This window comes from Trachurus japonicus, chromosome 7 (assembly GCF_045865225.1).
Source record: "Trachurus japonicus isolate A0001 chromosome 7, Traja_1.0".
NCBI classification, from domain to species: domain Eukaryota; kingdom Metazoa; phylum Chordata; class Actinopteri; order Carangiformes; family Carangidae; genus Trachurus; species Trachurus japonicus.
This window is the reverse complement of record NC_140913.1, coordinates 25565348-25618582: the sequence shown is the minus strand read 5'-3', so window position 1 is coordinate 25618582 and position 53235 is coordinate 25565348. Positions and strand designations below refer to the sequence as shown.

At 40.6% G+C, this 53235-nt stretch overlaps 5 protein-coding genes across 9 annotated transcripts; 4 read left to right on the top strand and 1 right to left on the bottom strand.

Moving 5' to 3' along the window:
* Window positions 1-350: 350 nt before the first annotated feature.
* On the top strand, window positions 351-21999 carry frmd4bb (FERM domain containing 4Bb). Of its 4 annotated transcripts, XM_085782418.1 has the most exons (24): window positions 386-581; window positions 8673-8738; window positions 9632-9726; window positions 9823-9915; window positions 10190-10274; window positions 10630-10686; window positions 10773-10795; window positions 11689-11772; window positions 11901-11966; window positions 12243-12300; window positions 12393-12479; window positions 14043-14119; window positions 14289-14427; window positions 14522-14663; window positions 14937-15070; window positions 15288-15404; window positions 16504-16732; window positions 16816-16869; window positions 16998-17145; window positions 17325-17492; window positions 17704-18488; window positions 19596-19734; window positions 20138-20258; window positions 21044-21999. In XM_085782418.1, the coding sequence occupies exons 2-23, from the start codon at window positions 8673-8675 to the stop codon at window positions 20253-20255; spliced, it is 2964 nt and encodes a 987-aa protein (XP_085638544.1). In that variant the 5' UTR covers window positions 386-581; the 3' UTR covers window positions 20256-20258; window positions 21044-21999. The 4 variants fall into 4 exon arrangements, with proteins under 4 accessions (XP_085638545.1, XP_085638544.1, XP_085638546.1 ...); XM_085782419.1 differs by lacking the exon at window positions 20138-20258 and having other exon boundaries at window positions 351-581; XM_085782420.1 differs by lacking the exon at window positions 17325-17492 and having other exon boundaries at window positions 21044-21265.
* Window positions 22000-22952: 953 nt separating this feature from the next.
* lmod3 (leiomodin 3 (fetal)) lies at window positions 22953-25932 on the top strand. Its single transcript, XM_085782415.1, has 3 exons — window positions 22953-23362; window positions 23512-25125; window positions 25331-25932. The coding sequence occupies exons 1-3, from the start codon at window positions 23075-23077 to the stop codon at window positions 25376-25378; spliced, it is 1950 nt and encodes a 649-aa protein (XP_085638541.1). The 5' UTR covers window positions 22953-23074; the 3' UTR covers window positions 25379-25932.
* A 1616-nt stretch (window positions 25933-27548) lies between these two features.
* LOC146984877 (PRA1 family protein 3-like) lies at window positions 27549-30921 on the bottom strand. Its single transcript, XM_085782417.1, has 3 exons — window positions 30727-30921; window positions 29834-30051; window positions 27549-28161 (listed from the first exon to the last, which is right to left on the bottom strand). Exons 1-3 carry the CDS (start codon window positions 30906-30908, stop codon window positions 27986-27988), a joined length of 576 nt encoding a protein of 191 aa, XP_085638543.1. The 5' UTR covers window positions 30909-30921; the 3' UTR covers window positions 27549-27985.
* A 593-nt stretch (window positions 30922-31514) lies between these two features.
* Window positions 31515-38159, top strand: LOC146984876 (NEDD8-activating enzyme E1 catalytic subunit-like). 2 transcript variants are annotated; one of them, XM_085782414.1, is made up of 18 exons: window positions 31515-31561; window positions 31652-31690; window positions 33345-33468; window positions 33562-33642; window positions 33733-33815; window positions 34225-34305; window positions 34413-34456; window positions 34556-34620; window positions 34724-34879; window positions 35308-35410; window positions 35546-35656; window positions 35833-35886; window positions 36916-36952; window positions 37052-37133; window positions 37234-37334; window positions 37422-37485; window positions 37582-37636; window positions 37749-38159. In XM_085782414.1, exons 1-18 carry the CDS (start codon window positions 31542-31544, stop codon window positions 37835-37837), a joined length of 1389 nt encoding a protein of 462 aa, XP_085638540.1. In that variant the 5' UTR covers window positions 31515-31541; the 3' UTR covers window positions 37838-38159. The 2 variants fall into 2 exon arrangements, with proteins under 2 accessions (XP_085638540.1, XP_085638539.1); XM_085782413.1 differs by having other exon boundaries at window positions 31652-31714.
* A 2343-nt stretch (window positions 38160-40502) lies between these two features.
* Window positions 40503-45822, top strand: LOC146984875 (chemokine-like protein TAFA-4). The gene is made up of 4 exons (XM_085782412.1): window positions 40503-40632; window positions 42242-42397; window positions 42632-42756; window positions 43747-45822. The coding sequence occupies exons 1-4, from the start codon at window positions 40518-40520 to the stop codon at window positions 43756-43758; spliced, it is 408 nt and encodes a 135-aa protein (XP_085638538.1). The 5' UTR covers window positions 40503-40517; the 3' UTR covers window positions 43759-45822.
* The last annotated feature ends 7413 nt before the right edge of the window (window positions 45823-53235 follow it).

Genomic DNA, 53235 nt, shown 5'->3' with positions numbered 1-53235 from the left:
TATAAGGTAAATTATAATTAGATAGGTAGCTATAATGTGTGTCAAGCTTATATGTAGGCTATATGTAAGAAGGCAACAATATCATTATGTAAAATTAAACATGACCTCACACTTCTGGCTGATGACACCAAACAGGGCACCTACAAAGCATTTAAAGGAAAGTGAAGGATGCAGCACACACAGCCTTCAGGCCATCACACTTCATTATTATGGGGATTCAGTGTGAGCCACGCCGGCCAGCAGCTGCTGGATGAGAGGGAGGGAGGCAGAGGGTGGGGGGGGGGAGGAGTGAGGAGATGCGGGGCTTGTTCACATAATAGCCGGCGGGTGAAGGCGTGGTGAGTGTGACTGAATACGAGGCGAGTGCGTGTGCGCTACAGTATAGTAGGCTATACCGGAGGATGAGCGTGGACGGCGGCTGCAAGGCGGCGGCAGCAGCAGCGGTGGTGGCGGCGGCGTTGGCTCCACTCCCTGTCGGTAAAAGCAGTGTGGGAGAAAGCTGAACCCGGGGGATGATCACTATGCAAGGGAGGCTCCACCTTACCACAACCTAAAAGCGGGATATAAGAAGGAGTGCGAAGGTAAGAAAGGCCATTGATGATTCTGATGTGATGGAGCAGGTTGGGTCCGCCTCAATAGCCGGCTGTGATGAGAGGAGACAAAGTAAACGGAGCCTCACACGGGCATGTGATGCCGGCGAGAGAGCATCAATGAAAATTACAACAGCGTGGGGTTTGTCTGGGGTGTGTGTTTTTTTTGTTTCTCAGTAAAACAAGGAGGAGAGTGGCTTTATTTCCACACATCTGTTTAGTCATAGGGCTCAGGTGGAAACCACCCATGTACAGTACTGAAGGCTACTGTAGCACATTCATTGTTCTCCCTGCACAGTGGCAACTAGCCCTGAGGTGGGCAAGTCTCATTACAGGAGACTGTGAGCAACAATAATGACTGTAGGGGATAAAGACAAATATTAGATTCTATTGTTAGATGTGTGTTAAGGGAAAAAATAAATAAAATAAAGTGTGTTATATGTGTGTGTATACTGTAGGCTATGCTATAGGCTACACCTCAGTGGACAGAATGAATCATACAGCAGCCTATGTAGCTTTAGGAAGTGTGACTTGGTGAATATTAAAAATGCTGGATGAATCATCACTTTACCCCTCCACAGCTCTGTGAATCATGTCTGTCTAACCACTTTATTTTATCACTGGACATTTTTTTTATGGCTCTTGTGCATTATTAGCATTCCTTATAATTGCATGTGGTTTGGTAATGACTGTGGTGACATTTTGGTGACTTGGGTCAAGCACATTTAGTGAGGATTAACGATGACATTACCATAGTTGTTGTAGTTTTCGTGCAGATATCCTCCTCATTGACATTTTCTGTCTTTAAATTTATTGCTCTGGCGGGTTATTGCTCATTCTTAGGAGGAAAACAAGGCTGAGCTTGGCAGAAGTTGACGTTGACCTGCTGATGTTATCTTGTGAACTTGAAGGAAGAGACGCACATCTGGGTGTATTTAAAGCATCAGACGTTGTAAACAGGAATTACTGCTGCGATGGTTGCATCTGAATGACACACGTGTCCAGCGTGAAACTTTGTCGCTCTTCCTCTTTGTTTGAAAAGGAAGGATGTCCTGTGTCATTTATCACCACAGTCGACTTCTGTGGCTTTTCTGACAAACTCTTTGAAAAGGGCAACGGCGTCGTTAAAGTCACATCTCCACATTTCAGTCTGTTTCTTCATGAACATCCTACCCTCCTGCCCCTGTAGGAGATGAGCTGCTCCTCGTTCTGTTTGAAGCTGCTGAGAAATGTCTCAGCGCTCAGTTGGCAACCGTCCATTTAGGAATCAAAGCCTCCTGAGACTTTGTGAGAAACGTGCTAAAGATGGAGAGGGAGCGATCTATTTTTGGACAGCAAAGTAATCTTGCCTTCATACACTTAGCTCAGAGAGAATAAATCTGATATATATAATAAGGTGAGAGCCCACAGCAGAGCGGCATCACCATCACTTCAGTTGAGACAGCTTTGGCGAGGGTTTTGGGGTCAGAACTTTATCTTATACATCCCGCTCGTGCCCTGAAAATCAAAACCACTTTCACATACCGGCTGATCCCTGACATATTCTTTCAGTTAAAAATCAGTTTGACTTGATTTCTCAGTCAGCATTGTCTCTTGTAGGAGGATGCAGGCTGCAGACGCTGCAGATTCCTCTTAATTCCTCGTCCACATCATGTAATTTGGTCATGTTCTGCTTTCTCCACCCATTCACGTTCGTGCCTCACTGCCTCGTCCCTGAGCTCTGCAGAAAGTCACTGCAGTTTTTTTTTTCTTCTTTCCTCTAATGAAACTCTGCAGTTTGTGATAGCAGGACTGTCAGTGGGGACAGATGTGAAAGCGTAAGAATGAGGGCAAGTGGTGGCAAAGCTCTCAAAATTGGAAGGGCTTACTCCTTGCAGACTAGTCTGTCTGTTTTGAATTGGTCTTGTGTCGCGTCCTGTGCTTAATAGAAGATTTAAATTCTGCAATGAGATGCTGTTTGGGGGCTTTTAAATGATCTGTAACTGAGATATTTTCCTACGGATCAATCAGTTTAGAGAGACTGATCTATAAAACACATGTATTTTTGAGCTAATGTAAAGATATTAACATGACATTCTGATTTTAGATCATTTGGTTTAACCACAAAGGTGAAGGAGTCTGACAGTCCGTCCATATGATACTATGATACTAAGTATCATTACATTGATTGACCCTCTGACCTTTACTACAGCGCCACCCCCCTTTTTTACACCAGACCTCACCATCCATCTATCCATCGGGGAGGGTGGGGCACATAGTGGACAGGTCACCAGTGCATCACATTGCTATCAAAACATAATAAATGCATTTCTTAGAAATCCACCGAGGCAGCACACTCATGTTTCCCTGATGACGAGTGTGGGAAAACCAATGAATCAGCTTTTCTCCAAAGCTGCCCCCACACCAGAGTATACACTTTGTACACACAGAGACAAGAACAGCATAATAGGCAGATCATTGCTGAGCACATTCATATTCCCACAGCTATAAACCTCTTTTCCTAACCTGTCCTCTCCACTAGTGGCAATGTCAGGATAAACTTTACACCACTCATCCAGTTTTAGCAGCTGCAAAATATTCAGAATATCATTTGCCACTTATGCTTTGTCTGGTGGAAGTGAACTCAAACCCTCCAGGGGTCTCAGTATTATTTAAATGTTTCATTTCCATCTCAATTAGAGAAGTGAAATGTACCACTTTCAAACTATGATCTTAATCAGGGTTTGTGTTTAAAACACAGATGAAATATTTTAGCCATATTGATCAGATGTTCCATCACTTTGGTATTGGAAGAGAATATTCTATATTATACAACTTTATGTTTTAAGTGGAAATTTAACCACAGCGGAAATTTAACCACTGGACTTTTCTTTGGTTGTGCAGCTTTTCTTTTCTTTTTTTGTGAACACAGTCACAATCGCTCAAGGTCGGTTCTTGCGACAGCAGCTGCAATTCAAGCAGCTCTTTAGAAAGCATGGCAGAAACTTAACATGTGACTTTATCACTAAGGCTCCTCTCCTGAATATGTATTTCCCTTCTATTGCTAGCATCACCGTATTACAGAGATCGATAGTGGCAGATAGCGCTAACTGCCAAGTGAAATATCGTGGCCTGTGTTGCTGGACCTGCCATGAAAAAATACATCACAATGTCCTACTGCCTCTGTGGATGTCCTTTTCAGAGTAGGAATAGGAATTTGTACTGCATGATGACATCATTCACATAAATCTCTCCTCTGTGATGCGGCCTGCCTTTGTTGTACGAAACATCTACTGGGCTATAAAATCAAAAATGAATATTTCTCCCAGGTTCTAATGTGTCCATAATATCCTGAGCCTCATTGTGCTCATGAATTTCCCGGATATCACAAAACAGCCAGACTGGATGGGAGGGAGATGATGGTAGACAGATACCTTTTGACCGCTGACAACATGAGTCATGGTGAGATATCAAGTGAGGAGATAATCCTGTGCTGTATCCTTCAGCCCACTGTCTCTGTAAACCAGCTGGCTTCTTTTTCTGTGATTGGACTCCTCTGTTTAGTTTTACCTTTAATGTAGGAGTTTATTTCGGGGACTGCTAATGCATGTTCAAATGAAGCAGCCTGTCAGTGGGATTTCTTCAGTGGAACTACGACCATCTCTGTAAAATAAGACCAAAACGACAACCTATCATTTGAGCAATTGATCAATTATTATGTATTTTTGAAAGAGTATTCCTAGCAAATGGCCAGACTCACAATGGATGATAAAAAAAGGAAGGAAAGAAGAGGATGCAGCAGAACTAGCGATATTGCCATTGTTACACCATGCATTCCTCTTTCTTATGAAAGGCTGACACCTACACCTACCCACAATGCAGTTCAAACCTTGAGATCCGGATGCGTTATGTTAGTTGTCGCTAATATAGCTTTGATCTTCTAGCTTCAAACAGAGACCAGCAGTTACAGAGCTCTGGTAAGTTCATTTCTTTCTGACGCCTCCACCTCATTTTTAATCTTGTTGTCTGCAGCAGCCATCTCTGACCCAAAGGACACCAAAGGCAAAGTTTGTGTCAAAAGCTTTTTAGACTTTGGACTTAGACAACCTCTGCAAAAGAGGTTTTGTCATTTGTGTCTGTTGACGTGGGATGAGGTCAGATGGGTCAGGGAGGAACCCAGTCAGTTTTGGCGCCGACTCAGTTAAAAGGGTGAATGAAGGTATTTTTATTGAGTGGGATTGCTGACAAGACACGTTGTTCTTGTCGGCCATTATTATTATTATTATTATTCTGTTTTGGCCATATGACATAGTATGACATATTGATTTGGTTGAGAAGTTACTGCTCTTACTTGTGTCAGTGTTTCCAATAAGGCTTTGATGTATAGAACATCGGTGGAGTTTGCCTTTTAACTGTGCATGCTGCTGCTCTTTTGTTACCAGTCAGGGTCAGGTAACAGAGGTCGTATACAGATCAGGTGAAGCTTTAGGCCTGGACGTGCTGATTTCACTTTGTTTTGACCTCACAGAGGAACTGTAAGATTTCATTCACCCAAAACACAGAACTTTGTATGTTTCCCGTCACCATCACAATGTATTGGATGTCACATCCTGTTAGAGGGTCGGTTTGTAGCCAGATGAACTCACAGGAAGATTTTATTTTGATTTCTTGTCTCTGTCTTTATGGTCCAGACACACTGTACACTAAAAATTTGGCACACGATTTTTAAAAAATCCAAATTAAAACCGCTTTATAACGTGGTTAAAGGTAAAGGTTATTATATGTGGCTATTGTTATCGTTGTTTGTTTGTTGTGTTTTACAATTGTATTGTCTTCAAAAGAGCGTGTGAGCATGGAGCAGAAACAGACTGGTGTGTGATACCAGGCTTCATCAATAATGCATGAAAATGGGAAACTGAGATAAGACGGGCTTCAGTCTGGACATGACATTTAACCAGTATGACGTATTTAACACTGACAGACAGTTTACTCAGGAGACTCAGGAGAAATTCTCCAGTGAGGTGATTGTACATGTTACAAGCCTGACATGGCATTATTCCTCACAATTAACGAGCAATTTTAGAATTAGCTGTTACATTTTCATGTGGTTTACAGCATCTGTTCATCACGAGGAGCATAAACATCTCATCTCTTATATTAATGAATATGCTTATTCTTTGTTTCTTTGTCAGTGAGGCAGCCACATCTGCACCTTCCCCAAGCCTCGACTGGGATATTTCACTCCTGCACACATATAACAAGCTGTCTATATGCCAACCTCAGGCTCCAGACTGGAGCCAAACCCGCACCCTGTGGCGCAGTACTCAACCAGCGCCTGTCCAGTCTCTGGAGAGACAAACACAAAGACTGACAGCTCTTTCTCCCCTTCCCTCCGTGTTTTTTTTGTTTTGTTTTTTTTTACATGAAGGTTCAATGCTCGTCTTAACCCCACAGGGCTGAAGGCTGGCCCTTTATTGAGGTTGAATAGGTTGTGTTTGGTTGACCAAGCAGCGCTGTCTGTGCTTCTGGGAAGAGCCATACACCAGCTCTGTGACATCAAATGAAGGTTAGAAATGATAACCAGTGTGCATTTGTAATTACTGTGCTCACAGTGGTTTTTAATGGCAGCCTGTGCACTTGTTACTTGTTGCCGAGACCATTTGATAAGAGCCTGCTCTCTGTGTCACTGCTGAGACAGTACAGGGTTAGTCAGGGTTGCTGGGCTCCTCACTCTGATATAAATAGCTCTTCTTGTAGTGATTATAGCTCTCAGATGATTAATGGTGTGGATTCCTAAAAATCATGTCTCCTCCTTCCACTCATTTCATCTATATTGCATGAGCACGAGCTCCCCCAGCTGAATTAGACTCTCGTCTGCTAAGCTAATAAGTGCTTATGAAAATCCCTCATGGTGCGTGTTTGTTTAAGTGGCCATTTTCTCCATATGAACTTCTTCTATGCACAAGGAAACTCACACCCTGCACCATCTAGTGGCCGGTGCCCTCGGCTGTACATGTCAGATGTTAAATAAAACGCATTGTGTGACCTCACCATGATGCTGTCACATCCAAATCAAGCTCAAATCAATGTAATAATACTCAGGAGTAGCCGTACTCCAAATTAATTGGATTCATTGAATGTGCACTTTTAATTTAGATCATGGGAGGAAATTTATAGCTATATGGCAGTAAGAAAGACACATTATTCAAGGGCTGTAATTGACAAAGTGCTCATTAAAATAATACAGATGCCGTAATTTAAAGGAGTGACGGGATGTGCCCATTTGCTTTCAGGAAGCAGGGCAGTTTGTTTAATCATTTATTAGCGCAGCGCAATAAAATAATCAATGAGAAGTCAAGAACGTGTAAAGTAAAGTGTCTTTGAGTTGTTTCAGACACTTTTAGTGAGAATCTCTCCTGCATCTACCATTAAATAAAATCACTCAGTTAAAATTTACAGGAAAAGGAAGCAAGAGAAACCTGATCCTGATCCAATCCCACTCAGCCACAGAACAGCACACTAGTGAAATGAGGGCAAAGTAAATTGAACTGTATCAGGAGACATAATAGACATGCTTAGTAACACAACTCACACTGACCACTTATGTTCCCCCGTCTGACCCATATTGTTGACATTAAGCAGCCGTAAACCCTAAACTGTGGTCAGGAGACTGACCCAGTCAGCTCTCATTAAGTCAGCTGCTGATTTCTCGTGAACTGGCCACTCTCTATAAGCCGTCGCTGCACGCAGCAAAGTCCCGGCTGCTCACTCAGTCAATAACCTGGATGGAAGCTGCCGGTGAATCTTGATTCTGTCTGTCGGCGCTCAGTTGGAGCTAACAAGTTCATGGTCTCGATCCAAGAGGAGAAGTCGTAGGGAAGGATGAAGTCTGGTCAGGGATGCATCCACACCTGCACTCTCCCTGGAGAGGTTTACCAGGTACAGCAGCTGCTCAGTTCACTCAGTCCAAGTGTTAGAAGTTGTGATCAGCCTCATTCTGTCAGATGAGGAGGCTGTTGGATGTGTTCAAGGTGTGTTTATTTCAAGTTTGTGTGCAGGTTTTGTTGTGAAGCTGGTTAACCTCAATCTGTCATTTCTACTGGCTATCTGATTCATGGAGTAAATGGGGCTTTCACTGTCTCCCCGTAGGTCAGCCCCGAGTCTGACATTACAAAAAGGGTTCTTTTTTTTTTTTTTTCGAAGGGCATTGTGGTTCAAATGATCTCACACAAACAAACAAACATGATTTCCTTCTTATCATGTGGGCACGAGCACCAGAGCACTGGATTTAATGGATGCAGAGTTTAGTCAGAATCTGATATGAGGCTTACTGCTGTGCAGTTGCTTGCTGGAAAGAGCCGCATGCACAAATGTTTTACCGTTATGAGTGAAATACTGAAGAAAATGAATATTTTTGCAGGGGTGTAACACATTCAGATTCATATACAACAAGGTACTCTGCAGTGAAAGTCACAGTATTATCAGATACATGTTGAAATATCAAACTAGCTGGTGGAGATGAAGCTAATTTAACCTTCTCATATAGTGGAGGGGGTAGTGTAATCTATACAGTTAGATACTTTATATAACATTTTGTATGTAAATTCATAATCTGTAACTGACAAGAAATGGAAATGCACACAGAAATTCAAGTTTAAGTATTTAAGTACTTAGTTACATGCCACCACTGGTATTTGTTAAGGGAGTAAAAGTTAACTGAGAAAGATTCGAATTGGAAGAAATCTTTCCTTTAGTTGCTACGGCAACAAATCCTTGGCACAATGGTTTTATTGTCATTAACGACGTCAGAGGTTTTTTTTTTTCCATGAAAAGGATCACTGTATTTACCACCAAGGCCTCAGCTCAGTTTGACTGCAGATAGTGGGTATGGCAACTGTTGAAAAAAAAAGGACCTTTTTCTCAACTACCTTTATTTTCCTACTTCTAGATGTGATAGAAATAGGAAAAGTGTTGTATGATGCACTGCCATAATAGTAAAATCATTAGCAGTATACAAGATCCTGATGTCACCATCCCTTGTGATGATGAATGTTCACAATGTAGGTCACAAGCTTTGAACTTCCTCTTCTCTTCCCGCTGCAGATGACTGAGGGCAGACTGTGTCAGGTGCAGCTGCTGGATGACAGGAAGCTGGAGCTGCTGGTTCAGGTACGAACACTCCTGGTTCAAAGTGGCCACAGTTGCTATTTTTACACTAACAATGGATTAAATGACTTTGTGTAATGTGCAATGCGATTGCTTGTGATGACAAATGAATCACGGATACCGAATTTATCGGCCGACTCTGCAGTTCCCCTCAGCTCAATGGAGTGTTTCATTATTTTGCAGCAGGCAGCGGTTTGCAGTGGAAAAGCTTTAAAACCCACAGTGCACTATCTGCTCAGCACCAAACAACAGGGAGTTAGTCACTAGCTGGTGGAAAGCAGTTTTAAAAAAAAGCCACATCTGCAGTTGGTGGAGACCAAACCAGTATTAAAAGAAGCTTTAATATCTGAATATAATCCGACTGACACGTGAAAGGAAATATGCTCCAAACAAATAATATGATAAGTTTCATATGTCATATGGTTTTATTCATCTCTGCAAATCAAGTGGCCAAACAGATCAAAAACACATTTCAGGTTTAGAAAAAAAAACTCTAATATAGATTTTTCCACAGTGTAATGATTTATGTTGCTGTTTTCTGTACAAATATTTCTAAATATGTTAAAATGTTTGGTACTGTAGGGAGGTTTTATTGTCTCCATCACATATATGACTGGACAGCCGGTTATTTTTGTAAGCAGGATGTAGCACGACCTGGACTTATCACCATAGGCTATGTGAACTGTTGAATGTGTCACTCAAGCCCCACTCTGCCCTCTGCTTGACCTGTCACTATGACTTCTCTGGGGGCGAGAAAGGAAGCAACAGACAAAAACATTTATCCGTGAGAGATTCATCAAGGATGTTGTCTGAAATATTTCATTAGGGATGTCTGCTTGATATAATATTTGTGATTTCGGTTGGTTTCCTGTTTTAACTTAAATCTTCCCCCACAGCCCAAGCTGCTGTCATACGAACTCCTCGACTTGGTGTCCTCCCACTTCAACCTCAAAGAGAAGGAATTCTTCGGACTCGCATTTTACGATGACAAGTATGCAAATTGTTCCCATTATTTACAGATATCCATGTGTGTGTGTGTGCATAGATGTGCTAGCTCTCTGACACGTCTGTCTGTTGGCCGTTGCAGTGGTCAGCGTAAATGGTTGCAGATGGACCGCAGAGTTCTTGAACATGACTTTTCAAAGAAGTCTGGGCCCATTGCTCTCAACTTCCTGGTCAGGTAATAATTCATCACTTCATGCAAAGCACAAGCTCTCCAGCAGGGAGCACTACTTTGTTGACATTTACTATGTCCAAGGTAGATCTGTGATAACATATTCCTAGTTTGATTTTATTGAATACAAGATATAAATACTGCTTACCCTGCTCCGAAAAACACACACTATGCAGAAAATATAGCAAATGTAGGATTTTCTATATGCAGCAGCAACAACACAGTTTTCTCCGGTTAACCCCAAATTTGTTGTGCATGCATTTCCTTTTCTTTGATGCAGGTTTTATGTGGAAAACATAACGCAGTTGAAGGATATCATAACGGTGGAGTTATTCTTCCTGAATGCCAAATCTGCTGTCTACAATGTGAGTGTTTTTCTCCATTTTTTTTCCTGTGGTTTTGAAGCGGTGAGAAATGATCCTGCCATAGATGTGATTTTTTTTCTCAGCAGCTCCCTGATGATTCACTGTCTCTGGACCCTCGCAGCACCTCACAGCTCAGCACACAGTGGCTGCAGGGCACAGATTTCTCACTCTGCCGGCTGGAATGTAAAGCAGACAGTCTAAGAAAGTAGAAAAACACAAGGGTTCATTTCGAGAGGTTATTGTCAGGGCAGCACAGAGAAAATTCTATGTTTGGATATAGGCGGCTTTCTCCACATGGACCTCATTTTCTGCATCCTATTTATTCTTTATCCTGTTGTTCTGTTGTGTCTCTCAGGGGATTATCGAAGTGGAGAGTGAAAACATCTTCAAATTAGCTGCAAACGCTTTGCAGGTCGGTCCCTTTCACATACACATGCATTAATTACTGCATTTAAAAGCAGGTAATCTAATCATTTATTCTTTTTTTTTAATCACCAGGAGGCTAAGGGAGACTACACAAGGTAAGAGCACATTATCAGAAGTATAAGAAGTATTTAACAGCAGTTAATGGCGAGCTTTTAGCCAAGACATTCAATAGGTCACTTGTTTCAGCGCAGACAACAAAAATCAATAGCAGTGTTATGTGGAGCTTAACACAGAGAGCTGAGCAGCTTGCACCAGGCAACTAATGAATCTCACAGTGTTGATAGAAGCCAAGCACCAGAGCAGAGACACCTTCACATTACAGAGAGCAGCTGTACTTAACAGCTAACAGAGATGCCTTTTGATATTATGCACTTATAGTGCTCTGATGAAATACTGCAGGTCTTTGTGTAGGTCTCCACCTAGCTTCGACCAGCTGGACTGTGAGATAATGAATGTCTTTTTTCACCTCAGTGTGGAGGACTCTGAAGCCATGTCCTGTATTTTTTTGCAGAGATTAAAAAAAAAAAAAAGAGAAAATGTTGCACTTAAAAAATATAAATGATTCAGTATTTCCCCAGCGGTATTTTATTCCTGGCAGTGACTTTGAAGCAGCATCTAGATGCTCATGTTAGAAAATAAGATGTATACAAAATGTAACTGGTCATGATGCAAAAAGTATTTAGATTATTTACAAAAATAAAAGTAGCAATAAGAGAGTGTAAGATTAATGAAGTAATGAGTATTACAAGTAAAATGTATAATTTATTGAATAAAACATTAATAGTGCTTTTTATGCAGAATGACCCTATGTATAATATGCTATCCTACTACATATTTTATTATCAGATTGATGTTACTATTGCACAAATGAATCTTATTTTATCTACATTATTGTTGGGTAGTTATTCTTTACACTTCAACATACTCATAAGTAAACATACTATAGGTTAAATCCAGGAAGTGCTTTCAACTTTTGTGTCTGTTTCAGTGATGAAAACACTCGAGCTGAGTTGAAGAAGCTGCCGACTCTTCCCACCAAAGTACTGAAGGAACACCCATCACTAGCGTACTGGTATGCTCATTTGATAACTCTAAAAATCTAAACGCTGTATGAAATATGTCACGCAGACCTAATAGCCTCGACCGGAAAAACTAAATCTGATAATATGCACCTGTAAATGTCTGTTTGTGTCGTTGCAGTGAGGATCGAGTAATTGAACATTATAAACAGCTGAAAGGACTCTCCAGAGGACAAGCCATTGTGCAGTAAGTACAGAAATTAGGTAGTAATTGCCATTTAGCTTTCAGTTCATTAATCTTGCTCTCACCTTCATTAGTATGATGGCATCCCCCTTTTCTTATCATCTGATGGAAATCAATAGCTCCTGTTCAGTTGCAGCCCAGTGAGTCACTCTGACTCTCTGGACACTGGACAGATATCAAATTCCCAGAGCCGTCCTCGCCCCTCCAAGATAAACCACATGTGGATGTCGGGGGAAAAGACAGCTTGTGGTTTTTGATAACACTCTGCTCTTGTTCTAGGTATTTGACATTAGTGGAATCCCTGCCTACGTATGGCGTGCACTATTATGAGGTTAAGGTAGGGCTCCTTTGATTAATGGAAGATGAGAGCTATTACATGTGATAGTGAGTCAGTCAGTTTGTCAGTCCAGCTGTGCTCTTGCTTCACAGGATAAACAAGGGATGCCGTGGTGGCTTGGAATCAGCTATAAAGGCATCGGCCAGTACGACCTGCAGGATAAATTAAAACCTCGAAAGGTAAACATTTCCTGCAGCTCCTCGCTCTCTAAAATGGCTGCTGCTGTTTCTCTGCTTCGTTTATCTGACTGTGGACATGATAGCACAGGGCACGGGGTAAGGATTGCCGCTGCTGCACATAGCGTGTTGATTCACCGGCTTTAATTCATGCATCATCTGTTTCCCTCCAACAAAGGCTGGGCTTCAGCTGCAGCAGGCGAGGCCAGACTTGAAATGTTGTGGCAAAATCTCAGTCAGAGCTCTCGCACTTCACCGTAATGAGGCTGATTGGTTCTGTACCGAGTACTTGACAATCATCCATAGGCTATGGACCTGCTTTTCTTGTTCCACTGGTGTCGTTCTAGCGTGTGAATTAATAGAGGAGCAACACCCATGTGAGTGATCATACAGCTATGTTGAACACAGTGCTGTGATTAATACAAAAAAATAAAAAAATAAATAGGCTAAAGTTCATAATAAGTCACTTTCATTTACTTCCTGTCAAAGCCTGACGATGAGCTGAACATGGTGCAATTCATCTTTGTCTGCTGCATTTTTAATATTGTGCAAGCAGCAGCCAGCTGTGAGGTTTGGAGACGAGGAGAAGAGGGAGTGTGCTGCTGATGTCAAAGTTGAGAGGGGTTGGATTTGGGCGTCACCGTGCGTTGTTCAGAGAATACCTGAGGAGACAAGTCAGGAGCTGACAGGAGACAGAACAAAGTATGTGTGTTGACAGCGGAGCCTGGGAGGATTTAATAACTTAACAAACTTGTGGGACTTGTGTGAAACATCCATTGTGCTGGTAAGACTGGATATAAACTCTTCTTTGTACGGTTAACTTTGGAAGACTTCAGGTAGACTGAGCTTTACTTCTTTGTGGTTTTTAGGACATTTGCTAATTTGCATGTTGAAAAAACAAAACAAGAGGCAATCTATAGCATTATCATATTTAAAGTAAAACTGGGTCGATGTTAGCTTCTTCAAACTTGTTACTGAGTGTGATACGAGACACAGCCCTCACAGCATCCACGTGTAATATCATTTCCAACATGCTGTCTTTTCAATTCTGTGTCTCATTCGGATCTTGTCCAGACGTACAGTGACTCATTTGCCCAAACAGACTGTTCATAACTTGCCGTTGTGAGTGAGCACCTGGGTGTTGGACATGACGAGCCATGGAAGGTGTTTTATACTGCAATGAGTCTTGTGTTTTGTGTCTGTGTAATGTCCCCTTGTGGTATTCTCCTCTCTTAAACACCTGTATTATTGCAGACTTGGCATGTCAGGCGGCTCAGACTGTAATGACAGTGCATGCTACACTCTGGCTTTCTTTAATGACTGTGGTTGAAGCAGCCCTGCCAGAACACCTGCGCTACTTTACAATAGTTTATTTGACGTCAATCGAGATTATAGACATTTTTAGAATTGGTTTATTAATATTCACCAGGAAAGAAGGCACAAATGGACACATTTAAAGCCCATTGCGCTACTGATTTATCTCTGTATACATCATGTTGTGAATTATCCAAAATGTTTTTTTAGCTTCCTAACCAGATATTGTCATTGCTGCATGTTTACCTCCAGCTTTACCAGTGGAAGCAACTTGAAAACCTGTACTTCAGAGAAAAGAAATTTGCAGTCGAAGTGAATGATCCACACAGGTGAGCAGCAGGAGAGACGCTTCTTCCTCTGTTCTGTTTTCGTGTTTGTTTAATCTCGTACTGATCCATCTTTTCAGCGTGATTCATGTCACTGTAGCTTTTATTGTAATTATGATAAGAGCTGTAATTCACACCTCGGATTTCTTTTGCGGTGTGTTCCCTGCAACAGGAGAGCAGTAACCAAGCGCACCTTTGGGCAGACGGGCTTACTCATCCACACGTGGTATGCCAGCCATTCTCTGATCAAAACCATCTGGGTCATGGCGATCAGCCAGCACCAGTTCTACTTGGACAGAAAGCAAAGCAAAGTAAGTGTCAGTCATCAGTTCACCTGAGGGCTATTTTTACATAGTGAGTTACTGATCTAATATTTGTTTTAACACAATGTTTTTGTTCTTTTAGGCTAAATTAGGAAACGCAAAGAGTTTGGAGGAAATTGCAGTGGATCTCACAGAGCACGGAGGAGCAAAGATGAACAGACTGGGAGACACAGGCCTGAAGAATAACTTCATAACAGCGAGCAATGGGAGCCTGGTTTCTACAGGTTGGTTGTAATTATTCATGTTCAGTGTGAATTAAGTTCACATTTTTATGACATTTAAGATCATATTTGTGTCCCTGACTGTAAAACATAACGATGATCTGCTGTGCTCTACTTTTACACTCCCCACTCTTGCAAACAAATTGCCCCATTGGGGACAAATAAATAAACTTGAACTTGAACGTGATTTTAAAAAGGGAAAATTATGTCTTAAAGAGTAACATCACTGGCTTTTGGATATGGTGATGTTAAACAGTCAGGTTGTTGTGTTCACAGGTTCGGCAGATTCTGAAATGAGTGAGGAACAGAAGAAAGAGAAACTCTCGGAGCTGAGGAAAAAAGAGCAGGAGATCCAAGATATTTTGACCAAGAAAACAAAGGAATTGAAGAAGATTTGCCTGCGAGAGGCGGTGAGAGATCATTTTTTATTACACTCCCCTTTGCACTGGTGCTACATTTTTGCAAGGCACATATAAGTCTTTCTTTTTTTTTTGTAAACAGCCACATTCGGTCTGCTGAACTCCCTTTATTAAAGTGTCTTGCTTTGTAGCCGATAGATTAATTGTCTCTGTTACTGTTACTCCCAGTTCATTTCATTGTTGAGTGAACTTGTTTTGTGTTTTTTAGGAGCTTACTGGCAAACTGCCGAAAGAGTATCCACTCTCTTCAGGTGAAAGACCGCCACAGGTCAGACGGAGAGTCGGCACTGCTTTCAAGTTAGACGACCTATTCCCCTACAATGAGGTCAGTATGTGAAGGTGCACTTAGATCAAAACGCAGCAGCAATTTCTTCTATCTAATACTGTTTGTATGTTATGTATGTCATGCTTTAAGGATGATTCTAATGAAATTCAGTTTTTTTTATAACTGTCAACAAAACCTGCTTAAAAATCACAAACAGCAAGCAGTTGGTAGACATCTGCTGTGGTCCAAAACCATTAAGAAACATCAGCAGTGAGTCATCCTGCTGTAGCCATCCTGCTGTAGTAACATGTTCCTTTATTTTGATGAGATTTTGAGTCAATACCACAAGCGTCACTCCAATGGAACAAATAGGCTACTTAGGAACAGATGAAAATGATCACAAACAAACAAATTAGTCAGGCTTTTAGAAACCTTTGCTAAAAGACACTTAGTCCAGCTCTGTTATCTTTTTTGTTAAATGAAAGGAGATTGTTTAAACCAAAATTTTCCACTTTTAAAGGAGATATTTGTAGGTTTTGCTGTTGCTGTGTAGCATCAGCAGCTGTTAGTGACCAGTCCAGTAAAAAAAGAAAAAGAACATTGCATCAAATTTCATTCCTTTACTCACTACGAGCTGTATCCAGTGCTGGAAAGCAACGCCATTGTTAGCTATTGTTATTGCATCTTTCTTTTTGTTCTTAACATGCTAACCAACTAGCTATTAGGGAGTATTATAATCTCTTGTGTTAGAAAGGCAACAATAGCTGAAGCTTTTGTCAAGCCACAATCAAGAAACCAGATGCAGAGAAAACTTTAAAAAAAAAAAGCTCCTATAAATGTATTCAGTAGGAACAAATTGGGGCTTGGGGCTGAGAACCACAGACAGACGAGACGAGGGATGTCAGGAAGAAATGACAGCCAGCACCCGGCTGGTTTTTGTCTATTTTTAGGGTTTGTTTATAGTGAGAAAAAATCTTGAATATTGCCCTTTACAATAAGTGCACTCAGCTACTAATTTGCAGAATGTGACAGTATTACATCAGCAAATTAATAGGGGAATCTGATGATGATCATGTTTTCTTCCTCATTTCCTGCCGTATAACTGAATATTTGTTACTTATCGGTATCTCTGGGGATGCGCTGCTCGTGTTGTGTGCAGGATCCTGTCCTGAGGAACCTGGAGAGCAGATTTGCCCTGCAGCAAAAGATTGTGGAGGCGGCGAAGAAACTTGCAAATGAGTCCGAATTGTGCAAAACAGTGAAGAAGAAGCGGAGAAGAAACTGTTTGGATGCAATGCACAAACTGCAGCAGATTGAGGACGAGATGAACCAGTACAGGATCAAGAAGGGAAAAAAGCCCACACAACGGGCGTCAGTAATCATCGCAGGTAATACTGCACTCTGACCTGTGACTGCATTAATAATTTTGCTATTATTATAATAAACATGGAGTCACTTTCTATTTCACCAGATGAACTCGTCCGTTCAGACTGTAGCTCCTTGTCTAGTCTCCCTCTGGATGATGGTGAGTCATACAGCATATATTCTGGTGCATTAAAAACCACCTGACCTGCCACTATGATTATTAAAATGGCTGTTATTTAAAGAATCTCAACATTTTTTTTAAAACTCTGTTTTTTCTTTTCTATTCAGATGACTCAGACAGCGTCAGTCAGAGGCCACGTTCACGGTCAGTCCAAGCATCCCCTCAGCTCAGTCCAATGCGATCACTGGGTCCAGATTATGATCTGGACAGACAGGCATCACCAAGGGAAAATCACAATAACAAAAACCACAGCAGGTGGGGAGACAGTTGCCATGAGGTCTTGCGTGAAGAGTAACTTGTTGCATAACGTTATTCAAAGTTTACGTGTTCTTGGAATTAAGCAATGTTTGTCATGTCATGTTTCCATCCTCATTCCTTTCCCTGAATCTCATCTCCTTTTTTTTTGATCCTCTCCCAATACCACACCCTTTTAGATTAGCTTTTGAAGGTCAGGAGGCTTCCCACTACTACCAGAATCCAAGAGAGGTCTCCTCCACCCACAGTAGTCCCTATAAAACCCTCCCCAGACCACCTAGAGATCCACGCAGCATGCCTCCCACCCCGGTTATGACCCGCAATGCCTACAGCAGCAGCCAGCTCAGGTGTGACTTCTTCTCCCCAGCACTGCCGACAACCCTCTTTTCTTCTCCTCAACAATAACTTCACTCCAGCTGAGTCCCTGCTTGTGCACAACCTTTAACTTAAATTCTCATACAAACCCCTAACCCATAATGAACTAACAAAATCCAAAGTTATATCCTGCGACTGATTTCGTTTTTTAAAAACTGTTTAAAAGTTGTGTCTGCTCTCCAGGTCGGAGGGGTCCACTCATTGCTTCAGGCATCGCAGCGGAAGTCTGGAGTCACAACCTCGACTAAGAAAAGACACAGACTCAGAGAAGCCGGTGTTTATCTTGTCACAGGCCCATCGCAGCAACAGCACAGAGGTGTTAGAGGACTGCTCCTCCTACACCAGTCAGTCCAGTCTGGACTACTGCGGTGCTGCCAACTCCCATTACAGCACTCTGGACTCCCGCTCCTCAACCATGCATCGTCTCCACAGGAAGGTGGAAGTCTATGGGAATACCGGGAGCATGCCCAACCTGGTCCAGCACCACTCTGGTTGTAATTATTCATGTGACGCCTCAGCACACTACGCGCCTGGTGCCTACTACGTCACTGACTACCCCTGCTCGGACATGGAGCCTTACGCTAACGGTGCCTACGTGTATGAGGACGACGTTGAAGGCCACTACAACGTCAACCCTTCCTACCAAATGAACGGCTATCACGGACATGACAGATTCAGGCACTACAGCAGTGACCGGGCGGATAGTCTTTCCCAGAATCCCTACGCGACGGTGAGGCCGCCGCGGAACAGAGAGGGGCCCAGAACAGAGGTCCTGGCCAAGAATATGCACAAGGCCTTGGTGGCGGAGCATCTGAGGGGCTGGTATCACCGGAGCAGGGGCCACAGGGACGGAGGGAGGGGGATGCTGGCTGGATATGAATTCGACAGCGGCTCTCAGCTCAGCCTGGGCTACCAGACCATGCCGGCGGCCTTCAGCCACTCCAGCAGAACCACCTCCTTCTCCTCAGGTGAGATGACATCCTTGAGCCGTTTAAAGGTGTACAGAAAAGAAAATTGAATTTGAGCCCACTCTTGGTCTTAAAATTAGTGTAATAACTCATCTATCAGACGATGTAGGCCAAACTTTGTGCAAAATTCTATTTTTGAGTAAATCCAGGATGAAACTAAGTGTGTATTTTTTTTTCGCATTGGATAATGCAGGCGCACGGATTATACGTCAGCCTGTACACGATTCACCAGCCACTGATATTGGATCCGTAATCCGTCATTCAAACGTCTGAGACACACACACACACACACACGGAGCTCGGTCTCGCCCTAAGCTTTGAATGTCCCGCCCGCTCGATAACGACCAATCAAATTCGTTTTCCTTACTCGGGTAAACTCGTGTTGCAGCTTGTGACAACTCGGCGCCACAAACAGGACAAACGGCCATTTCTGTACACCTTTAAAAACTTAGGAGGAAATAAAATGTTATGCTCTTCTAAACCAGTGATGGATATAATTTCATATCTGCTTCTTTTTTTTATTATTATGACATAATATACATTAGCCAGCAGGCTCTGTGTGATCACACACATCCTGCCAGGAATCCTGTTTTATATCCACATCTAATTTGTTCACTTGAGTAATGTTGTGACTTCCTCCTGCCTTAAAAAGCCCCTAACACGCCCAAGACAGTTTTATTTATGTGTGTGTGAGTGTAGGAGTTTTACATCCTGCATCCCAAGCTTTCGTAAGGTGCCAAGAACGTGGAGGGAGGGAGGGAGGGAAACAAGTCCCAGTTTGTGCCTCTCATGTATTAATATTAGATTTAAGTCACACAAGCTCTGCATGTGAAGAAAATGTTTAACCCAATTTCCAAGTTGTGAGCAGATTTCCTAAACCAGTTAGTTTCTCAATATACGAATATATGAAATTACACCAATAATGACTAATACAAATACAAGGAAGTGTAATGTATATATGTATTGCCATATAATGTGAGGCGTTAACTGTTTGTTTATGCAATAGTGACATGCAGATTGACTCAACAGTGATTCTAATAACAACAATCACTCCAGAGTTACACTCCTCATGAGCTGAGTGTGTGTTTGCTTCTGTCTCATTTGCAGTGTCCTCAGCCGAGAGCACGGGCAACTGGCGCAACCAGCTGGCAGTCGGCCTGACAGAGTACGATACACCCGTCACACCTCAGTACCCTCACCCCGGAGCTCACTCTACTCCATACAACCGCAGTCCCACACACAGCCGGTGAGTGCTGTAGTTCATCAAACCTTCACGCTGTAGATGCAGGCGGGAGGAGGTGTAACAGATAATCGAGTGCTTTCAGTTTTTGGTGCAGTTATCGGGTGGAACTTAAGATAAAATGATGTGTGCTATATGAAGGAGGATGTCAGGTGTCACTTTTATTCCCTTCAATGCATGAACTATCTGTTGTAGTTACAGGTTTTGTGTGCTGCTCTGCCCCTGGATGGGAAATCACATTGTATTTTACTGCATTAACAGCTTTTATCTTTTCATTGTATTCTGCCTGTGTAACCTGAAACTACTTTGTACCCTCCAAGAAAATGTAATCATAAGAATCCCCTCTCTTTCTTCCTTCCCTACTCTCTTCGTCTTGTCCTGACATTATGATTAATGCTCGTGTGTGCAGATTTTCTCCAGAAAACAAAGGGTCTGACACAATGCCTAAAAATTCTGAGTCAGTTGAGGTGGTTGGCGCTGAGGCCACTAGTACAGATGAACCATCAGACAACCATTCTAGCACTTAAAGGGTGAGACCAAACGCAGGGGGCTGCTTTGTGTCGTGTTTCCAGTCATCTCCATCCTCATCCGTGTGTTATTTCTATACATAGATTTTTTAATCCAATCATTTTCATATTGTGGTTTATTCTTTATTTTCTTCAGGCACCATGTCATCTTTCTATCCTCGAAAATGTTTCAGTCATTATTTTTTATGACATACTGTACATCCAGACATACAAATGCTAATGTCAGCAGACTTGCATACTTGATAGTTTTATCAGATGTATTGATTATCTTAGTTTAGTGTGATAGCATGCTAGCATTTGCTTGGGAAGGTCATCAGCTCTCCAGGTATTTGGTAAAATACTTTTCAGCCTGAGGGGAACAAATCTCCTTGCAAAATTTCATGCTAATCCATGGTTCATGATCCATGAATCCGTGGCATTGCGCAGCCCTTTCCCTCGAAAATGAAAATTCGAAGCTTGTGGAGGTGCAACTAAAGAAAGTAATCGAGGTTGGCTAATTTCATCTGAATAGACCAATAACATGTTTGAGCCAAAATTGCCTGGTAATCTTTTCATTAGTTGTTGAGAAATTGACTAGCTGCTGTTGCTTAAGTTATGACTAAAAAGTAGATTTTTTTCCATTTAGTCCATAAAGCTCAAATCCTGTTCTCCATCTGCACCAAGTGATATTGTGGACTCTTATTTTTTTGCATTTTCATTTCCATTCCTCAGTTTTATGACAACCAGTTGTGCACTCCTTATTCTCAAACAAGTAGATCTGACATGTTTTTGTTTCACCTTTTGGACAGATTTCCCCTGAATGGAAGCTACATGGGCATCCACTGAAGAGGACCAAACCAAACTTGGGCACAAACAAAGCCATGGCCAGCAGCACATGAAGGGGGAATGAGTTGAAACGCAGGATGTAAACGAACGTTTGTTTTTTCCGGCTGCCATAACTCCATCTTGGGGGAGAGGCAAGTGGCAGAGTCTCAGTGTACGCTGTTCTGATGTTAAAGCAACCTCTGAACACAGTGATGACACTCTTGAATGACTTTCCCATGTGCCTTGGATTGGATGAATTGTACAGGCAGATGAGAATGTGTCAAAAAAAAACAAACAAAAAAAACTTTAAGATGTTGCACAAACGGTGTTGTGTATCAAAGATGAAAACAGAGGCAACGTGTTTTTACTGAAAACCAAGTCCATGTATTTTAACAGGAACAAGCTACTGCCTTATATAAAAACAGTAGGTTATAGGATAAAATCATTTTCACCACCTTCATCCAGTAAAGTATGATAAAAGATATTCATAAGTGCAACATCTAAACTGAAAACAAAGCTTGAAATGTTCACCAACGTGACACGACAAGAACTGATTTCATCATCATTAGAACAGACTGTGTATTTGATGAATTTCCATTTTTCTTTCCTTCTTTCTTTAATCTTTGAATCAGAATGTATTATGTCAATATTGTTTATAGGATCATTTGTCTTGTTAGTGCCGTATTGTGTTTTAAAAATGCATGGTGACAACATTGATCTTTTGATAAAAACTTCTTTTTTATATTAACAGAAGACCACTGCCGTATAAACTAAAAACAAAAAACAAAAAAAGGAAAAAAAAAACTCATATTCATGTCTTCGTTATTTGCTTTCTCACATATTTGTACAGTCAGTGTGTAGTTTCATGCTGTTAGATGTCGTCATATAATATTTTCCACTAGGAGCAAGGATGTGAATAAATACATGTGTGAAACATAAACTGCTGTTTGTCACTTTCTTTAAGAGACTCGAGGTCGGTTGCTAAACAGCCGGTTCAGGTTTTGCTATTTAGTGAGTACGCTTTAAAAGAACAGTTTGATATCTTGGGAGATTTCTCTCTCTTGATGATTGTTATATGAGAAGATATAGAAGTCTTATATCTGTTCATTAAATATCAGACTACAGTCAGCTGGTGAACTGGAACCGGAGGAACACTCTGGCTCTGCGCCAGGAAACAAAACCATAACTGTCTCACCACAGATCTCAACACACAAATGAGATATGATGGGTGAGAGAGTGACGCTTTGAGATACTGGTTGGCAGATTTTGTTATCATCGGTGAGAGCCCCCATCTGTTCGTGCCTGGTTATCCAGTCTTCATGCTATGTCAGTCTATTCCATTAAAGTTTTATGCTCCTGTATGCGGATCCCAGGGAAGCTGCTGCATTACTGGCAGCTAATGGGGATCTGAATAAAGGAATAAAGGAGTAAAGGAATTTCTTGTATTAAAAAAAACCCTGAACTTTCAGGAAGTTATTTACAAGACGGACTAGATATGAAACTTTGCTTTGAGTCTTAATCCAGACTGTCAGACAGACGAGGCGTCCCGTCTCAGACTGGGAGTATCTATTCCCCCTGAAGACAAACCATCTCCTCTGGCTCCTGTGTTTGTTGTTGTGCAGCACTTCAGAGGTTATGTCTTCTAAAGAGCTGTGGGAGGAGCTCGGCGTGCAGACGAGATTCCACCCCTCCCACCAGGCCTGTGAAAATGGTCCACCTGCTGCCGTCAGTCCTGCCTGCAGCAACTGTCATCCCCAAAAGATCCTGACGGCCAGGCCAGCTGGGAGAAGGCGCTGAAAAAAGAATGCTAGCATGTCTTTCCCCTGCTTGTACCTTAAATATCTTCCATGCAGTTCACAGGGTTTAATTTTAGACTCCACATGAGGCAGGAGCAAACCGTTTCTCTCTGAAGTCACAGGCTTCACAGTTCAATCCGTCCTGAGTCACCGACCGGACAACAGTTTATTCTCCCTTTTTTGATTATTAGCAAAAGCAAGAAACTACAGACCGCAAACATGTCAAACGACAGAGACACTGATGAGCTCAATGAGGAGGACATTGATGAAGATGAGCTCCTTGCCATGCTTTCACCCGAGGAGCTTAAGGAGCTTCAAAGTGAAATGGATATTATTATAGCTCCGGATGAGGCTGTACCTGTCGGACAGAGACAGAAGGACCAGACAGAAAAGGCTCCTACAGGGACGTTCGACCACAGATCCCTGGTTGATTACCTGTACTGGGAGAAAGAGTCCAATCGCATGCTTGAGGAGGAAAGAGTGCCTGCCATCCTGCTTCCCAGCGAGGTAAGAGGCCAAACTCTCAAAGGTTTATGTGAAGAACAATATACAACATCAAATTTATTCATCTGAAAACATGAAGTTACAATTTAGATGGAGCAAAAATCCTTGTGTTTGGAAAAACTAATCTTATTTTGGCTCATTGTTTTTGATAGAAAACTTTGAGGGAGGAAGCTGAAAAGAAAGAAAAAGAACAAGGAACTGAGGAATATGAAGAGTATGAAGTGATAGAGGAAATTATTGTGGAAGAAACTGTGGATGGTACGGATGGAGAGGAAATTATAGAGGAGATAATTGAGGAAATTGTTGAAGAGGTCGAAGAGAGTGATGAAAAGGACAAAGATGTGGATGTGAAAGATGAGGAAGAAGTGCCTGTGAATACAAAGAAAAATGAAAATATAGATAAAAATGTGTCTCCTCTGGATGTCACTGAGACAGTTACAGAAAACAAGACAGATGAAAATCAGGTTTTGTCAGACACAAAGGAGAAGACAGAGAGCTTGGCCCCTGAACACAGCACATCACATGTTGAAGAGAAAGAGGAAATTAAAACCACAGACTCTTTGCTTCCCAAAGATCCTCCAGAGGAGCCCGAGATGAAAGAAAGCAACGATAAGCTTCCACCAAAAGAAGAGAGAAAAATTAACAAACTTAATATTCCCAAACTGGCACTAAATAATATAAAGATGACATCAAGACCTTCAGGAAATGAGACAAACTTGGATTCGACGCTTGACAGGATTCGCAAAAACAACCCCTCTATCACTGAGGTGAACCTCAACAATATAGAGAACATTCCCAAAGATATGCTCCTGGACTACGTCAACGCCTTAAAAAAGAATAAACATGTGAAAACCTTCAGTCTAGCCAATACCGGCGTCGATGAAAACATAGCTTTCAACCTGGCCAACATGTTACGAGAGAATCGCAGCATTACGACTCTGAATATTGAGTCTAATTTTGTAACAGGAAAGGGCATCGTCGCCATCATCCGCTGCCTCCAGTTCAACGAGACTCTCACAGAGCTGCGATTTCACAACCAGAGGCACATGCTGGGTCACCACTCGGAGATGGAGATCTCACGTCTGATCAAGGCCAACAACACCCTCTTAAAGATGGGCTATCACTTTGAGCTGCCAGGGCCCAGGATGGTGGTGACCAATATTTTAACCAGGAATCTGGACCGTCAGAGGCAGCTGAGGAAGGAGGAGCAGAAGCTGCAGCAACTCAAGGAGCAAAAGGAGCTGATGCAGAAGTATGAGACCACCCTGAACCTTCCTCCTGGTTTACTGGAGATGCTGGGGTACATACCGCCCCTCGAACTCTTGCAGCAACATGGGCTCGTCCCGCCCTCGGCAGACCTGAGCGCCTTGCCTGAAATGCACCAGCAGACCGAGCAACCAGAGCAACCAGAGCCTCAGAAGCAGCTCAAAAAGAAAAGCATTCCCAAACAATCCAGCGCTGATGAACCACCAGCAAATTCACTCAGGGACGTCCAGCTGAAGAAGACGCCCAAAAAACGTGACCCGTTCCTTGTGGAGATGGACTCGAGGGACGACAGGAGACAGGAGAGGTTCCAGCTGAGGAAGACCTCCAGAGCGAGGGATGCTGATAGTGCAGAGATGGCAGATGAGAGGCCCAACCTGACCGCTGTGATTAAGACTTTGAAGCCCATCCCTCGTAGACGACAGCCACCGAAGGTTGACCTCACACCACGTGATCAGCTCCTGAGTGAGATTAAAAAGAGCAACGTGGCCTATCTCAAATCTGTGAGTACCTCAAAGTTACAACAGAGATCAATCAATCAAGTTAGGAGTTAGATCTTTAATTACTACTGACAGTGTTAAAAGCATGCACCACTCTAAATATAGTCTGTTGCTTCATTTTTATTATCAACAATGATTTGACTCTGCATATATTGTGCAAGAAAGCCAACAAAACAACAAAACTTTCTCTCTTTGTCACTTCTTGCAGGTGCCGCTCCCTAAAGCCCTGGAATCAAGTGAAACAAGTCTCTTCTGAGGTTGTCACTTCACCTGTATGTCTTCACTGCTGTTTACTATAAACATATTTGGTATTAGTTACCATCAAACTAGGCATGTGAGCTGTAAATCAAGAGTGAGCTACATTTTCAACGCATATGAAAAATATTGTCTGGTCTGCTTGTGGTTCCATTTTTGTGCTGTTATCTCACTTAATGCTATTGTCTTGAGGAAGAATAACAATAAAAGTATGAAAATTCAAAGAGTTTCTCACCAGAGCACCGTATATTTTATTCATGAAAAAAATGTATAACCTGTGTCTTTATTTGCCAAAATATGATCTGTTTTCAGTGGGCTTGTGCACAGAACAGATTTGTAGAGTTGGTTTGTTTGATTAAATTTCAGATGATTCATTATGGTGCAAATGTTAAAGTACTTACCTTTTGCTATAAAAAAATATTTTATCCATGTCTGGAGATTCTTTTTATTTTATTTATCACTTTTTAAACATAAATGGCACAGTGTTGCAGTGTATCATTGTCAGGTTACATGCATCCCCATTGACTCACTTCAGTTAGTTTGAGGTGCAGATTTTTTTTTTTTTTTTTAAAGACAAATTACATGTCTGGTTTTCTTAAAGAACAGTATTTACAGAAAGACAGATGAGTCAGTGCTGAAAAACTGACGCCATATGGACGATTAGACAAACTGAACCAAATGACAAATGCGTACACTGTCAGGGAGGGTGGATTTATGAGCTTTCCGTTTGTTTTAGTAACAGCATTCAATGAAATACTTTGTTTCATATTCAACTGAGATAACACATGAATAAATCTCACGTTTCAAGATGAATGAACAAAGCTACGTATCCACTCCGAGGCTTGATTTTAATAGAATTACCACCTTGTGGCTGTTTGCATTTGTCAACAGTCAAGCTGCAGTTTTCCAACTTATAGATGTAGTGAAAACGTTTTTTTAATGTTTTTGCAGAGGTTTTATAGCATCACATTGAATATAACCTTTGACCTTTAGAATATAAAAAGTCATCTCTTCATCAAATGAACCTATAATGCGACATTATATAGCCTAGTGTATGATTTGATTATGAGTCATGACTAAATATGTGTTTTGCGATATCATGGTAAGCTTTGATGATCAAAACCTACTCAATTCAAACTTAGATTAACATTTTGTGCCAAATTTGATAACATTTCCTCAAGGCCTTCCTGAGATATCCCCTTCATGAGAGTGGGATGGACAGACTGACTGATAGACAGACAGAAAACACAATGACCACAACATAAATCAGTTTCTCTTTATTTATTTATTTTTTATAGAGGACAGCCATGTTTTATGCCCATTACTGTGATTTCATCATCACTTTTCAAGAATGAAAAAAGTCACATAAAAACATATAGATAATATATAATATATAGCATCCATGTAACATAAACAATCTCTAAACTGCCATTTGTGAGTTCGCATCATGCACAAACTGCAGTCAAGGTGTGAAAAGCAACATTAAACAACTGCTTTGATATTCGCAGCAGCAGTATCAAATAAACACGTAACAATACAGAGGACAGACAATTTAGCTTTTGTACAAGGAAATGGCGTTTGATGGGAAAACAGCACAGCATGATTCTAGTCCAGTATTCACCAATGATGAAATAACAGTGGTAAATTTAAGTTAAGTTTCAGTTGGATCACGATTTTTGCCTCATTGCCATAGTTATGTACTCTGTGTCCTGCTGTCATTTAATACATCTCTGCATGCTATATCATGAAAATAAACACACATCAAACATAACAACAAAACGTGTAAATAATATGACATAATATTTAACAATAAAGCTGCACTTGCCATTCATTTTTTTTTTTCAACATTGCATAGCTGTGGTCAGAGGGGGGTGCACTCAGGCCAGCCTGTATGGTCAGGAGCTGTATGCACATGATCTTTTAACACCAAAAAATATCTAAACTCCAGGGTTATTGGACAGTTTGTATATAATTATGTCTAACACTACAAGCAAACTGGTCTCAGATCAGTATCCATACAGCTCCTGGAGTTAAAAGATTAGAGTTATTGCTGTTTACTAAGCGGTTACCAGTTTACTCTGTGTTAGGTCTACTCGGTGAGAAGAAGGTCTAACATGCTTATATTTGAGGTAGCAAACTGAAAGGATCCGATTTCTCTCTCTCTTCATTAGGAATAAATAGAATTGGTATCTAATATTTGCATTGTGCTGAAACACCCAACTGTATTTGGCTGAAATAAATACTCAGTCGTTATCTAGAACAAAGTGCGTTGGCAACAAGGGAAATGATTTGCTTGTGTAACATTGACTGACAGGAATGATCAGACCTTTGGTAGCCTTCAGTGTCCATTGCCTCTTAACATCCAGTTCATGTGGTGATTGTGCAAATCTTATTCTAAATCTTCTATACAACCTTCTGCATGATTTTGATTTTTTGATCTAAACTAATATCAAGATAAAAGGGAATAATGTAAATGGAAAAAAAATTGTGTGGGAATGCAAATTTCTGTAACTTTATATACGTGCGGGAGATAAAACCTTGACATGTGGGATGAAACTATGAAAATCTGTATCCATACTTTGTGACACTTACGTCCCTTGGCACTCCCTTACTCCTTCAGTTTGCTCTCAATAAAATCCTGAATCTTGTTCATTTTCTCCTCCTGTTGATCCAGGAGGTCCATGATGACTCCCATGGGTGTCCTCTTCAGCCCAACCCCTTCAATCTTGTTCTCCAGTCGGTTCTTCATGTTACGCATTCTCAGAGAGGCGTGGATCAGGATTACTACAGCAATGACAACAGAGGGAGTTATTGTTTTTTTTCAATGTAAAAATAAAATCATAATTTATGGTAGATTTTCTGTGGGATGCATACTATGTGGAAAGTGACAAACACAAAATATGATACTGCTGAAACGCAGACTTTGAAGCAGGTGTGAGGATAGGCAGATCTTTTATTCCCTTGTCAGCCAGATACTGAATGCATGACATCAGCCAGTAAATGTAGATCTGCCCAAATCAACAAACCATAGCAACCCGTCAACACAGACAGCAGCGGGCAGGCCTCCTGGGAAGCGATCAAACTACCTCGTCTGCCTGCCGCGATGGTAGAGCCGCTGCATTTTCTCTAACGATCCAAACCCATCAATTATCTAAACCACTCTGCTGAACCTCTGACTCTGAATGTATTTAGAGAGCTGCAGCAAATCCAAACCTATAGCTCTAATCCACAGCACACTGCAGCTGGCCTTGTAATATTGACTTCTTCGTTTTAACAGCCAGCGTTATGAGTGCGTACATGTCAGTGATACTGTGAGTACTGTCCAATCCCACCAGTGAGTCAGAGTGAGTGTTTGGAAAAACTTGATCACCCACAGAAAACCTCAGTTATGCATCCCGACATGACTCACCATCCCTGAACGGTTTTTGTCAAATAACATTAACCAACAAGTGTTTGCAATATGCTGTAGGCTACACAAGTTACCTTTAACTCACAGCATTAAAACACACAGATACTGAAATGTTGTCTAAGAAATTATTGCATATTTCACTGCAAGAAAATAACCCAGGAAATGTATTTCATCTGACACAGCTGGTAGGTATTTTGCATTTCTATTCTAAATCACAGTGTTATAAATGATAATGAGAAAAAATAAATATGTATGTGCAACTATTTGACAGCTGTGATTGACCTGTGCTATATTCATATTCGTAATTAATAGGCTAAATTGTTCAAGTGAATATTACAGAGTGAAGCTTGGATGATAAACAACTGTTTGAAATTAAAGAAGGCAAAAAACAAGCAAAGGCAAAACTTTGATGGCATTCTCACACAAGACTTACATTTAAAAGAGCACAGTGACTGTATCATCTGGACAAAGGTTTTTCCACTTACGTTTTGGTCAACAAAAGTCTGGGAACCACGACCCATAAACATTCTTCATGCAACCTCTATAATTCCTTCAAGCACCATGTTAAGACTTGTCTTTTAATCTTATTTAACTGGAATATTTTAGTTCCAACTCAGTTTTATTGCATTTTTGGTTTGGCTGCAGCTCTGTTATCTGTTTGAATGTTTTAAACTTTCAAAATAAAGCTATAAAGCATGTGCTGCATCTTAAATATGAAAGCTGATCTAAGCTGATGATCCTCTAGAATAGAATAGAATAAAAAATACTTTATTAATTCCTAGGAGGTTCAGATCATCCAGCAGCTTACATAACAATGATATGATATAAATGATATAAAAAGTAAAGGTGTACAGTACAACCTAACAAAAGGCCTTGTAACTCTATAGGTTAAAGCTCAAATGATGAGTAACATATTACTGTTTGTGTCTTAAATCCTATTTAGTAGAATAACTTGAACAGCTTGGTCAGGCAAAAAAAAAAAAATCCTAAACTGGATAGTGCAACGTGCTCAGTTATTGTAAATATATTAAATGCACTGATACTTACACAGCAAAGGGAAGGTGATTCCAAAGATGAAGACCATGACTCCACCACACAGTGACAGCAGAAAGTAGCTTGTGACCATAACTCCAACGACAAACAGGGTGGGGTTCTTCCTTTTGAAATTCTTAATGGTGGCTTTGTTCTCTCCGGCCCACACAGAACCCGCAAAGACCAGAGTCACCACAGTTCCTCCCAGGAACATGCCAAATGGGTTCAGGAACCTGCCAATTGAAACATTAAAAAATTAAATAAATGGGGGGGGGGGAATGACACAAGAGATTACAGATAATCCACAGGATGTCAGGCCATGTTATTTATTTATTTTTTAAACAGCACAACCTGCTGGTGGAGACAACAATAGCTAACATCCTTGCCAGTTTGGTGTGAACCATAAGAGGGCAGATGCCTGCAGAAAGGCCCTGCACTGCACTCATCATTTCCACAACATCATCCTCTATTCAGACAAGACTGATCAGATCACGTGTAATTTAAACGACGCCACAACCAAAGATGGTGAAATAACACCTAATACAACATCAGTGGTGCTCTAAAACGCCAAATAACCAGCTATGTACTATTAATCTTAGAAAATAATGAAATAAAGAGTTTATGGGTTAGCTAGCTTAAACTGTACATAATTTAAGCTAGCTGTAATGTTTTCCCAACTGTTACCACGAGAATATTTAGCAAGGAAACACGTTTAGGGCAGATATCTACAGGGCAAAGGATACATAAGAGTTCAAGCTTGACACAACAATGCCAACATTTACAGAAATAGCCTGTGTTGTCATCATGATGGGTGTGGGACGGTGAAAGGTATGCGGGCTAATTAAACACAGGGGCAGAGGGATGTTAGTGTTAGCCTGTCCGTGTTAGCATACTTGTCCAGTACTTACCCCACAATGATGAAAACCACCACGGCCACGGCGAAATAATTGGTCTGGTAGTACAGTAAATTGCTGATCACTCTGTTGTTCCACTTCGCTAAATCTCCAAACTCTGGTTTGGCAAAGCGGTCAGTTCCGGGGAAGAAATCATCCCACGGTCTGAGAGGTGCGAGCTCCATCTTGGCTGCCATGTCTTCAACGTGTAGTCAAGAAACACACACAAACATAAACATACCCCCCACACACACACGGCCTGCGTAATATTTTGACGGGTCAGCTGATCCAACTGTCTCAGCTGCTTCCAGCGAAAAGGAGCAGGAGGAGAAGCCTGTAGTCTCGTCGCTCAAGATCTCGCGAGAGCTCAGCTTACACAGAAGAAGCGCTTGGAATTTCCAACCGGCGTTCTAGAATGCGCAGCAGCTGCTTAATTCCAAAAAAAAAAGAACAAATGCAAGAAACAAAACACAAATAACAGCCTAAGATAATTAGTAAATAACATAAACAATACAATAAGTAACAGTTGCTTATTTAGATAAACAAAGAAATTGATCACAAATGTTGCAGTCTCATTTGTCAGCTCAGTTTATGTATCTTTCGCTGAATTATTATTACCTTCCAATGTGACATATAAATAAGTATTCGCCAATATATCAACAGGTTACACCAATCAAAACCTCTTATTGTTCAGTTTTATAGATTTTCTGAGAGCAGGAGAAAAAAAACCGCTGTATTTCCTCTGTGGGAAGTTGCAAGTGTTTTGTGCAGCGCAGCTTTGACCCTCGTGAACACAGCAGCCTGAATCGAGGACATGGGACCGTGAAAGTATGGCGGATGCCGAGGAGCCGTAAGTCTCAATGGACGAAAAATATCATTTTAACCATAGTTACACCGTAGCGGCGGCACGTTTGAACACTGTTTTCCTCTCTTCCTCCAGGGAGAAGAAAAGAAGGCGAATAGAGGACCTGACTGAGAAGTTAGTGACGAATGCTAAATAAAGGTCTCTGACTGGCAGCAGGTTTGCGCTGCACAGTGAGCAGCGACTGCTGGGCCAGGAGACATGAAAATAAACATTTTAGCAAGGGATAACACCAGTAAACCAGTTAGCTGTCTGTACAAATCACCTATTTGCAATATGGGTTACATTAAAGGTTCAAATGTAACGAACAGACCCTGCACCGCGTCAGTAGCCTACATGACATGCACAGTAGAAATGTGCACCAGCTCCACACTACATATTAATCTGATCAGGGTTTGAGTTCGTGTTTAAATGGGAAAACGACCATTTACACCATTAAATAATTTCTAAAAAAATAAAATAAAAAAAAGTATTCATGCATTAGTGATTCTACCATAATACAATGCGCATTTGAATGGATAAGATGCTAACATTGAATTACAATGGGTAAGGAGGACAATTGTGGTGAGACAGTCCCAGAAAACAAGTTCAACAGCAGTTGACAGGTAATGCTGTTATTGTGAAACAGAATCAGCAGTGTATCATACATATCAGTACAAACTGCAGTTATCATCAGTTATTGAATGTCTATGTGGCAGGCATACTGTAGAACTGGGACACTGCACACATCTTTGAAGAGTCATCTTTGTTGTAAATCTTTTGTCCTGATAAACTTGCTGTACTGCCAAGTGCCAACAGTTACTGGTGGCTGCATGGTTTGCATATACTGTGTATAGCATGTGCATTGACTTGCATGCTCCAGACAACAAAATTGATTCTTGAAGAGAGAGTGTGCAAGGAGATTCAACAGTACCCACATTACTATATATCTGACATTAAGACAGCTAAATAATATTCAGTCCCATGCCTTATTGTTCTATTTTTGATTAGTGCCTAATAAATTATGTTTTTGCCTTTACCTCAATTTTGCATGACCCAGTAGTGGTGAGAGTACAAGTTCATTCCTCTATTCTCCTCTTCATATTTCAGTTTTACTAATTTTAATTAAATATATTTTCATAGAACAGTCCAATTTTATTTCCATGCATTTGATTTAATATGACTCCATTTAATTAATTTAATGCAAATAAAGCAACTTAACTAATTTTATTAACTATCTTTCACTCAAATTAATTGAATACATTTAATTGAATTGACTGCATTTTATTGACTTTGATGTATTTCACTCAGTGTAATTTCATTGAGTAACTTAGATTTACTTAATGACCTTTTGTGGTCAAGGGTCAAAGTCACAGATTCATAAGGAACACACAGATGGAATCACATTACATTAATAATTTCATTACATTTGGCACTGACATTGTCTCTTGGTCCCAAGGTTGAACTAATAAGAATTTGGTGGTTAAAGGTCAAATCCACTCTACCCTCACAAAACATATTTCAGCGTTTGTTGATCTGTATCTTCCTGTCTGGGCTGCTGCAGTCCATCCTTGTCACTTCCTCTCCCTGGATGACAGCGAGGACAGAGGACCTCCTGTTCCACCATTGGTTTTGCTGATGTTGAAATACCTGCAAAACCAACGGGCTTGAAATGAATGCTTTGGGAAATAAAAACGCATGTGATAAGAGGGGATAAGTAGGAAGAAATGTACTTGTTTAAGTCATAGTACAAGTTCCAGTACCAGTGTATCTTGGTGTGTTGTGTGTCCAGAATGGCTGTAGATGGTGGACACAGGGACAGTGGTTGCGACTGGGATGGCCGGTGGAATCATGTGAGGAAGTTTTTGGAGAGACCTGGCCCTTTCACCCATCCTGACTTTGAGCCCAGCACCGAGGTGACCCAGAAATAAGTTTGTGTTCATAAGTAAAGACTTACAGTGAAGTGTCTTAAATGCAGTTAAAACATGTTGTTGCTTCTTTCATTTCAGTCTCTACAGTTTTTGTTGGAGACATGCAAGATTTTAGTCATTGGAGCAGGAGGACTTGGATGTGAGCTCCTCAAAAATCTGGTGGGAAACAACTTTGATATACGTATATTATATAAATGTATGTACCCAGGCTTAAAATAAGAAAATGTCTAACATTGTCTTGTGTTTTAGGCTCTGTCTGGGTTTCGCCTTATTCATGTTGTTGACATGGACACTATTGATGTCTCCAACCTCAACAGGCAGTTTCTTTTCAGGTAGGTGTTGCTTACAGTTGTTTAATATTAGACAAAATAGTGTATGTTGAAAATGTGTGGTCAGATACTCATTCATGCTGTTGTATTACTATTAATTATAGCACCTAAAGAATGTGCATAGTTTGGTGAAAACAGGATTTTCTCACATATTATAGTAACCATCTCATGGTATCTGTCATCAACTGACTTTAATTTGCTTTGGGTGAAAGTATTTGGTTCACCTACTTTTTCCACTAGGGCAACATGGTTGAAATTTAAGCAATTTTGGTGAAGTCTCCTGAATTAAACACAATACTGTAAATGTATTTTATGAGTTTGCCTGGTTGTGACTGTTTCACCGTGATGATTCCTGGTTACATTCAACATCTCTATCATCTCTATCTCATATCTGCTTTGTGCATCAATTTAGGCCCAAAGATGTTGGACGACCAAAGGCAGAAGTTGCTGCTGACTTTATCAACAGTCGCATCCCCGGCTGTAAAGTTGTCCCGTATCCTTGGCAGAAACAGTTTTTGCAGCTCAAAAGTAACGCATGTTTAGCTAACATTGTCTGGAATATATTGATTATGATTTCATTCCTTATGAAAAACAATGCAGTCACTTTAAAAAGATCCAAGACTTTGACGAGTCTTTCTACAGGCGTAAGTGTGTTTTTCTTTCAAAATCTATCTATGCATTAGCAGAGTTTAAGAATAGGTTAACACCTCACAGGTTTAAAAATGCTCATTGTGTCTTTGTAGAGTTCCACATCATCGTCTGTGGACTCGACTCCATTATTGCCAGGCGCTGGATGAACGGGATGCTGGTAGGAAACAGAATGATTGATTTAGTTCATTGTATTTCAATGTTGTTACCTTTGCATATGAGCGGCATATAGTGCTGAGTTATGATGGATGTTGTTTCCTCAGATCTCCCTCCTCAGCTATGAAGATGGAGTCCTAGATCCCAGCTCTATCATTCCCCTCATCGATGGAGGAACAGAGGGCTTTAAAGGAAACGCTCGTGTTATTCTGCCGGGCATGACTGCATGCATCGACTGCACACTGGAGCTGTACCCGCCACAGGTCATTTTTCAGCAGCAGTTTATCATCTAGTTTAAATGCAATAAATTAAATGAATGAGGTGACAGAATTGTCCATCAAACGAATAATTTTTACAAACGCTTTCACATTATCTACTCAGTTTGTGTTTTGGGTGAGAGAAAGCATCTGTGTGGCAGGTGATGTTTTACATTTCCATCTGTGGCAACAGGTGGTTCTGCTTGGAAAAAATAAAAGAGTTGGGTCATGAGAAGAAATAGCTGCCAGACTAAATAGACAAAGAAAAGAGCATCACCTTCATGAAATTACACATACCAGTACAGTTATGATGATATTGCACAAAGGAAACCATTTTTTTATTATGGGTTTATTTTTGTAGAGGAGAAACAAGCTTCAAGTGCTACTTAAAATTCTTTTAAGCGTGACCTTAATTTTAATTTTGCAATCCACAGATTAATTTCCCCATGTGCACCATTGCGTCGATGCCAAGGCTGCCAGAACATTGCATTGAATATGCCAGAATCTTACAATGGCCGAAGGAAAAGCCATTTGGAGGTATGCTAAAATATTCCTGTCTTTATTCTCTACTACTGTACACATCTAATCAAATCAGACAAATGTATACCTGTGTGTGTGTGTGTGTGTGTTTTTATCATAAAAACTAACAACCTTGGTCTTTTCCTCCTCTAGATACCAGTATAGATGGAGACAATCCAGAGCACATCCAGTGGGTGTTTGAAAGAGCCCAAGAAAGAGCTGCAGAGTTTAACATTACAGGAGTAACATACAGACTCACTCAAGGTAAACCTGTGAATAATTAAATTATTTAATTATATTAAATTAACGCAAATTTGGCCAAATCAGCTACTTTATTTTAAAATGAAACTGATACATTTCACACATTATCTCACAGCTGTTTGGTTTCACAGTCGCCCATAATACTGTGATCATACCAGTATCTGTTTGTTGTGCCACAGGAGTTGTGAAGAGGATCATTCCTGCTGTGGCGTCAACGAATGCTGTTATTGCTGGTATGACACTCAAATGCTTTGAGGCCTTGGCTGCTGCTGTTCAGAGATGTTGACATTTTTGTAATATTATTGATGCTGTATCAAAACAATAGAGCCTTGGCTGCACAGCTTGTATTTACAGCTGTAAGGCTAAATCTTCTCAGATAATACACAGGCGGTTCATCGTGATAACACTGCTAGATTTGCCACTTGAGAATTTATTTTAGAGAGTGGAATAAGACAACAAAAATTTGCAAAGAAGCAAAGCCACCCACTGCTGATTTATCTTTTTCTATATATGCTAATTCTGTGAGTTGGTTAAAAAACTTAATCTACATTTTTATTTTCCACTTGACTCATTTCTAAAACTGTGACTATAAAAGAATCTTAAACATACACATGACAGCTGTATACATGATACGATCCTAAAACACTGGGGCTAAAGTGCTCGTGTCTAGAGTCTGGAGAGTGAAGCTAGTTGGCTGTAGTGTTATATAACAGTATTACAGATAGAAATGCAACTTACATGTATTGTTTGCCATTCAAATTATGTTTCCCTTTAATAAGAAACATGTTTTGACTATTCTGTAACTGTACAGCACTTTGATGGAAAGTGCTCTATAAATAAAATTATTATTATTATTATTGTTTTTGGCTTATATGATGCTTACAGGGGGTATTTTTTAAAAAGGTTTTTCCATTGCTACATAGCCACTGTAAGCTTTAACAACATATTATCAGTTCTGGTGTATCAGCATGCTAACCAGCACCAATTTTTGATGTGGCACCGTTCAGAGAATGTGTTGCAACCTCTCGTCTCATAGATGTAAAGGCAAGAGTGATAAGTGAACAGCTGTTGATGCTAAACTTGGCTATACAACAATAGCAAAAGCTCCTTTAATGAGTTTAAACTGGAGTTGCTGCTAGAGGGTACATTTCCTAAATCCAGGAAACAGCTGGTTAGAGCTGTTGTACTTACTGAGTTATTGTACTTTTTAAACAAAGAGTCAAATCAGGTAACTGGTCTAATTAAGCTTTTGTTCTCCACAGCTGCCTGCGCCACTGAAGTTTTTAAAATTGCAACAAGGTTGGTTGCAAAAAAAACACTCTGACCCTTTTGTTCTCATTATCTGTGGATTTCTTTCTTTACTTATTATTACTGACAGACGATTTCTTTTTCTTTTAGCGCATATATTCCTTTAAATAATTACCTGGTCTTTAATGATGTGGACGGACTGTACACCTACACCTTTGAAGCCGAGCGAAAGGTTCGTTTTGCACTAATTAGGGGAAGTAACGGTCATGTCTGCATAGAAATGTACATTTGTACAAAAGACAATTTACTCTGTACCTTCTTTGATTTTGCAGGACAATTGTTCAGCGTGCAGCCAGGTGCCTCAAGATCTCCAGTTCCCTCCTTCTGCCAAATTACAGGAGGTTTTAGAGTACCTGACAGAGAACGCCTCTCTGTGAGTATTCAGAAAAAAGCTGCTTTTAATGCTGCTTCAAGAGCCATAATAATTACCAGGTTAAGACTGTGTGTAAATGTTTTCCAGGCAAATGAAATCCCCAGCTATCACAACGACTCTGGAGGGGAAGAATAAGACGCTGTATCTGCAGGTAATTGTATTTCACCTTTCGGAGTAGCACACAGTGTCTGGTCAGCTGCGTTTTGTTACAAACTGTGATTGAACCATGATTACAATTTTATTCCAGTCTGTTAAATCCATTGAGGAGCGAACCAGACCAAACCTCTGCAAGACTTTGAAAGGTAAGAAAGAAGTGGTTCACCAGTCATTCCCAGTTTGTCTGACGTGACCTTTGACCTTTGACCTGCTTATATTCATGATAAAAAGCACAATATGTTATTTCTCTGGATGCAGAGCTGGGCTTGTCAGACGGACAGGAGCTCGCCGTGGCGGACGTCACCACGCCCCAGACGGTTCTCTTCAAGCTCAATTTCACCGCATGAACTCCCATCAGACACACACAGCACTGATATCAGATCGACTGCATCTGAATGCGGACTGGACGTTACATCACAAGCTTACTGTGATGTTGCAGTAGCACATTTGATATGAGTACATGGTCTCACCTCGTGGAATAGGATTGTTTGTTGTATGAACAAAATCAGTTAACATTTTTTTTTTTTTTTTTTTGTATTTGTTATGTTTACTTCTTTGTGTATTTGCCCTGTGTTGACTTATATTGTTACTATTTACCTGTAAGTCAAATGAGAATAATGATGTGCACTATGCTCTAATAAAGTTTTATTATCACTGTTGTAGACAAAAGCCTATTTCTCTAGATGGTTTTGTTCTGTCACTGTTCATCTTAACACATAAAATATTTTATAAGATCTTGGGAGGGAATATTTAAAATTTCAGTAGCAAATAGAAATGCTTTTTTATTGATATAATCTAATGTCTCATTAATCTCCACAGACTCCTGACCGCTGACTGCCCCTCTGGCTCAGAATCCACCTACACCTCGCCAGTCCACCACACAGCCCAGTGTAAACAAATGAGAAAGATTAAATGACTGTGCTTTAAAAGTGTCTGTAGGCAGATTTTATAACCAGTAGTCAGATCATAGTGCACCTTCCTCCCTTTTCCAGTTTTTGAGATAAGCTAAGCTAAAGCAGCAGCTGCTGGCTGTAACCCCAGTGGTAATCATCTTCTCTTTAAAGTCTTGCTAATAAGCATATTTTCCCCAAAATAATATTATACAATGTACCACTGAGCAATTATTTGTTTGAATATTTTAAATTGCAAATTTCTGTTAATTGCATTTTTTACACCTCAGGGTGACATTTTACTTTGAATATGTGTAAGAAGCTTAATTTGAGCAACTGCAAATCTGAATGGTTAATTTTACAAAACTCAGAAAAAAACAAACCAAAATAAATAAAGAAAATCAAGTAAATTAAAGTTAAATTGAAAAAAAGTCAAAGTTTTAATAAATAAAAAAAAATAAAAAAAATTAGCTGGCAACATAAATAACAGTTTCACATTCATATGAAACTAGGGTTTTAACAGCAGATTAGTCCTAACAACTGTGGAGGTGGTAAATATAATTTATATTAAAAAAAAAAAGAAGCTAAATACAATAGGAAATCTTAACATTTTAGCCTAATCTCATTTCGTGACATCGAATCAAAGCAGGTTGATTTGTCCTCTTCCACAGATACAGTCTCTGTCCTCTCCGTGTCCACTGTGTGACAGGACATGTCAATGCTCTCTCTCTAAGCTCCTTAAGGCCGCTAATGAAAGTGGCCACATATTGTCCAAAGGGACAGATGGTTTCTGTCTTGATTAAGTTTTAATTTTCCAGCACGGTGGCGGCTGACAGCAGCTTTGCTCGTCGCGGTGATCCCACAGTTATCACAGAGCACCAACACGTCTCAGCGCGTCCTGCCTCACAGCCACAGTGACTCCAGGAAGACGAGCTCATGTGTGAAACTACAGGTTGTTGTTGTTTTTTTTACTGAGGCGACGTGCTGACTGTCATCTCTATTAGCTAGGGCGTCATTAGGCGAGTGTGAGTGTGTGTGTGAGTGTGTTTTCTTCATCATGTTATTACTCTGAACTGAAGCAGAAAACTTCAAACTGGAGCATCACACGTCGGTGTCACCACTTTTGGATTCTTGCTGAGACGATCGTCAGATGGTTCATCATGTTCACACTGACAGTGACAGAGGCTCCAGCCGCGGATCATCAATAACCCCACCAGAGGTAAGAGGCTGGATATTCAATTAAAAATATTTATTTCAGCCACTCACTACAGTCTGACTACAAAGCTAGAGTTTACTTAACTATGCATCAGCAACCTTATATTTTTCTTTATCAAATCATCTCAGTTATACATAAGAAAATTCATGTATGCATGTATTATTAGCATGCATAGTGTTTTGGTACAAATGTATAGCTATTGGCTAATGAGGAGTGATGCATCATTGAATGGAAAGGTGTAACGTGCAAAACTTTATTTGCTTATAAAGTTGATTAATTTATTAGTCAGTGTATTGACAGAAACCTTATGTTGTGACAATCGATTAACTGTCATTTTTCAAGCAAAAATACCAAATATCTTCTCTGCTTTCAAAATGTATGTATAGGGATGTATTTGAACTGTAAAGACATTATTGATACTTTATTGAATAATCTGCAGAAAATCACTGTTAGTTTCTGGCATAAGCCTCACATCAGAGGTGTTCAGCGGTGTTGTTTTACTTCCTGTTGTCCTCGTCCTGCTTTCATTTGACATAAAAGTCCTTGTCCCAGTTTTTTCCTGTGACTCACGTGAAAGCAAGTTGTTTTGGAGGGAGAGTTTATCTTTGAATGCACCGATGTTTACAGCTGAAGGGACAGTATGACTCAGAAGTGGAAGCACCCATGTCTGCCTCTAAAACTTTCCTTTTTTTTGCCATTGCTTTAATGTGCTTCAGCTTAACTTTTTGATATGAGTGTCCTAATTGGGTAAACAGATGTGATAGTGATGTTATAAACCACGTATCAGGAGTCAGAAGGTATCAGGAGCATTTAATTATAGGCCACCTATTATTTTAGTTTTAAGCGTACATGCTTTATTGGGGAAACAACTGACCTAATTCGGTGGACACGTGTGTAAAGATCTTTTCTTGTGCAGGCAACATGGAGGTGAACACATCGGCTCGGCCATTACACTGGGGTGTGCTGGTTTTCTGTGTAGTGAGCCTCTGCAGCCAGATAGTGTCCACTGGCAACCAAAGCTCCCGAGGACAGACAGGTAGGTGTCAGACCAAACCAGACCAGTCACTCACCCCCTGAGGGACTCATTACGGCTGCTGGTCACCGGCCCTCAGTGCCAGAGTTCAGCGCAGGCAACAACAACCAGGGACTCACTGTGCTGTCTTAAGAGAGACAGAAGTAAATATGGAGCAATCATTTGTGTTGAGATACTCCAAAAAGGATTTGGCTCAATTAGCCAAATCTAATCCTTCCCACACACAATGCTAATGCACTATACATGACACGCTGAACATTTAACCTCACACTTTCACACAAGAGAAGGAAGGGGGTGAGATGGGGTGGGGTGGGGTGGGGTGGGGGCGACTGTTTCCTTACAGCGATGGTGCAAGTAGCCTACTTCATTCACCATCTCATTCAAATGAGACCTCATCAGTAAAATTGATTAAGACTAAAGTGCCGGTGAAGCAGAATAATGACCCATGAGAGGATATTATAATGAATTAGCATCAATGCATCAGCAAGCATCTTAAACATTTGGATATTTTTAGCCAAGAGTCACTGTAGGGCACAGAAACCCCCGAAAACTCAGGTCTGTGTTGACTTTTTTTTTTTTTGGATGTTTCTCATATCTTTTATTTCTTGTAAATAATATATTGGATAGCTTTACTTTGGTGAGATTCAACCATTTATCTAAATACAACTTTCAGACAGGCCCATGTGCTTAGAGAAGCTCGGAGGGAGAATATGTAATGATCCATGGAGTGGGCCACAATCAGACACCGAGAATAACTGGTTTAAAATCATAACAAAGTATTGTAATTTATGAGCATATCCAATGTTATTTTTTGCATACATCATTATCTGAAATGTAAAGTATCATTTTCAGTACAACAGAGTCACATGGATATCTCCAATAGACACATTCTTACTGTCATTATTTTATTTTTTCCAGATAATTACATGTTTCATTTCTTGGGCCTCTGCTTTGATTACTATCTGACTTTAAACCTCACTGTAATTATGAATTAACCTTCTACTCCTGCAGGTATTGTTGGTCAAGCAACAAGACAACTCAGTTCATAATTAGCAATAAGCATGCATGGGTTTGTCTCTTTTTGAGGTTTCTTTTTTTTTTTTACTCTTACTCTGTTGCACCCTGTCAATTTGAAGAATCAGTTATAATCAAATTCAACATTCAGCACTGGAGTCCTTTTATTTATGAAATGATGCAGAAGATATTTCTATTCATGCTGATTATGCACAGGTCTGTTCATATTCTGAAATCTGAACATAGAGAACTGATGATTTGTGTTCATATGTTTTGATGTGTGTGTATGTGTGTGTGTGTGTGTGTGTGACACTGACTCGACCTAGACATGAGTGCTGGTGCTTTGTATCCACTTGGTGGTGCTGTAGCTTTAGGAACATCCAAATCAGGTCTTGCTTACATGGTCATCTGGATGAGTGTAACAAAAAAGAAGTAGTGTATTCATTTACATTTAACACCTAATAGAGTCAGGAAGTCGTTGCAGTCTGACATCAGTGCTGCCTCCTGTAAAAGGCTGAAGCCACTTAGGCTGCATGCACTTACATGCAAAACTCAGTATGAAAAATTGTTGCCTTTCCCTCCGAATTTTCTTACTCAGGGTCATCCCAGGAGAGGACGGGGACTTGTGAAGTGGTTGCTGCTCATCGTTGCTGCAATAAGAACAAGATTGAAGAACGCTCTCAAACAGTCAAGTGCTCCTGCTTCCCAGGACAGGTGGCAGGGACAACAAGGGCTTTGCCCTCTTGTGTTGAAGGTAATATTACCGGCCCCCCTCTTCTAGCTCTCTTAGCCAGAACTATTCTGACATGATGTGAATATATTATTTGCCAAAGTAGAGTCAGGTTAGTCAGTTTCACCAGAGTCCACTGATACTGAGGCGGTTGAGGACCAGAGAGTATGACATCTGATTGAGATGTTTTTTTCCAAACAACTCATCTTTTGAAAGTCTTTCCATCGAAAAGTGACCTTCTGCTCCATTGTGTGCCAGCCTCCATTGTGCGTCAGAAGTGGTGGTGCAAAATGGAGCCGTGTCTGGAGGGGGAGGAGTGCCGAGTTCTCCCTGACCTTACTGGCTGGTCATGCATCTCGGGGAACAAAGTAAAGACAACAAAGGTGAGGTGAAGGCCTGCATTAGTTTGAGTCACCATGGCAAAAGACATTAAATAAGATGGCTTTAGTGTAGTTCCAGGCACAGTATTTATAGAAGCTTTAATACAGTCAGACAATAAATATCTTCCTATTTATTGCATTACTGGCATACAGACTTGTGAATTGTCATCATAAAGCTTTATTTTAGAAAGTGCTGCTTTGATGCTTGAAGATTTCACAATCAGCCATAATAATCTCTGCTCCCATTGGCCATATCAACCGTCTTGCTCCCCACCAGGCACAGTGGGCTCAGAAAACTTAATTCTATAATCTGGTGAATGATGGGGCCAAGAGGACAAACATGAAATAAGCTGTAAACGAACGCTGAAAACTAAAAACCATGTAATTAAATCTGACGACCAAAAGGAACCCGCCCCCACCCCCCTCTTCCGCCCCGCTCCCTCCATCGCATTTAGAAATGCACTTTCTCATAAGTTGTCTTTTTGCTGAACTGTTTTATATGTATGATTCTTGGGGGAAAACATTTTTACAGCGAGACAGTGCAAGTGAGCACTGGCTACCCAGTCTTCATGTGGCTTATCAGATCATACGAGTGAACAACAGAATAAAAAAAGGAAGAGAATACACTTGACCTTTTCACTTAGTTTTTTTATTACTGTTGCTATGCCTGTCAAGCCTACTGCCCTTGCACTGCACATGTGAGTTCACAGTGATACGGACGAGAAGCAAATTTTCCACTTGAAATTCTTGGGAATCTTTTCCACCCCCTGAAATGATTGGTCTTCAGTTTCACACAGAAATAATGCAACAAAGAAGCAACACAGGCACCACCAGCTGATGATCCATGTAGAGCACTGAAGCAGCATTGTTAATGGTTAACCGTGACTCCCAATGTGCAAGAATCAGTCGCTAAGTGTACAGTTTTGTCCTTTGATTGTGACGGAAATGGTCAAAATGTGACTTCTGAATTTTGTCCCTTCTTATGTTTTCTAGGTGGCGCGGTAGCAAGACAGAAGCTCCTTGCATCTAATTAGTACAACCCCGTCCTGGCCTGTAGCAGTCACCTTAACTACCACTGGGCTCCGAGGACAGTGAACATCCCATCAGATAGAGCAAAGAACAATATAGATTTAATTAGATATCTCCTGGCTGAGTTTTAAGCTGCAGGAACTCATTATTAATTTCCTTTGGCTTGAACACAATTTTAGTTGAGGTTAATCCCATGGAGTGGACAATCTATTTGCAATTGACTTAAGATAAAATGATGCAGCACCTTTTCTTTTCTTTTTTTCCCCCTCCAAGTCCACACAGACACTGACTGCAAAAAAACTCTGTACCATTGTTTCAGTGCTTGATATGCAGGGCACATTGTGATGCACTCAATCAAAGTTTGGATGGGCCTGCTGGCAGACACTTAAAAAGAGATTTTGTGGATTTTCATGAGGCAGAATGTGAATCCAGTCAGTGGCTTGTGACACTCTCTGCCGATCAAAGGACAGGACCACAAATACTGAGAAATTTATGATTATGTAGCATTTGTAGACAATGCTGTCCCACAGATGTACTGTGAGTTGTGTAAAGAGGTCAGATCCCTTTGGAATAGTCCTTACCAGAAAAAGGCACTCTCACAAACATGTGCATGCACGCACATGCACACACACAAACACAAACACACACACATGGAGAGACTGTTTTTCGACTCCACTGGTTGGACAGGCCACCACCTGCAACGCTGTGATGGCATGCACACAAGCATGAAGCCCTGATGCAAAACAAAGACTGTTTGAAATGCTAATCATGGGGAGAAAGGGGAGAGAGAAGAGAGGAGAAGAGGAGCTTCTTCACTGCTGAGAGTATTTACATCATGCTTTTGTTTGTCTCTAAACTGAGTACTCCTGTGGAGGGGACTCCGCTTATAGTAATGATGGGAAATATTGAAGTTTCTCTGCCTTGAAGCAAATTGTAGCTACTAACTGAACAGAATGTTTACCATTATTACCACTTCATCAGTTGTCCTCTTTATATGAGTAATATTCCTCCTGGACCCATCCTGATTGCTTCTCTTTTATCGCTTGAGTTCAGCCAGACATTTTTTGCTGTTTACCTTTGTAATGAAGAAACATTTCATAATAACAGGAACACAGCCACTGCAAATCATCCCATCTGAGGCATCAGATTTGTATGAACGCCACATGCTGTGCTGGTTGAAAGCTGCTGAATTCTAAGCAGTTTGCCCAGCGTTTACCTAACGCAATTATGCATTATGATGTTTTTTTTTTTTTTTTTGTGCTGAGAAGATTCCTCAATGAGCTGTCATGCAGTCCAAGGCAATTTACACGCGGGGCTTGCTTTGTAAACATTCAAGTTATAATTATCATTTAAATTTAGGAGTGTTGTGAATGCTGTCAAAATGGTAAAAAGAAAAACAAAGCGTCATGTTATTTTTAAGATTCATGTCATGATGCTGAGATGTGCGGGATATTTTAGAAAACCCCCTCATTTAAATCTGATGTAATATAGCTTACCTTGGTGACTTGCCATTGGTTCACTGTAAAGCTTATTACACAACTTAATTGTGCTTGAAAGTGGTGTAATTGTGCGCCGGAGCTTTGTAAACACCTGTGTCTCTATACCCTTTGAGCTGTGTTGCAGCCACTTTTATAAAAACCCACTGGAGAATTGTGATGCAGCTGAGAGTATTGTAAAACTGATCCATGGACAGCACTCAGATAAAAGTAGAATGACGGTGCTTCATCATTAATGTTTACAAAAGACCTTGGATGTATTGAAAGGCAATGCATTGAGAGTGGACACAAACTCCTCATAATATTCACTCCACACAGCAATGTCACCGCTGTAGGTACTTCATGGCATCAAAATGAAATGTCCTAAGGTTTAAGATGTGGGTTTTCATGTGATTCAGTAGATGAGACATTCTTATGCAATTGTTCAGTATTTATTGAAGAGGATTCAAATCAGATGTAATACTCAGTCCATGTTTTAACCATGTCTTAAGCAAAAAAATACTCACCAGTCTTTGGTTTCAGCATCTCAGTTGTGAAGATTTTCATCATTAACTCTGTATATTTTAATTTTGGTGAGTCGGTTGGACAAAATATGCAACCAAAAGAAATAATCAAGAAAGTAATGGGTAAATAAACCAATGATGAAAAAAATCATTGAAGTTTCAGCACTAGTCTGTCATGGTTTGTTGCTTTTGATTGCGTTGAGTTTTGGTGTTTTCTTAAAGGCAGGCTTAGGCGACTGTTGATAATGTTTACCAGCTGTGGTAACAAACATTTTGAAGTCGATTCTTGAACTCTTCAGGCAAATGGATTGTGACTGGCAAAGATGTTTTTCAGCAGCTGAATTAACTTCTGTTGACTTGAACTTAAGTTTACACACACACAGGAGTAAGATCTAACATATAAATTGCAAGTTAAACTCAGAAGCTGTTAAACTTCTATAAGTCCAACAGTACTATTATCCTGGCTCAGTGAACCATTCCTCCTCCCGTAGCCTATTTATGTATTCATATATTGCAAAGAAATGCAAAGCTCATTGAAGTTAAAGGCCCCCAAATTCCCTAGACTGTTCTTAAAATCTGAGTAGACCTGGACAAGAAAGCTTTGGAAAGATCAGGAGCCCGTGGAGCTACATTTTCTCACTGAGGAAAATGGAGCAAAGAAACTGCAAAAAAAGAAGAAAAAAGAAGATAAACCTGTGGGGAATTTAACAGAATAAGTTGATGTGTGACTTCCATATCACCATCCTCAATCACGCTCTCTTCTGTGTTTACCTCTTCACAAACATATTGAGATTTAAATGCTGTATTCACAGTATATATCTCACTCTTGTGCACTGTCAGTGATACATTCCACCTTTTATGGCCGTATTTTGTGAAACAAGAGGTTTTGTTTTTTTCCAAAAATTTCAATGAGATGTAAGTGTTTGGAATACAAGTTTGAAATAAGGCAAATTCCTTTACACCCCAGTGGAGTTTGTTTTTGGGTGTGTGTACTGACAGTCAGTGACAGCATGCATCCACAAATTTATGCCTATATTCCCCGAAATACCAGCAGAATTCACAGCTTTCTTTTCCTGATTCATTTTCAAAGGAGCTGCTGTGACATTCATTAGGTGACTTTCAGATGTGTTCTTAAATAAACACTACATGCAAAAACTCTTACAAAAGTTTAGGAAAAACCTGTGCAGGCCTGCTTGATTACCTACTTTTTTAAATTTGTTATCTGTAAACTCACCTTAAAGCCAGTCAAGAGAGCTTTAGCTTTGCGCTTTTGTACAAACTGAGCAGAAACCCTCTGAGCACCTGTCATAATACGTGGCTTAAAAACCCAAATCACATCACAAATTCAAAACGAAAGCAGCCAAAATAAGGTAATTAAGGCAGGAGTTAGAGGATCCTCACTCCTTAGCTGCACATATGAAAAAAAAACATACAGCTGAAGCAAAAAAATAAAAAATAATACAGTAAATCACCAACAGATGAACAAACGATTAGACAGATTCTTCATTTTCTTCTTACCATATACAAAATGAGACACAAATACACTCAGTTGAGAGGTATTATTTAAAGGGGAAGTGCAATCCTTCAGACAGGATTCTCATAACTCAAACCTGACTCATAAATAACATATTTTGGCAGCTTCTTTGATATGTGGCAGGGAACCTTCACTCTCTGGAGGTCCCTCTATTGGTGACAGTAGTTCATGTTCACTAATGGAAAACAAACTGTCTTGGGGAACATGAAAAACATAATGGAAACACTGTTGTATTCCCCTTTAACAACTTATTTTCCCCATCTAGACTTGACACTTGTAATAAAAAATGTAAACACAATTCCCCTCGTCTCCCTGTCTTTGTGTGTGTATACATATATATATACTGTGTGTGTACGGTATCTGAACTAAATTAGCCTTCTTTGACTGCAGGCGGCTATAGTGTGTATAGGCGACTGGAGGCGATAGACTGAATGTACTTTGGTCATGGCTGAGAGGTTTCATCTATTTGCTTTGTCATTATGCATACATACTATCTGGAAAAGAGATTCTTTTTTTTCTTAATTAAAACAGAGAGCTGAACAATTACACTAATGAACAAACATTAATTGGACAATATTAACGCTATCAGCTGTGTGTGATGTATCCATATGCACTCATGCCTCCTGGCTGCATGTTGCAGTGATGAAACAGGCACCTGTACAAGCAGTCAAGTAAATGTTAATCCTGATGCACTGAGAATCGCTCAGTATGTATCGGATGTGTGAATTTTATACATTTATTATTTAAAGAGCTCTTTTTATTTCTGGCACAAGGTGAAAAAAGGCTAATGTAATCTCACTTTATCATTGCTTTTCCTCAGCCGAGTGATAATAAGGTTTCATTTCACTGGTTGCTGTGTAAATTATTTCTGTTTTTCCGTCCCCCCCCCCTTCTTCTCCTCAAACATACATTATATATATATTGAGAATAGAATATCCTGACAAAAGAAGTCATTCTATTTTCTTTCAATAAAATAATGCCTGAGGTGGCTGATGATGGAAGTTTTTGCTATCTAAATCAGAAATAACTTTACTAAAAATGAAGCGAGTTAAACTTTCATTATTGTACGAATGGTGTCACGCTGTTCAACGTGCTCATTAGCTAATCTGTTGTTTTTTTTTACTCTTCAGTTTCTCTATGGATCAAGTCGTGAGTTTTAGGGATGCTGCTAAGTGGATGTGGTTACTTGTGGTCCGAGCCAAACGAGCTGTTTTCCCCTTGTTCCCAGTGTTTATGCAAAGTTAAGCTTATACCATCTGTTGACTCTCACTTCATACTCAACACACAGGCATCAAAGCGTTATTGATCTCCTCATCTAATTTGCAGCAAGTAAAAAAGAAAAGAAAGAAAGTACATTTCCCAAACTGTTGAGATATTCTTAAAGATTAGGACTAAATTGGGCAAAGACGCCTCCATTTGCAGGAGTGTTTAGAGGCCAAGCGAGACCAAAGGTGTAAAATGCGTGACTGGAGCCCCGTCCTCTGAACCTTTGAAGTATATGTGCCAGCACAGATGAAGATGAAGAAGAAGAAGGAGAAGAAGAAGACTGTTCGGCGTGAGCCATGCTGTTCATGTGTTCAACCTTCAGATTAGGAAAGGCCTAATTTCCTAAACTATTTTTAAAGTGTCTTGTATGGGTAATGGTGATTTACTGTCAGTCTCCATTAAAGTCAAGCATAAGGGTGAGGCCTGAGTGGTGAGGAAGAAAATAACCTACAGCAAGACATCACAGTCTGGGAGATGGATTGGACAAGAGTCGGTCGCTGCTCATTTTGCATCTTCTGCCCCGACAGATGACACTCGCATTATGTCATTGTCTGCTACGAAACAAACAAACAAATAGGAATCTCAGACGGACAGTGTCATGACCATGAAGCCAAACATCATCCCAGGCTAAAGGAAAAAACAAAACAAAAACATGATTAAGGACAAGGCGTCTTACTCATTTCATTCTGATGCTACCATTAGAAGTCATTTCAGTCCCCTTTAAAGCAACAAACCTTCTCTTTTTTTTTTCATTTATTATTTTCAAGGCTGAGAAACCAAACTGCCAGCTTGGGTGGAGTTGTTAGTATTCATTAGCCGCGCAATTTCAACTCATTTTCAGGTTTTTCAGAGCTAAGAGTTTGAGTCTGCCGTTTAAATATAAATAATAAGAGCACACATTCTCTCATATTCAGCCTGGAGGCACCTCCATGTCATGGTAAGTCTGTTCAACCTCCCCACAAAGCTGAACTATTATACCAAACCTATTTTCTGCATACCTGTAGTTATTGTGTACTATATGGCGTGTTACTCACAATAGCTCGACAAAAGGCAGGGGGAGCTCATCTTTAATTCAAGGCAGGCTTGCTCACACAGAGATAAATCCTCTTCCCACTTATAAGGGAGGAAAAAAAGCCTCCAAGTATTTATCTCTCTATTCAGCAATTATTTAGCCTACCTGTATCCTCTGCAATTTCAGAGAAGGCTTCAATTTTGTGTTTCTGTTATGCATTTAGCTGATGCTTTTACCCACGGCTTCTGATCCTCTTTCACAATGCCACTGTTCCAGCCCACGACATATGGCCGACACACACTTGTCACGTTTACTCCCGAACATGCACGTCAGGTTTGCACAGGTTACACACACACATTTAAACCACCACATAGGGAAACTAAACATTTTGTTGTCGTCTGTCATTTTTTTTTAGCCCTGTGATTTAATTTACACTCTCTCATTTGCCAGCATGAACATCTGTAAAAAAAAATCCCTGCAAAAAAAAAAGAAAGAATAAAAAGCATGTCAGCGGAGTGCCTCAGCATCAGTCTGACATAACTTGATATAAGCCAGTGCAACAGACACTGTGCCAGTGTCATTGTAAATCTGTCTGTGTTTGCTTTGTGTGATCAAGCTGTTATTCCTTTGTGAGGACCTAACGGCATGAAAGGCCTGGTGTTCTCTGCATGAATCATTTAGATGAAAGCCTGAGGAGGAGGAGGAAAGGAGCATGAGGCACCTGATGTCAACTTTAATTAGGATCCAGTTTGGTCCGCGTTACCTTGACTTTGAAATCCCAGAATCCTGCAGGGGCAAGTGGAGACAGTTCTCAGTTACAGGATGTGATTGGGTTAAGTCATCTCACTGATTGCTTGATACCAAAGAAAACAACCGCAACTGTGAAGAGTTAATAAGTTGCGCTTGTGTAAAAACATGTACAGTATACGGTGCATGCAGCCCTACTGTTCTCAACAGCCATGCAGGCAGAGCATACACTGCTAATAAAAAAAGACAACTTAAGTGCTGCTCTCCCAAAGAGATGATTATCATTGTGTGGGGATTATATATCATGATAAGAGTTATTTCACACTTAACACCTTATCATCTCACCCATCTTGCTTTAAGTTGCACCTTGATATTCATGGAGACAGAGCAGCAACTTCCAAGTGCAGAGACTGGAGCATGACTAGACTGTCTGAGTGTTTTGAATGAAATGTGTCTTCAGAACAAACCCACGGGAGCCTCAATTCCCAGGACGTCCCTGGTGCGTCATAAAAAGAAGTCAGGGCACATCACCATCACTTGTGTCTTATTTTTCCACTGTTCTACAGCTTGATGTGAGACATCAGAGCCTACAGCAGCAGCCCAGAGAGCCACTCCAAAGACTGACAGAAAATGGGATGCTGCTTGCTTCCATCTTGCACACATTACGCTCATTTAGCGATCCCCATGTTGGACGGGGAAAAACATTATTTCAGATGCTGGTTCAAATTGTGGTGGTAGCCTGAAGCAAATAAACCAAGACCTAAACAGCATTTCTGTGTATTCGCACAGACATGTAGAGATCCCACTGTTGTTACAGACAAACAATTTGCCATTTCAGTACAATGGTTGATGGAAGCTGCGCTGTAATTTGGCATCTGTGTTTGTGCTGCACAATCCATAACGTGGATGAAGCTAGACAACACGGGCAGGGGCAGAGACGTTGAATACAAACCATTTAGATGCCTGTTAATTTGACACTGACTAATGCTAATTCAGCCACAGCTGGACTTACAGTACAAAAATATTTTTTTCTCATTTGGCTGTCACCCCCTCATTGAAGCTCTTAATTGAGTCACACTCTGTATGGTAATTAATGCGAGGGTGACCGTCGCTAGTATGAGTCAGGTGTACAGGTCGACTCTAGTTGCAATTCAATTAAACTTAACATGTGTTTCTCCTCACATCTGGGTTACCTTCTGTTCTGCTCACCTTTGTACTGTCTTTTTAAAATGATGAGATTTAAACTGTCTCTGGGATTGAGTTTTCAAGATTATTAGATGTTACAGTGTGAGACTGTAGAGAGAGAGAGAGAGGGGAGGTGGGGTGGCTGGAGCTGCCAAGGGCAACAATACTCATCAAATCCTTGCAGGAGGAACTCATAGGTGCTAGAAGAGCCAGAAGCAGAGGAAGCTGCATCGTGGGAGTAGGCACATAAGGCCAAGCTAAGCTAAGATCCTTATCCACCTTCCCAAATGAACAGCATCGGAGGGCAGAGAAGGACCCACCCAGGTCTAAAAAGAGGAGACAGTGTAAGGCGGTGGGATGCAACAGGGAGCCTCCATGGGTAAGATGGGAGAATGTGGTTGGGAGAAGAAAAAAAAAGTCCTGAGCCACACTGCGACCAGTATACTGTAACTCATCCAGGTAGTTTTTTCAAAAATGCTCACACATGAGGCGAAGCAGACTCACCAGGGGGCTCATCCTCAGCCGCTTCACAAAGACACTTGGAGAGAAATCAGTATCAGTGGATGCAACCAGACGTATTTGTGTCAGAGTCCACTGAGCAAGCTGCTCTTCTGGAGCTGACAGTCCCATGGGAAGATCACTTTGAAAGGAACTGTCAGCAGATCATCGCTGAAGATGTGTTCAGAGGTTCCAGCAGACGTATGCACACAGATGCATGTTGGAATATATGTAGGCTGGCTGATATAGAAAATAAACTGAGGATGTGGGAGAATCATGAACATGCAGTTCACAGCATGGAAGTGAAGAAGGAAATATAAAAAAAGACGTGGCAGTGGCAGCAGAGAGGACGAGGTGACTGCGGGAGCGGGCCAGAGAATAGATGTAGAACAGCAAGTGGTAAATAATAGGGAAGTCAAGTAATACCTTTTGTCCAGATGTTAAGGCCGCCCCATTTATTATTCACCACATTATCAAATGCCACGGTAATGAACAAAAACTATGTCATAATGCATCAATTGAACCAAACCTGTTGGACATTTAAATTACTTTATAATTACACTGAAATGATAGTCACTGTGTGGCTAGCAGGAAATGAAAAAAAATTGTTTATGTAAGATCAGGATGTATCAACACAGTGGTATTGTTATTCAGCCAGAAAGAAGGCAATACGTATACATCATATGAACTTTACAGCAGACATCATTTGGACTTGTACTATATGTGTTACCACCACACTGGTATTTTAAGCTTGTTAGGTTCAGTTAGGTGATATAAGGGAATTGAGACGGCTCGACTCTGTACTCACATTGTGTTTGGCTGCAGCCCTGAGTTAAAGCCCAGGACTGCTTTTATGTCCCTGTCCAGCTCTGGTAGATTTCCAGGATCATATCATATCAAAGAAAATGATAAAAAAAGAGAGAAACCCCTTGTGTGCATAAATAAGCCGTGTAAGTGAAGCTCTCTATTTCTGTTCCAAACTGTGTTGAATCTGGCAGATCATGGTTCAAACCGGTCAGAAGCTCAGACAAAATTCTTTTAGACATGAAAAGCAGACAACAACATGAAAAAATACATGAGAGGAAATGTGATTTTAAAAAAAATTCCCCCGAAAAATCATAAAGTTACATTTTTATCCCGTAAATGAGTGAACTGTTCCGTTTGAAGGAACAAACAAGCTCGGAAACAAAGCTGAGTATAAGTACACTGTGG

Bases quoted from the DNA above. Each gene is read 5' to 3' on its own strand.
- LOC146984876 (XM_085782414.1), top strand. From the start codon at position 31,542: ATGGCGGATGCCGAGGAGCC. The intron at 37,134-37,233 runs GTTCGTTTTGCA...TTGATTTTGCAG, and splicing joins CCTTTGAAGCCGAGCGAAAG to GACAATTGTTCAGCGTGCAG. The intron at 37,486-37,581 runs GTAATTGTATTT...ATTTTATTCCAG, and splicing joins ATAAGACGCTGTATCTGCAG to TCTGTTAAATCCATTGAGGA.
- LOC146984877 (XM_085782417.1), bottom strand. From the start codon at position 30,908: ATGGCAGCCAAGATGGAGCTCGCACCTCTCAGACCGTGGGATGATTTC. The intron at 30,052-30,726 runs GTAAGTACTGGA...TTCAATTGGCAG, and splicing joins GTGGTTTTCATCATTGTGGG to GTTCCTGAACCCATTTGGCA. The intron at 28,162-29,833 runs GTAAGTATCAGT...TCATTGCTGTAG, and splicing joins AATCACCTTCCCTTTGCTGT to TAATCCTGATCCACGCCTCT.
- LOC146984875 (XM_085782412.1), top strand. From the start codon at position 40,518: ATGGAGGTGAACACATCGGCTCGGCCATTACACTGGGGTGTGCTGGTT. The intron at 40,633-42,241 runs GTAGGTGTCAGA...TTTCTTACTCAG, and splicing joins AAGCTCCCGAGGACAGACAG to GGTCATCCCAGGAGAGGACG. The intron at 42,398-42,631 runs GTAATATTACCG...ATTGTGTGCCAG, and splicing joins TTTGCCCTCTTGTGTTGAAG to CCTCCATTGTGCGTCAGAAG.
- frmd4bb (XM_085782418.1), top strand. From the start codon at position 8,673: ATGACTGAGGGCAGACTGTGTCAGGTGCAGCTGCTGGATGACAGGAAG. The intron at 12,480-14,042 runs GTAAACATTTCC...GTTTACCTCCAG, and splicing joins ATAAATTAAAACCTCGAAAG to CTTTACCAGTGGAAGCAACT. The intron at 15,405-16,503 runs GTCAGTATGTGA...TGTTGTGTGCAG, and splicing joins ACCTATTCCCCTACAATGAG to GATCCTGTCCTGAGGAACCT.
- lmod3 (XM_085782415.1), top strand. From the start codon at position 23,075: ATGTCAAACGACAGAGACACTGATGAGCTCAATGAGGAGGACATTGAT. The intron at 23,363-23,511 runs GTAAGAGGCCAA...TGTTTTTGATAG, and splicing joins CCATCCTGCTTCCCAGCGAG to AAAACTTTGAGGGAGGAAGC. The intron at 25,126-25,330 runs GTGAGTACCTCA...CACTTCTTGCAG, and splicing joins ACGTGGCCTATCTCAAATCT to GTGCCGCTCCCTAAAGCCCT.